At 44.7% G+C, this 72089-nt stretch overlaps 1 pseudogene; it reads left to right on the forward strand.

Annotated features, from left to right (window-relative positions):
- Nucleotides 1-3565: 3565 nt before the first annotated feature.
- On the forward strand, nucleotides 3566-59572 carry LOC147976139 (uncharacterized; annotated as a pseudogene).
- Nucleotides 59573-72089: the final 12517 nt, after the last annotated feature.

The raw sequence follows: 72089 nt of genomic DNA on the forward strand, positions 1-72089 counted from the left end.
TGCAGTAGAACCATGTTTGATTCCAGTCCTTGGGATGGTTTGGCAGAACTACTAGAGGGAAGATGGCATCTCGTCTGCGTTGAATTGAAATCCCGCCAAGTTCCAAACTGGGACCATTGGTGTACTCATTCTGGCGGTTCAAGTAGAAGTATTCCCTGAAGAGTTCAACAGTAGGTTCTTTTTGAAGGTAAACTTCGCAAAAAACTTGGAAGTTACAAATATTAGATACGGAATTGGGTCCAATATCTTGCGGATGGAGTTTGAAAAAGTGTAGAACATCCCTGAAGAATTTTGAGCCGGGCGGTGAGAAGCCCCGGGTCATATGGTCATTAAAAACAATGATTTCACCATCTTTTGGCTGAGGTTTCTCTTCAAGGTCAGGAACACGATAATGCATGACACTCTTCTCTGGTAAGAATCCCACAGTGACAAAATCCTTCAAAGTACTCTCGGTGACTATGGAAGGAACCCAGTTTCAAGTTGTCATCGTCTTCGACGGCATGGTGAAAGGATAGTCTAAAAAGAAAATAATTGGCCGGTTCAAATCAGTTGATGGGATTGCAAGTTAAACAATTACAGTGCATGTTTATGATGGCGGCTTAAGCAAGGGCTAATGATATATGAAGAAAGGATAAGCCGACAGTATAAGCCGCCATGACTAAGATGTTCAAAGAGTTGTCGGAAGCAACATTGGCTAAGTACTGAGACAAACAAGTTCCGCAGATGGAGGTTACAAATTTGGATCTACCGTTGTTTAGAAAAAAGGATAAATTCATCTACAAAAGGCGACAGTAGAAAAACACAAAAGCCCTAGAGGAGATCTGTCATGGTGGGGATGCGACCTAGTATTAAAACAAGTGCTAAAACTACGGCCACGCAAGATTCCCATATCTTTTGGATCTAATATGTGGATCTAAATAAAGGAAAAGAAGGACAATGATGAACGCAGATGAACACTGAAGAACACCGATGAAACCCTAATGGCAGAATGGTGACGAACAAAGGAAGACTTACTAGAGCTGTAAGAGCAGTGGAGTAGCGCCACAGTTCTCTGGTCTTCTCAGGGCGATGCGGCGGCCGGAGTCGAGGACAAGGACGGAGGTCGACGGCGGCATGGTTCATGCAGGGATGATGCGTTATGAGGAAGGAAGGAGAAGGAGAAGAATGGAAGATGGCTTTCAGGTCCTATTTATCAGGAGACAGGAAACAGGCAGGCGCGAAAGACGAGGAGGCCAAATGATGGTTATCCAGCTAATTGGACGCCTCGATTTCCGGGAAGACATTAAGATAAAGATTCGTTAAACATGATGTTGTGGCGGGTTTTCGAAATTCCTAGAGATGACTTCATGGAGGGTTACACATTTTTTTACAGCGGATATGGAAGGATTTTTCTAAGTCTTGAAGGTTGACATGAACAAGTCCAAATCAACCTGGGGCCTAATGTTGGGGATATAACTATTAGGTATGACCCGCCCAGGAGGGGCCGGGTCATCTCTATGAAGATCAACACAATGAGGCCCAAGGTCACATGGCGATTCATAGATAGGCTTAGTAGAGGGCCCAGACCCGAATGCGGCTTAAAGCCCATGAGTATAAACTGCCATGTAAGTAAACTTGTATTGTAAGGCATATGTGAAAGGTCACCGAGCCGGATACGTTGTATAAGCCGGTCGAGACTCTGAGGGCCGCAGGGCGTCAACCCATGTATATAAGGGGACGACCTAGCGGCGGCTTAGGACAAGAGACAAGAGATCGAGAGCCAGATCAAGTGTATTCGCTCCCTGCTCATCGAAACCTTAGCAATACCAACCTCAAACTGGATTAGGCTTTTACCTTCATCGTAAGGGGCCAAACTAGTATAAACTCCTCATGTACTTTGTCCTGATTAACCCCTTTAAGCTAACCTCAACGCGATGGCTCCACGACTAAGTCCTCACACTAGGACATCTATCGCGACAATTCCACGACAGACCCCAAAGTTTCCGTCGGATAAAAGATAATAAAAACGTGCATCAACCCCTATGCATAGATTACCCTAATATCACCGTGGCAATCCGCAAGTTTAGTGCCATAACATATAGCAAGTAAATCAATAAGATACCCTAATGTCACCTCAAGTATTCATACCTCAAGACATACATCATGTGATCTCAAACTTTTTCAACTTTCACGCAATACATGAGCGTGAGCCATGGACATAGCACTATAGGTGGAATAGAAGGTGGTTGTGGAGAAGACAAAAAGGAGATAGTCTCACATCAACTAGGCATATCAATGGGCTATGGAGATGCCCATCAATAGATATCAATGTGAGTGAGTTGGGATTGCCATGCAACGGATGCACTAGAGCTATAAGTTTATGAAAGCTCAAAAAGGAACTAAGTGGGTGTGCATCCAACTTGCTTGCTCATGAAGACCTAGGGCATTTTGAGGAAGCCCATTATTGGAATATACAAGCCAAGTTCTATAATGAAAAAATCTCACTAGTATATGAAAGTGACAATATATGAGACTCTCTATCATGAAGATCATGGTGCTACTTTGAAGCACAAGTGTGGCAAAAAGGATAGTAACAATGTCCCTTCTCTCTTTTCTCTCATTTTTTGGGCCTTCTCTTTTTTTATTTGGCCTTTCTCTTTTTTCCCTCACATGGGACAATGCTCTAATAATGAAGATCATCACACTTTTATTTACTTACAACTCAAAAATTACAACTCGATACTAGAACAAAATATGACTCTATATGAATGCCTCTGACAGTGTACCGGGATGTGCAATGAATCAAGAGCGACATGTATAAAAAATGATGAACGGTGGCTTTGCCACAAATACAATGTCAACTACATGATTACACATAGCAATATGAAAATTATGGAGCGTGTCATAATAAACGGAACGGTGGAAAGTTGCATGGCAATATATCTCGGAAAGGGCTATGGAAATGCCGTAATAGGTAGGAATGGTGGCTGTTTTGAGGAAGGCATATGGTGGGTTTATGGTACCGGCGAAAGTTGCACGACACTAGAGAGGCTAGCGATGGCGGAAAGGTGAGAGTGCGTATAATCCATGGACTCAACATTAGTCATACAAAACTCACATACTTATTGCAAAAATCTATTAGTCATCGAAACAAAGTACTATGTGCATGCTCCTAGGGGGGTAGATTGGTAGAAAAAGACCATCGCTCGTCCCCGGCCTCATCTCATAAGGGAAGACAATTAAAAAATATATCTCATACTCCAACTTCGTTACATAATGGTTCATCATATGTGCATGCTACGGGACTCACTCTAACGTCCCGGATGTAACATTCCATAATTGTAACTCCAACTCTTGCCATTTCCGACAATGTTATATGTTATATCCTCTGTGGTTGGGTTTTGTCCTCATCTTGCATTTTGTTCATGTCATGCATGTCCTCTCATGTTATCATGTGCATCTCATTTGCATTTGTGTTCGTCTCATGCATCCGGTCTTTTTGATCCATTTCGGGATCCGACACTCACACATGCACTCGTTGCACCTCTCAGATCTCGTTTCGTGAGCCAGAGAAAACATTCTCGGAATGGGTCGCCTGATCGCTCGCCTCCCGCGCTGCCGCCCGCTCGCCTCCCACACCGCCACATGCACTTTTTGCACCTCTTATATCTCATTTCGTGAGCCGGACATGTCCGCCGGCGCCGGAGGCGTCCAGCCGCCGCCCCGTACCAACCGCCCGCCACCACGTGTCCCACCTCGCCGCACCACCGCCGGCCCGCCAGCCCCGCATGGGGCCCTCCTGGCCTGCGTGCCCGAGCCGTTGCCCGCTCGCCTCCCACGCTGCCGCTGCCGCGCCTCGCCTGCCGCCGTCCTCCACGCCGCCGCCGAATGCGCCGGCCACTGCCTCCGCCTCGTCACGCGGCGCGCGCTGCCGCCTACTCACCGCACCTCCGGCCAGATCCGGGCCGGCGCCGCCCGGATCCGCGCCGCCCGACCTCCTCCCAGCGCTCGCCGCCCCTGGTCGCCGGAGAAGCCGCTGCCGCCGCCGTTGACCTCGGCTTTCGTGCCCGAACCCCAGATCTCGAGGTCTATTTTTCTTCCAAGTCCCTGAAATCCAATTCCACGTGTGCCCCTTCATCATGTCATAACTCTGTGGTCGTAGCTCCGTTTCGCGTGTGTGTTATGTCGAAATGTTCATGTCGTGATGCTCTCCATGGTGATATAATTTGGATGCATGTTACTGTCCATTTTGTTGCCCTAATCATCATTGCAAAAGTGCTATATGATGTGATCTGCTCGAAACTATCATAACTTGTTGTTTTGTCTTTTTCATAGCATTTTGTGTGTTTATCTTTTTAGCATCATGTCTACTTGTTTTAGGAGCATCTTCATGCCATCTTTACAGTGGTGCAATCCCTGTATTTTTATGTGCCCTGTGGTGACTAGCACAAGTAGGCCACTTGATGTTGCTGATTTTAGTGACTTAGTGTTTTCTGCTAAGTATTATCCTGCTACATTAGGTTGCCATGTTAACTCGTTGCTACTAGTGAATCCATGCATATTTTGATGAAGTTCAGTACGAATGTTTTGTAGATATTGCTATTCTCTATCAATCCATGCCTTTGTTTGTAATAATGGAGTACTGTAGCTTGTCATTACCATGCTCTCTTTTTGACAAATAATATTGTTGTCAGTCTGTTAACAGGAAGTTCATTTTTGCCATGTGTTTTGCTAGTGATCCATGCACCCTATGTCCATGCTATTGCCATGTTTAGCTTCATAAATGTGTCTTCTTATTGTTGGTTGCTTTGTTATTCCATGAAATGCTTTGTGGTGAGTTGCACAAGCTCGCAAACATGCCAACATGAATCTGCCTCTGCCATGCCATGTATTTCTACTAAGTCTGAATCTGTTCATATCACTTGCCATGTGCATTGATGCTACCATCTTTTCTGTGGATCTTTGGCTCAAGTTCAGTAAGGGAGTTTTGTTCATTGCCTTTAGTACTAGCATGCCATGCTCAAGTTCGCATGATATGTTCCTGTAGCATGTAGTTTACTAGCTCTAAACTTTGCTACCTGATTCTGTTTCTACCATGATCAGTGAATTTCTGCTAAGTCTGTTAAACTATTGTCATTTGCATTTTTGCCATGCTGTTTTAGACTTGTTTTAGTGAGTTCTAGTAGTAGCTTGGTATTCATGATTTGTAGAGCTTCACCCGTACTTCACTACCATGAGTTTTGTTTTTATGTTGGAATGTTGTAGCATATTTTCATGATGCATCTTAAGTGCTATGTTGCTGTTAAGCGCAGTTTTGCATTGTTCTTGTTTTGCTCGTCATTTTGCAAACCGTGCATCCGTTGCCAGTGATCTTCATATCGATTTCAACCGAAATCTCTCAATCTATCCAGTGGCATGCTTGGTTTGCCAAGTTGGTGCCACATTCATCTTTTCCCTTCCGGAGTACCCATATGCATTGCACATCATATATTGCATTCCATGCCACATCTTGCATCATGTTGCTTGTGCATTGCATCGTGATTGTTTGATGTTCCCTTGCTTGTGTTCTTGCTTTGGGTAGAGCCGGGAGACGAGTTTGTGAACGAGGATCCTATCGAGTATGTTTACGAGGAGCAAGCTTTCGACAACCCTGAGAACTTTGGAGGCAAGATGATCATTACCCCTGATATCACTTCTATGTTTCCTTGCAAGTTGTTCGCTCTATCGCTATGTCGCACTACCTACCACTTGTTTATCAAGCCTCCCATATTGCCATTACAAGCCTCTAACCCACCTTCCTAGCAAACTGTTGTTTGGCTATATTACCGCTTTTGCTCAGCCCCTCTTATAGCATTGCTAGTTGCAGGTGTAGTGAAGGTTGTTCCATGTTGGAACATGGATATGTTGGGATATCACAATATCTCTTATTTAATTAATGCATCTACATACTTGCCAAAGGGTGGAAGGCTTGGCCTTTTGCTTAGTGTTTTGTTCCACTCTTGCCGCCTTAGTTTCCGTCATACCGGTGTTATGTTCCTTGAATTTTGCGTCCCTAACACGGTGAGGGTTTATGGGCCCCTCTTGACAGTTCGCTTTGAATAAAACTCTTCCATCAAGGCCCAACATTGGTTTTACCATTTGCGTAATAACAACTAAAATATGCATAGGGAGTAATTAACTCGAGGATTCTTAATCGACAACCCGGGCCAGTGTTCCTCTGAGTGCTGGTCCAACCTGGGCGATGTCCTGTGCCCCCTGGGCAACTAGGGTCTCAGCCAACCCGATGTCTTGCGCATCGGTGTGTCCTGAGAATGAGATACGTGTGACTCCTATCAGGATTTGTCGGCACATTGGGCAGTCTTGCTGGTTTTGTTTTACCATTGTTGAAATGTCTTGTGCACCGGGATTCCGAGTCTGATCGGAGGGTCCCGCGATGGAGGATTGTCTCCGCGGATCGTGAGCTTGTCATGGGCTAAGTTGGGACACCCCTGCAGGTTATAAACTTTCGAGAGCCGTGCCCGCAGTTATGTGGTAGATGGGAATTTTTCAATATCCGGTTGTAGAGAACTTGACACTTGACTTAATTAAAATGCGCCAACCGCATGTGTAACCGTGATGGTCTCTTTTCGACAAGGTTTGAGAAGAGAACATGGTGGGGTTATGTTTGAATGGAAGTAGTTCAGGATCACTTCTTGATCAATTCTAGATCTGTGTCCGTTGTGTAGTTTCTCATCTTACTCTTATACTCGTATGTCAGCCATGATATTTGCTTAGTGCTTGCTGTAGCTCCACCGTATTACCACATCCTACCTTTAAGCTTAAATAGTCTTGATCTCGCGGGTTTTGAGATTGCTGAGTCCTCGTGACTCACAGACACTACAAACACAATTGCAGGTGCCGATGATACCGATGCAGGTGATGCCATTGAACTCAACTGGAAGTTCGACGAAGACATATGCCGTTACTATGTTTCCTTTCCGGATGATCAGTAGTGGTGCCCAGTAGGGACGATCGGGACTTAGCATGGGTGGTTGTCTTCTTTTCATTTGGATCCGTCCGTAGTCGAACCATGTGTGTACTCTGATTGATGTATGAATAATTTGATCATTGTGTGACGTGGTGATTGTAAGCTAACTATTTACTTTCTTGTTCATTTACATGGGAATGTGTGAAGATGACCCTTCTTGCGATCATACCAAAATGCGGTTATGCCTCTAAGTCGTGCCTCGACACGTAGGAGATATAGCCGCATCTTGGGTGTTACAAGTTAGTAATAAGAGCCATCCCGACTTAGGAGCCCCCTGCTTGATCGAACCGCTGATGTTGTTGAGTGTAGAACAAAAAAGTTGAGTCTTAGGATTATATATACCATTGAATAGGATTCTTTTTACTTGTCGGCCCCCTTCGTCGCACTGGCAAGGACTCCTGACGTAGATGTTTTGACTTTCCTCTCCTCATTTTCACTAAAAAAAATTAGGATTACATGGGTATCTTGGGATCGTTCCGATATTGTTGTGACGAGAACATTGTTCTTGGTGCCTCCTGACATTTAGGGGTTGTGGCAGTGTCCCGGGGAGTTGAGCTCCGAGGTGTTTTCATGACAATTTTATCGTTGCCGTTCCGGTATACCTTAGCTCGCCGACATCGAAAATCTCTTTTATGTAGCTAGTGGTGAGATAACCTCGACACCACCCAGTACTGGGGAGGGAGTTCGGGAGTATTGCCATAGCTAGTATAATGGATGCTTTTCGAAGGTCGAGGTACATGATTTCCAGAGTTTTCTTGGTTATGTGTTTACGGATGGATACAGTGGAGTAGAGGGCTTGTTAGTTGTGTGATATATATTGTGCCTCCCTGTATCCCCAACACCAGATTGCATAACCAGAAAGTTTCGGGAGTTAATACGTGGGAATTCAAGTAGCTTTTAGTTATTCTTCTGACAGATAATTGGTATGGGATTGGGTAATCCTTACCATTTATTTGTTCCAATCGTACCTTGTTGTTTCATTCATCAACATTTGTCTAAGTGGCTTCTCACCTTAATAGTCTTGTAATGCTAACTTTGGAATTCATTCGTTCAATCTATGTTCGAATGTTTATTGTGAAGACTTCTTTGCACATATATGTCCGTTGATTCACCTTGTCTATCATGGTTCTAACGGTTGTCACCTCTTTAGGGTGGCTCCCCCAACGTGTCTGAATCCGCAATGTACTGATGGAGAGCAGTTCAACCCTCCGCCACCTCCTCTGCCTCCGGAGGCATGGCAAGCTGTGACGGCGTCACCAACACCAATACCCAAATGCTTCTTTAGCTCTTGCAAGAGCGCAACCAAGGTCAAGGCAACCAAGGAAATCAAGGCCAAGGGCAATTCAACAATCAACCTCAGTTTGCTACCCTCAACCAGTTTCTTGCAAATCAGCCAAAGTCTTTCAACGCTTGTGCCCAGGCCATGGACGCTGATGATTGGCTCATCGACATCAACAAGCATTTTGAATGCAGCAATGTCAAGCCTGAGGACTACGTCAAGTTCGCTTCTTTTCAGCTCAAGGACCAAGTAGCAGATTGGTATCAGCAGTACAAAGATTCCAGAGGGGGCTGAGTGATTACCAGGACTGACTTCTGCCGGGACTTTCGAGCTCATCACATTCCAACAAGTGTTGTCGAGAGCAGGCATCAGGAATTCCGCAATCTCAAGCAAGGAAGCCTGTCCGTGCATCAATACAACATCCAGTTTCAGAAGCTTGCTCGCTTGGCAAGGCAGGACGTTCCTGATGAAAAGAGCATGGTCTATCACTTCAGGGGTGGCCTCAGAGAGGATCTGCAATTAGCTCTCGTTCTTGTTGAGCCTACTCTGTTTGATCAGTTCTACAACATGGCCCTGAGGCAAGAAGCTGCTCAGCTCAGGTGTGAGGCTTCAAAGAAGATAATCAGGGATGCAGTTCACTCGTCTTCTTCCTCTCAAGTGGCAGCTAAGCAACAAAAGTTCTGGCTTCCTCCACCTCCTCCGTTTCGTCAGCCCTACCAGCAGAGGAACTCAGGTGGTCGTGGATCTTCCCACCCACCCAACCCAGGCTATCGCAACAAGTCTCAGGCTCCAAGGACAGGTGGTCCTACTCCGCCACCTTTCCGTCCGCTTTTAGAGGTCACTTGTCACAAGTGTGTTATGAAGGGTCACTATTCCAATAAGTGCTTCAACCAAAGGCGCCTTCCGCCTCCTCCTCCTGTCCGGTCAGCAAGCAATGCAGTTGTCAAGTACAATCCCAAGGCGGCAAGGGTGAACATGATGAATTCAGCTCAAGCATAGGGTTCAGAAGTGATCATGGGTAATCTCCCAGTTAATGATATTCCTGCAAAAAAATTATTCGATAATGGTGCATCTATTTCATTCATATCAAGGCTTTTTGCAACCATGCACAATTTACATATTGTTGATCTACCTAGTCCGTTATCGGTTTCCTCTCCGGGTTTGTTCATGCATACCAAAATGATGGTTCCGAATGTTGGCATCAGAATGGGCAATTATAAATTTATGGCTTCTCCAATGGTTCTTGGCGACTCTGATATTGATCTCATTCTCGACATGGATTGGCTTTCTCAGCACAAGGCCTTTCTTGATTGCGCTTCTAGGGAGATTAAATTGACGCACCCTTCTGAGGATGTGATCATCTATGCTGCTCGTGATGAAACCGTTCGGTTGTTCTCTCTCAATGAGAAGGGAGAGTTAGACGCTATTTCTCAGATTCCAGTGGCTTGTGAGTATCAAGATGTCTTTCCAGAAGAGCTTCCAGGTATGCCTCCTCACCGACCAGTCGAGTTCGTTATTGATCTTGAGCCCGGCACAGAACCCGTTTTGCAAGCGCCCATACAATCTTGGGCCAAAAGAGATGAGAGAATTGAAGAAACAGCTTGGTGAACAAGAGCGTCTGGGTCTGACCAGACCAAGTTCATCTCTATGGGGTTGTGGTGTTCTTTTTGTCCAGAAGAAGGATGGCACGGACCGACTTTGCATCGATTACCGCCCATTGAACAAGAAGACAATCAAGAATAAATACCCACTTCCCAATATCAATGAGCTATTCGAACAACTCAAAGGTGCAAAGGTGTTTTCCAAGATTGACCTCCGTATGGGTTATCATCATATTCGCATTCGTGAAGAAGATATCCCAAAGACAGCATTCAGAACAAGCTTTGGTTCTTATGAATATACTGTCATGTCCTTCGGGCTTGTTAATGCCCCTCCAACTTTCTCTCGCATGATGAACTTCATCTTCAACCCCTACACCAATGAATTCGTCCTGGTATATCTTGACGATATCCTAGTTTTCTCCAAGAATAAGAAGGATCATGCCAAACATTTGCAATTGGTGCTCGACAAGCTCAGAGAGTATCAACTCTACGCAAAGTTCTCCAAATGTGAATTTTGGCTTGATAAAGTTCTTTACCTTGGCCACATCATCTCCACCAAGGGCATTTCTATTAATCCAGAGAAGGTTTCTACAATTGTGAACTGGGAGCCTCCTCAGAACGTCAAGCAGCTCCGCAATTTCCTTGGGCTTGCAAGCTATTGCTGGAGATTTTTTGAGAATTTCTCAAAGATTTCTAAGCCTCTTTCCAACCTCATCCAGAAGCACGTCAAGTATTCCTGGACTCCTGAGTGTGACGTTGCCTTCAACACTATCAAAGAGAAACTCATCTCGGCTCCTGTCCTAACTCCTCCTGATGGGTCCAAGCCATATGAAGTTTTCTGTGATGCCTCGTTGCAAGGTCTCAGTGTTGTGTTAATGGAAGAGAAGAAAGTTGTGGCCTATACTTCTCGTTATTTGAAGCCAAATGAAAGGAACTACCCCACTCACGATCTTGAGTTGTCGGTAGTTGTCCATGCATTAAGAACATGGAGACATCTCATGTTGGGAAGGCAAGTGGGCATTTTCACCGATCACAAGAGCCTCAAATATATCTTCACTCAACCCAACCTCAACCTCTAGCAAGCTCGTTGGGTCAAAATGATTCAAGAGTACAATCCAAGCATTGAGTACACTCCAGGCAAGGCTAATGTGATTGTAGATGCTTTGAGCAGAAAGGCTTATTGCAACAGCTTAATTCTCAAGCCATTCCAACCGGATCTTTGTGAAGCATTTCGAAAGCTCAACCTTCAAGTTGTTCCTCAAGGTTTTCTTGCCAACTTTCAAGTCACTCCACCTTTGGAAGATCAAATTCGTGAGGCACAACTCCTTGATACCATGGTGAAGAAGGTGAAACATGGTGTTGCCAAGGGCTTACCCAAATACAAGTGCTATCGCATAGATGACAAGGACATCTTATCCTTCGAGGACCGGATTGTGGTTCCTAAAGGTGATCTAAGGAAGGTCATAATGAACGAAGCGCACAATTCTCTTCTTTCCATCCATCCAGGCAGTTCGAAGATGTACTATGACCTCAAGCAGTCGTATTGGTGGACTCGAATGAAGCAAGAGGTTGCTCAATTCGTGAATGAATGTGATGTCTATCGAAGGGTGAAAGCAGAACATCAACGACCAGCTGGTCTCCTCCAACCTCTTGCTATTCCAGAATGGAAGTTTGATCATATCGAAATGGACTTTGTCACTGGCTTTCCAAAGTCCAAGCGAGGGAATGATGATATCTTCGTTGTCATTAACAAGCTTACAAAAGTGGCTCATTTACATGCAATCAAAGAATCTATCACGACAGCTCAGTTGGCAGAGCTATATACCTCCAGAATAGTCTCGTTGCACGGGATTCCACAATTGATCTCTTTAGACCGCGGAAGCATTTTCACTTCCAAGTTACGGGACTCCTTCCAAAAGGCCATGGGCACCAACATTCGCTTCAGCACGGCTTTTCATCCTCAAACAAGTGCCCAAGTTGAGAGAGTCAATCAAATCCTCGAGGGCATGCTCAGAGCTTGTGTCATCTCTTTCGGTATGAAGTGGGAAGACTGCCTCCCATATGTCGAGTTCTCCTACAACAATAGCTTCCAAGCAAGTTCGGGCTAGGCCCCATTCGAAATTCTTTATGGCAGAAAGTGTGGTACTCCTCTCAACCAGTCCGAGACTGGTGAACGCCAACTTCTTGGCAATGACTTGATCACAGAAGCTGAAGAAATGTATAAAGTCATCCGTGAAAATATCAAAGCCGTGCAATCGCGCCAGAAGAGTTACTATGATAGCAAGCACCATGACTTGGCTTTCGAGATCGGAGACCATGTCTATCTCCGTGTCTCTCCCATGAAAGGCACTCAACGCTTCGGTATCAAAGGGAAGCTTGCCTCTAGATATGTGGGTCCTTTCAAGATCATTGGCAAAAGAGGCGACCTTGCTTATCAGATTGAGCTCCCTTCTAACTTCTCAAATGTGCACGATGAGTTTCATGTGTCACAACTTTGCAAGTGCTTCGGGACACCCGAGCGCACTATCAACTTCGAAGAGATTGACCTCCAAGAAGACTTGTCTTATCATGAGCATCCCGTTGCCATTCTTGAAGAAATCGAGCGCAAAACTCGCAACAAGTCGATCAAATTCCTCAAAGTTAAGTGGTCTCACCATTCCGACCGAGAAGTTACATGGGAGCGCGAGGATCACCTCTGTTCCGAATATCCAGAATTCTGTCCTAGATCTCGGGTCAAGATCCTCTTGTAGTGGTGGAGAGTTGTAATGTCCCAGATGTAACATTCCATAATTGTAACTCAAACTCTTGCCATTTTCGGCAATTTTATATGATATATCCTGTGTGGTTGGGTTTTGTCATCGTCTTGCATTTTGTTCATGTCATCATGTGCATCTCATTTGCATTCGTGTTCGTCTCATGCATCCGGTCTTTTTCCCTGTTGTCCGTTTCGGGATCCGACACTCACACATGCACCCGTTGCACCTCTCAGATCTCGTTTTGTGAGCGGGATAAAAACGTTCTCGGAATGGACCGAGATTTGTCGAGTGGCCTTGGTACATCACCGGTAGGCCGCCTATCAAATTTCATTCCATTTGGAGGTCGTTTGATGCCCCAACGGTTAACCGTGTAACCGCCGAAAACCCCTCTCTTCGTGCAACCCAGCACCCCTCCATAACAGCCCACTAGCCCATCTAAATCTCCTCCATGCTCTCCGTCGTTGAATCATGATCATGTGGGCGAAAACCGTACCTCAATAGCCCTCTCCTAGCTCCCACAATTTATAAATAGGCCTCCCCTGTCCAAATCTCGGGCAAGAAAACCTAGCTCCACCTTCTCCCTCCACGCCGGACACGTCCGTCGGTGCTGGACGCGTCTAGCCGCCGCCCCAGACCAACCGCCTGCCGCTACGTGTCCCACCTCGCTGCACCACCGCCGGCCCACCAGGCCCGCGCACCCGAGCCGCCGCCCGCCGCCGCAGCGCCTCGCCCGCCGCCGTCCTCCACGCCACCGCCGAACGCTTCGGCCACCGCCTCCACCTCGTCGCGCGGGGTGCACCGCCGCCTCCTTGCCGCACCTCCGACCAGATCCGGGTCGGCGCCGCCCGGATCTGTGCCGCCCGGCCTCCTCCCGGCACTCGCCGCCCTGGTCTCCGGAGAAGCCGCTGCCGCCGCCGTTAACCTCGGCTTCCGTGCCCAAACCCTAGATCTCGAAGTCTATTTTTCTTCTAAGTCCCTGAAATCCAATTCCAATGGCGCCCCTTCATCATGTCATAGTTCCGTGCTTGTAGCTCCGTTTCACGTGTATGTTATGTCGAAATGTTCATCTCGTGATGCTATTCATGGTGGTATAATTTGCATGCATGTTACTGTCCATTTTGTTGCCCTAATCATCGTTGCAAAAGTTCTATATGATGTGATCTGCTGGAAACTATCATAACTTGTTATTTTGTCTTTTTCATAACATTTTGTGTGTTTATCTTTTTAGCATCATGTCTACATGTTGTACGGGCATCTTCATGCCATCTTTACAGTGGTGCAATCCTTGTATTTTTATGTGGCCTGTGGGGACTAGCACAAGTAGGCAACTTGATGTTGCTGATTTCAGTGGCTTAGTGTTTTCTGCTAAGTATTATCCTCCTACATTAGGTTGCCATGTTAACTCGTTGCTACTAGTGAATCCATGCATATTTTGATGAAGTTCAGTAAGAATGTTTTGTAGATATTGCTATGCTCTATCCATCCATGCCTTTGTTTGTAATAATGGGGTACTTTAGCTTGTCATTACCATGCTCTCTTTTTGCCAAATAATATTGTTGTCAGTCTGTTAACAGGAAGTTCATTTTTGCCATGTGTTTTGCTAGTGATCCATGCACCCTATGTCCATGTTATTGCCATGTTTAGCCATAAATGTGTCTTCTTACTGTTGGTTGCTTTCTTATGCCATGAAATGCTTTGTGGTGAGTTGCACAAGCTCGCAAACATGCCAACATGAATCTGTTTCTGCCATGCCATGTATTTCGACTAAGTCTGAATCTGTTCATATCACTTGCCATGTTTGCATTGATGCTACCATCTTTTCTGTGGATCTTTGGCTCAAGTTCAGTAAGGGAGTTTTGTTCATTGCCTTTAGTGCTAGCATGCCATGCTCAAGTTTGCCATGATATGTTCCTGTAGCATGTAGTTTACTAGCTCTAAACTTTGCTACCTGATTCTGTTTCTGCCATGATCAGTGAATTTCTGCTAAGTCTGTTAAACTGTTGTCATTTGCATTTTTTCCATGCTATTTTAGACTTGTTTTAGTGAGTTCTAGCAGTAGCTCAGTGTTCATGATATGTAGAGCTTCACCCGTACTTCACTGCCTTGAGTTTTCTTTTTATGTTAGAGTGATGTAGCATACTTTCATGATGCATCTTAAGTGCTATGTTGCTGTTAAGCGCAATTTTGCATTGTTCTTGTTTTGCTCATCATTTTGCAAATTGTGCATCCATTGCTAGTGATCTTCATATCGATTTCAACCGAAATATCCCAATCTATCTAGTGGCATGCTTGGTTTGCCAAGTTGGTGCCACATTCATCTTTTCCCTTCCGGAGTACCCATATGCGTTGCACATCATATATTTCATTCAATGACACGTCTTGCATCATGTTGCTTGTGCATTGCACCGTGATTGATTGTTGTTCCCTTGCTTGTGTTCTTGCTTTGGGTATAGCCGGGAGACGAGTTCATGAATGAGGATCCTGTCAAGTACGTTTACGAGGAGCAAGCTTTCGACAACCCTGAGAACTTTGCAGGCAAGATGGTCATTACCCCCGACATCCCTTCTATCTTTGCTTGCTAGTTGTTCGCTCTATCGCTATGTCACGCTACCTACCACTCGTTTATCAAGCCTCCCATATTGCCATGTCAAGCCTCTAACCCACCTTCCTAGCAAGCCGTTGTTTGGCTGTATTACCGCTTTTGCTCAGTCCCTCCTATAGCGTTGCTAGTTGCAGGTGCAGTGCAGGTTGTTCCATGTTGGAACATGGATATGTTGGGATATCACAATATCTCTTATTTAATTAATTCATCTATATACTTGCCAAAGGGTGAAAGGCTTGGCCTTTTGCTCGGTGTTTTGTTCCACTCGTGCCGCCTTAGTTTCCGTCATACCGGTGTTATGTTCCTTGAATTTTGCGTCCCTAACACGGTGAGGGTTTATGGGCCCTTCTTGACAGTTCGCTTTGAATGAAACTCTTCCATAAAGGCCCAACATTGGTTTTATCATTTGCCTAATAACAACTAAAATATGCATAGGGAGTAATTAACCCGAGGATTCTTAATCAATAAACCGGCCCAGTGTTCCTTTGAGTGCTGATCCAACCTGGCCAATGTCTGGCGCCCCCTGGACAACCAGGGTCTCAGCCAACCCGACGTCTTGCCCATCCGGTGTGCCCTGAGAACAAGATACGTGCGACTCCTATCGGGATTTGTCGACACATCGGGCAATCTTGCTGGTTTTGTTTTACCATTGTCGAAATGTCTTGTGCACTGGGATTCCCAGTCTGATCGGAGGGTCCCGTGATGGAGGATTGTCTCCACGGATCATGAGCTTGTCATGGGCTAAGTTGGGACACCCCTGCAGGGTTTAAACTTTCGAGAGCCGTGCCCGTGGTTATGTGGCAGATGGGAATTTGTTAATATCCGGTTGTAGAGAACTTGACACTTGACTTAATTAAAATGCGCCAACCGCGTGTGTAACCGTGATGGTCTCTTTTCGACGAGGTTCGGGAAGAGAACACGGTGGGGTTATGTTTGAATGTAAGTAGTTCAGGATCACTTCTTGATCACTTCTATCTCTGCGTGTGTTGCGTAGTTTCTCATCTTACTCTTGTACTCGTATGTGAGCCACCATATTTTCTTAGTGCTTGATGCAACTCCACCTTATTACCACATCCTACCTTTAAGCTTAAATAGTCTTGATCTCGTGGGTTTTGAGAATGTTGATTCCTCGTGACTCACGGACACTACAAACACAGTTGCAGGTGCCGATGTTACCGATGCAGGTGATGCCATTGAACTCAACTGGGAGTTCGACAAAGACCTATGCCGTTACTATGTTTCCTTTCTGGATGATTAGTATTGGTGCCAAGTAGGGACGATCGGGACTTAGCATGGGTGGTTGTCTTCTTTTCATTTGGATCCGTCTGTAGTTGGACCTTGTGTGTACTCTGATTGATGTATGAATAATTTGATCATTGTGTGACGTGGCGATTGTAAGCCAACTATTTACTTTATTATTCATTTACATGGGAATGTGTGAAGATGACCCTTCTTGCTATCATATCAAAATGCGGTTATGCCTCTAAGTCATGCCTCAACATGTAGGAGATATAGCCGCATCTTGGGCGTTACACTCACAAACCTTAACACAGGTATTTCTCAAATTCACAACTACTTACTAGCATGACTCTAATATCACCATCTTCATATCTTAAAACAATCATAAGGAATCAAACTTCTCATTGTATTCAATGCAATTTATATGAAAGTTTTTTATTATATCCCTCTTGGATGCCTATCATATTAGGATTAATTTTATAACCCCGGCAAATTCCATGCTGTTTTAAAGACTCTCAAAATAATATAAGTGAATAGCGAGAGTTCATCAATTTCTATAAAATAAAACCACCGCCGTGCTCTAAAAAGATAAAAGTGAAGCACATAGAGTATTCTAATAAATCACGATTCATACGTATCTCTCTCAAAAGGTGTGTACAGCAAAGATGATTGTGGCGAACTAAAAAGCAAAGACTCAATTCATACAAGACACACCAAGCAAAATACATATCATGTGGTGAATAAAAATATAGCCTCAAGTAAAGTTACTGATAGACGAAGACGAAAGAGGGGGTGCCTTCCGGGGCATCCCCAAGCTTAGGCTCTTGGTTGTCTTTGAATATTACCTTGGGGTGCCTTGGGCATCCCCAAGATTCCTTATTCCATAGTCCATCAAATCCTTACCCAAAACTTGAAAACTTCACAACACAAAACTAAATATAAAATCGCATAAGCTCTGTTAGTATAAGAAAATAAATCACCACTTTTGGTACTGTTGTGAACTCATTATTTATTTATATTGGTGTAATATCTACCATATTCCAACTTTTCCATGGTTCATACCCCCCAATACTAGCCATGATGCATCAAAATAAGCAAACAACACGCGAAAAACAGAATCTGTCAAAAACAGAATCTGTTAGAAACAGAACAATGTGTAGCAATCTGGAGATTTCGAATACTTAAGTAACTCCAAAAATCCTAAGAAATTAGGACGGCCTAAGCAATTTGTTTATTAGTCCTCTGCAGAATGGATGAGTATTTTATCGCGCTTCTGCTAAAAATGAAAACTAATCTCCTGAGCGCAAAAGTTTCTTTTTTTCAGTAAGATCGAATCAACCATTAGGTTGATCATGGTGGAAAATAACTTACACTACTAACATGCATATTTTTGTAATCTATATATGCTAATACCTCTATAATGGATATGTAGTAATTTATGTGTGATGTCATGCAATATTTTTTTATTAGGTTATAGACTCATCTTATTTTGGTATGTGTGATATTACGGTAACATATTATGTTATCATATTTTTTTTATATTAATTAGTTGCCACATCACCTATTTTGCCTATTTATATACCGTAAGCTATCCCAAAGGTCTTACTTGGTACAAACACTAATTAAAACATAAAACCACATCTAACCATAGGCTAGATTAATTACTAAATGCAAAACAGAACCTAAAAAGCAAACACAAAAATAAAATTGGGTTGCCCCCAGCAAGCGCTATTGTTTAACGCCCGTAGCTAGGCATAAAACACGAATAGATCTAAGTGTTATCATCTTTGGCATGCCGTCCATAAGTGGTTCTCATAATAGATTCATACGGCAACTTAATTTTTTTTCTTGGAAAGTGTTCCGTGTCTTCCTTAACAGAAATTGAAATCTAATGTTTCCTTCTTTCATATCAATAATTGCACCAATCGTTCTAAGGAAAGGTCTACCAAGAATAATAGGACATGTAGGATTGCAATCTATATCAAGAACAATGAAATATACGGGAACATAATTCCTATTTGAATAATAAGAACATCATTAATCCTTCCCATAGGTTTCTTAATAGTGGAATCCGCAAGATGCAAATTTAAGGAACAATCATCAAATTCACGGAAACCTAACACATCACATAAAGTTTTTGGAATCGTGGAAACACTAGCACCCAAATCACACAAAGCATGGCATTCATAATCTTTAATCTTAATAGTAGGTTCCCACTCATCATAAAGTTTTCTAGGATAGAAACTTCCAATTCAAGCTTTTCTTCAAAAGATTTCATCATAGCATCAATGATATGTTTAGTAAAAGCTTTGTTTTGATTATAAGCATGAGGATAATTCAACATGGAATGCAATAAGGAAATAGAATCTATTAAAGAACAATTATCATAATTAAATTCCTTGAAATACAAAAGAGTGGGTTCATTGCTATCTAAAGTTTTGACCTCTCCAATCCCACTTTTATCATTTTTTGCATCAAGATCTAAAAACTCTGAATCATTGGGGCGCCTTCTAACTAAAGTTGACTCATGTCCAGTCCATCTTTATCAAAATTTACACTGGAAAACAAAGATTCAATAGGGGTCACATCAATCACTTGAAGATCTTCATCATTATTCAAAACCTCTGGTTTGGCGGCCATTTTGTTTAGTAAAGTAGCTTGTTTATCAGAAATTTGACCTACTAAATTTTCAAGATGCGCAAACTGAGATCTCAAACCATAAAATTCCTTAGACATATCATCAAGCTCTTTATTCATGTGTTCCATAAAACTTTTATGCTCCTTGAGCTCATTTCTAAAGAAGTTGTTATGCTCAAATTGTAAAGACATGAAGCTTGTAACATTATTTTCAATTTGGTCTAACCTCCTAAGGTGAGGGTCAACGTTTTTGGGAGGAGTCATGGTGACAAGGCAATCAATCCAACATACGAGCACACAAAAAGCAACCGGAGAAGACAGACGGAAGAGGGGCAAAGAAAAGGCAATTTTTTTAAATCGTTTCAGAAGTGAGGGAAAGGAAAACGAGAGGCGAATGGCAAATAATGTAATGCGAGGGATGAGAGTTTGTGATGGGTACTTGGTATGTCTCGGGTTGGCGTAGATCTCCCCGGTGACGGCGCCAGAAATTCTTCCTGCTACCTCTTGAGCTTGCGTTGGTTTTTCCTTGAAGAGGAAAGGGTAATGCAGCAAAGTAGAGTAAGTATTCCCCTCAGCTTTTGAGAACCAAGGTATCAATCCAGTAGGAGAGAACGGACATGCCACCGAATACCTGCACAAACAAACACCAACTTACACCCAACGCAACAAAGGGGTTGTCAATCCCTTCATGATTATTTGCAAAGTGAGATCGGATATAGATGGATAAACGGTAAAGTAATATTTTTGGTTTATAGATCGAAAAGTAAATGATTGCAAAGAAAGTAAATCGGAAACTAAAATTGTAGATCGGAAACTTATATGATGGAAAATAGACCCGGGGCCCTTAGTTTTCCCTAGAGGCTTCTCGCAAGATAGAAAATATTATGGTGGGTGTACAAATTATTGCTGAGCAATTGATAGAAAAGCGCGAAGTTATGACGATATCTAAGGCAATGATCATGAATATAGGCATCACGTTCGTATCAAGTAGACCGACTCTTGCCTGCATCTACTACTATTACTCCACACATCGACCGACTCCTGCCTGCATCTAGAGTATTAAGTTCAAATAACGAGTAACGCATTAAGTAAGATGACATGATGTAGCGGGATAAACTCAAGCAATATGATGAAAATCCCATCTTGTTATCCTCGATGGCAATAATACAATACGTGTCGGTTCCCCTTCTGTCACTAGGATCGAGCACCGCAAGATTGAACCCAAATCTAAGCACTTCGCCCATTGCAAGAAAAACCAATCTAGTTGGCCAAACCAAATCGATAGTTCGAAGAGACTTGCAAAGATATCAAATCATGCATATAAGAATTTAGAGGAGATTCAAATAATATTCATAGATAAGCTGATCATACATCCACAATTCATCGGATCTCGGCAAACACACCGCAAAAAAGTATTACATTGAATAGATCTCCAAGAACATCGAGGAGAACATGGTATTGAGAATCAAATAGAGAGAAGCATCCATCTAGCTACTAGATATGGACCCGTAGGTCTGAGGTAAACTACTCATGCTTCATCGGAGAGGCAATGGTGTTGATGTAGAAGCCCTCCATGATCGAATCCCCCTCCGGCAGGACTCCGTAAAAGGCCCCTAGATGGGATCTCGCGGGTATAAAAGGTTGCGGCAGTGGAAAAGTCGTTTGGTGGCTCCCCTGGAAGGTTTTGGGGTATTTGAGAATATATAGACGGAAGAAATAGGTCGGTGGAGTCACGAGGGGCCCACAAGGGTGGGGGCACACCCTACCCCCTGGGCGCGCCTCCCCACCTTGTGGCTGCCTCGTGGCTTTCCCGACGTGCACTCTAAGCCCTCTGGATGTCTTCTGGTCCAAGAGAAATCATCGCGGAAGTTTCATTCCGTTTGGACTCTAAAACAAGGAAAAAACAGGAACTGGCACTGGGCTCTAGGTTAATAGGTTAGTCCCAAAAATAATGTAAAATAGCATACTAGTGCATATAAAACATAAAAAACAGATAATATAATAGCATGGAACAATCAAAATTTATAGGTACGTTGGAGACGTATCACCCGCGCGTGGTAAGGGGGTTATTTGTAAAAAAGTATGGACCGTTCGCATTCGCCTGGCGTGTGGAAATCGAGGCGACAACAGGAAGGAATCATAAAGAAGGAACATGGAGGTCAAAGCCGGACTGTCATCAATCCGGAGTATGGTGAAGAACCCGCCTTGCAAAGCCGAAGACATAAGCTGGATACAACATCGTCATTGAAGGCAAGTTCGGGGGCTACCGAGGGAGTCCTGGATTTGCGAGTCCTCGGGTGTCCGGCCTATTCGATATGGGTCGGACTGATGGGCCATGTCGATAAAGCAGAAGACTATCCCCCGTGTCCGGGTAGGACTCCTGTATGCATGGACAACAAGTTTGGTGTCCGAATGTACTATTTCCTTCTTCTGCGAACCGACTCTGTACAAACCCTAGGCACCTTCGGTGTGTATATAAACTGGAGGGTTTAATCGATAGAGGTAATCAGAATAATTATAGGCTAGACAACTAGGGTTTAGTCATTACGAAATCGAGGTAGATCAACTCTTGTAACCCCTATACTCATCGAATACAATCAAGCAGGACGTAGGATTTTACCTCCATAAAGAGGGCCCGAACCTGGGTAAACATCGTGTTCCCACTGTCCCTTGTTACCATTGATCCTTAGACTCACAGCTTGGGCCGCCCTACCTAAGATTTGCCGGTTTTGACACCAACACTGCCCACAACTCTTCGTGTTCTACTTGTGCATATCATCTACGCATAGACCTGGCTCGTGATGCCACTGTTGGGAAACGTTGCATCGAAAACAAAAAAATTCTACGCACACGCAATGATCTATCCACGGAGATGCATAGCAACGAGCGGGAGAGTGCGTCTACGTACCCTCGCAGACCATAAGCGGAAGCATTTCTCAACGCAGTTGATGTAGACGAACTTCTTCTTCTTGGGGAACGTAGCATGCAACTTCAAAAAAATTCCTATGATCACGCATGATCTATCTAGGAGATGCATAGCAATGAGAGGGGGAGAGTATGTCCACGTACCCTCATAGACCGAAAGCGGAAGCGTTAGTTTAACATGGTTGATGTAGTCGAACGTCTTCTCCATTCAACCGATCAAGTACCGAACGTACGTCACCTCCAAGTTCAGCACACGTTCAGCTCGATGACGTCCCTCGAATTCTTGATCCCGCAAAGTGTCGAGTGAGAGTTTCGTCAGCACGATGGCGTGGTGACGGTGATGGTGAAGTGATCCGCGTAGGGCTTCGCCTAAGCACTACGACAATATGACTGGAGGAGTAAACGATGGAGGGGGCACCGCACACGGCTAAGAACAATTGATGTGCCTTAGAGGTGCCCCCCTACCCCCGTCTATACAGGAGGGAGATGGGAGGAGGCCGGCCTAGGGGGTGCGCCAAGTGGGGGGAATCCCACTTGGACTACTAGTCCTATTCGCCCCCCCTCCTTCTGTCGGAGGGGGAAAGGGGGAAGGAGAGGGAGAAGGAGAAGGAAAGGGGGGCCGCGCCCCCTACCCTAGTCCAATTCGGACTCCCCAGGGGGTTGCGCCACCCCCTTGTGGGCTGCCTTGCCTCCCTCCTATGGCCCATGTGGACCATTACTTCCCCCGGGGGGTTCCGGTAAGCCCCCGGTACTCTGATAAATACCCGAAACACTCCAGAACCATTCCAGTGTCTGAATACTATCATCTAATATATCAATCTTTACCTCTCGACCATTTCGAGACTCCTCGTCATGTCTGTGATCTCATCCGGGACTCCGAACAATCTTTGGTCACCAAAACACATAAGTCATAATACAAATCATTATCGAACGTTAAGCGTGCAGACCCTACGGGTTTGAGAACTATGTAGACATGATCGAGACACATCTCCGATCAATAACCAACAGCGGAACCTGGATTTTCATATTGGTTCCTACATATTCTACGAAGATCTTTATCAGTCAAACCGCAATAACAACATAAGTTATTCCCTTTGTCATCGGTATGTTACTTGCCCGAGATTTGATCGTCGGTATCTTCATACCTAGTTCAATCTCGTTACCAGCAAGTCTCTTTACTTGTTCTGTAATGCATTATCCTGTAACTAACTCATTCGTCACATTGCTTGGAAGGCTTATCATGATGTGCATTACCGAGAGGGCCTAGAGACACCTCTCCGATACTCGGAGTGACCAATCCTAAACTCGATCTATGCCAACCCAACAAACACCTTCGGAGATACCTGTAGAGCATTTCTACAATCACCCAGTTATGTTGTGACGTTTGATAGCACACAAGGTCTTCCTCCGGTATTTGGGAGTTACATAATCTCATATCAAAGGAATATGTATAAGTCATGAAGAAAGCAATAGCAATAAAACTTAACAATCATTATGCTAAGCTAACGGATGGGTCTTTTTCCATCACATCATTCTCCTAATGATGTGATCCCGTTCATCAAATTACAACACATGTCTATGGTCAAGAAACTTAACTATCTTTGATCAACAAGCTAGTCAAGTAGAGGCATACTAGGGACACTTTGTTTTGTCTATGTATTCACACATGCATCAAGTTTCCGGTTAATACAATTCTAGCATGAATAGTAAACATTTATCATGATATAAGGAAATATAAATAACAACTTTATTATTGCCTCTAGGGCATATTTCCTTCACTTCATGCTTCAACCAATCAAGTACCAAACGCACGGCACCTCCAAGTTCTGCACACGTTCAGCTCGGTGACGTCCTTCGCCTTCTTGATCCAGCAAGTTGTCGAGATAGTAGATGAGTTCCGTCAGCACGACGACATGGTGACAGTGATGGTGAAGTGATCCTCGCAGGTCTTCGCCTAAGCACTACGACTATATGACTGTGGGAGTAAACGGTGGAGGGGGGGGGTCGCACACGGCTAACAATTGTCTGGTGTTTGCGAGGGGGCACCCACACACACACACACACACACACATATATACGTGGTAGGGAGAGGTGATACACCAGGAGGCGCCCCAAGTAGGACCGAATCCTACATGGGTTCCTCCTAGGTCGGTGCCCCCTTTTCTTATTTACCGGAGGGGGAAGTAAAAAGGAGGGAGGAGGGAAGGAAGGGGGAGGCCGAATCCCACCCTTTCCTTCTCCCTTCCCCTCTTTCCTTCTCCTCTGGTTCGGCCCATATGGGGGGTGCACCAGTCCCTGGTGACTGGTGTGTTTCCCCTCTTGGCCCATTAGGCCCATATCTTTTGCCGGGGGTGCCCGGAACCCCTCCCGGTAACCCGATATGTACCCGGTACCCTCCAGAACACTTCTGGTGTCCGAATACTATCGTCCTTTATATCAATCTTTACCTCCCGACCATTTCGAGATTCCTCGTGATGTCCGTAATCTCATCCGGGGCTCCGAACAACATTCAGTCACCAAATCATATAACTCATATAATACAATATCGTCATCGAACATTAAGCATGCGGACCCTACGGGTTCGAGAACTATGTAGACATGACCGAGACACCTCTCCGGTCAATAACCAATAGCGGAAACTGGATGCCCACATTGGCTCCTACATATTCTACGAAGATCTTTATCGGTCGAACCGTTATCACAAGATACGTTATTCCCTTTGTCTGTGGGTATGTTACTTGCCCGAGATTTGATTGTTGGTATCTTCATACCTAGTTCAATCTCGTTACGGGCAAGTATCTTTACTCATTCTGTAATACATCACCTCGTGACTAACTCCTTAGTCATTTTCTTGCAAGCTTATGATGTGTATTACCGAGGGCCCAAAGATACCTCTCCGATACTCAGAGTGACAAATCCTAATCTCGATCTATGCCAACTCAACAAACACCTTCAGAGATGCCTGTAGAGCATCTTTATAATCACCCAGTTACGTTCTGACATTTGATAGCACACAAGGCATTCCTCCGGTATCCGGGAGTTTCATAATCTCATAGTCGAAGGAATATGTATTTGACATGAAGAAAGCAATAGCAATAAAACTGAATGGTCATTATGCTAAGCTAACAGATGGGTCTTGTCCATCACATCATTCTCTTAATGATGTGATCCCGTTATCAAATGACAACTCGTGTCCATGGTCAGGAAACCTTAACCAATTTTGATCAATGAGCTAGTCAAGTAGAGGCTCACTAGGGACACGGTGTTTGTCTATGTATTCACACATGTATTTAGGTTTCCGGTCAATACAATTCTAGAATGAATAGCAGACTAAGGCATAGCCTAGTGGTGGGAAGGGGTTGATGCCTTCCCACCCACCCAGGTTCAAGGCTTGGTACTTGCAATTTGGGTTTGTTGCACCAATTATACTGTAGGGGGTTCCCTTACAGTCTTTCTATCAAAAAATTCTAGAATGAATAATAAACATTTATCATGAATAAGGAAATATAAAATAACAACTTTATTATTGCCTCTAGGGCATATTTCCTTCACCAAGACTAAACCCTAACAAGATGGACGGAGATTAGAGTACATGTATATGTACGTGTATATAGGGTGCTCAACACCCCACGACAGTTGATGCGTCCGCATTGAGGCACAAAATGGACCGAAAGTCCTCGAAAAACGACGTCGGCAACCCCTTCGTTATGATATCCGCAAACTATTGATAGGTAGGCACGTGAAGAACTCGAACGTGACCAAGAGCCACCTCCTCACGAACAAAGTGGATATCCACCTCAATATGTTTGGTGCGGCGGCGATGAACGGGGTTGGCAGAGAGGTAGACGGCGGTGATGACCCACAAGTATAGGGGATCAATTGTAGCTCTTTTCGATAAGTAAGAGTGTCGAACCCAACGAGGAGCAGAAGGAAATGACAAGTAGTTTCCGGTAAGGTATTGTCTGCAAGTGCTGAAATTGTAAGTAGCGGAGTAGTTTGATAGCAAGATAGTTTGTAACGAGCAAGTAACGATAATAGTAATAAAAGTGCATCAAGGTATCGCAATACTTTTGAGGCAAAGGACAGGCCAAAATGGTCTCTTATGATAAGCAAAGCGTTCTTGAGGGTACACGGGAATTTCATCTAGTCACTTTCATCATGTTAGTTTGATTTGTGTTCGCTACTTTCATAATTTGATATGTGGGTGGACCAGTGCTTAGGTGTTGTTCTTACTTGAACAAACCTCCTACTTATGATTAACCCTATCACAAGCATCTGCGACTACGAGAAAAGTATTAAGAATAAATTCTAACCATAGCATTAAACTTTTGGATCCGATCGGTCCCTTAAGAAATAGCGCATAAACTGGGGTTTAAGGTTCTGTCACTCTCGCAACCCACCATATAATTGCTACTCCACAATGCATTCCCTGAGGCCCAAATATGGTGAAGTGTCATGTAGTCGATGTTCACATGACACCACTAAGGGAAAAACAACATACATACTATCAAAATATCAAATACATATCAAGTTCACATGATTACTTGCAACATGATTTCTCCCGTGACCTCAAGAACAAAAGTAACTACTCACAAATGATAAACATGTTCATCATCAGAGGAGTATTAAATAACATAATGGATATGAACATATAATCTTCCACCAAATAAACCATGTAGTAATCAACTACAAGTTGTAATCAACACTACTAGTCACCCACAAGTACCAATCTGTAGTTTTGGTAACAAGATTGAACACAAGAGATGAACTAGGGTTTGAGAGGAGATGGTGCTGTTGAAGATGTTGATGGAGATTGCCCTCCCCAAGATGGGAGAGTTATTGGTGATGATGATGACGATGATTTCCCCCTCCGGGAGGGAAGTTCCCTCGACGGAATCGCTCCGTCGGAGGGCAAAAGTGCTCCTGCCCAAGTTCCGCCTCGAGGGGGCGGCACTTCGTCCCGAAAGTCCTCCTCTTATTTTTTTTTCTAGGTCAAAATGACTTATATACCAGAAGATGGGCACCGAAGGTGGGCCAAGGAGGCCACAACCCACCAGAGCACACCTGGGGGGCCTGGCGTGCCCAGGTAGGTTGTGCCCACCTGGTGGCCCCCCTCTGGTGTTTATTGGCTCCAGTATTTCTCAAATAATCCATAAAAAATCTCCGTAAAGTTTAGCTCATTTGGAGTTGTGCAGAATAGGTGGCCTGACGTAGCTTTTCCAGGTCCAGATTTCCAGCTGCCGGAATTCTCACTCTTGGTGTGTTCCTTGCAAATTATGAGAGAAAAGGCATTAGAATTACTCCAAAAAGCATTATTATGGATAAAAACATTATAAATAACATAAGAAAACATGATGCAAAATGGATGTATCAACTCCCCCAAGCTTAGACCTCGCTTGTCCTCAAGCAAAAACCGAAATCGAAAAACATGTCCACATGCTTTGAGAGAGAGGTGTCGATAAAAACAAAATACGGACATAGAAGCATCATGTTGATTATTATAACAGCAACAAAATTAAACATAGGAATTTTATCATAGAACTTTTATCATATACTTCTCATGAATAAGTAATAGTTCATCAGACAATCGAAGTATAAAGCAAAAACTCTATTAGAAACCAACAAACTATGTTCTTAGTCAACTTTGCAACTACAATTCATCATCTTTTCAGGAAGGCTCACATGTTGGAGCCTTTAGGAAAGTCCACATACTCAACCATCACATAGTCTTTTATGATTGCTAACACTCACCTCGTACCCATGAACAAAACGTTTCAACTGGACACATAGAAAGATACGGGCTTATAGTTTTGCCTCCCAACATACTCACCTCAAGGGTGATGTCAACAATAATAACTCATGCTATCTATATTCAACTGGACATGTGTGCCTAGATCTTTCCTCACTGCATGATGCTTGCCAAATGAGAAAAATAAAATGAATAGAGAGAGAAACTTTGACTCTTTGCATAAAAGTAAAAGATAGGCCCTTCGCAGAGAGAAGCAGAAGTTGTCATGCCCTTATTTGTTTGTATGCTCAATCCTTTAGTGCAAGAGAACTTCACGTTGTATTGCCCCTTAAGATGACAACCTTTATTATGCAGTCTGTCACTTTTATTCTTTGTCATCCAAGTTCGTACAACACTCAATTTTCTCTTACACTAAATGAACTCACACTTTTAGAAGCAATTTTTATTGCCTTTTTGCACCGATGACAACTTACTTGAGGGATCTTGCTCAATCCCTGGGTAGGTATGGTGGACACTTTAAAAAGGATTTTGGTTTAAGGGTTTTTGGACGCACAAGTAGTATCTCTACTTAGTACAGAATTTTTAGCTAGCAAAGATAGGGGGCAAGCATCACATGTTAAAGTATCTATGACAATATGACTTCTATGTGAATATAAACAAACATAAACCATTAAGTTGTCTTCCCTGTCCAGCGTCAATAATTTTGGCATATAATATTTTGATGAGGGCTCACAATCACAAAAGATTTCTAGGATAGTATATCTATATGTGAATCTTCCCTTCCCTTATTAATTCTTTCATGAGTTGCATAACTGACTAATGCTATGTTTGTCAATCTTCTAATAAAATTTTCTACTTATACTTTTCCTTATTGGTTCCATCACCTACCATAGGATTAGTATATAAGCTTATTGATTCATTTTCTTTCTTCATTCATTTCCTTTCTCTTTTTCTTTCTTTATTTCTTTTCTTTATTTGCAACATGAAAGTAAAGAAAGTAAAAACTCAAACTAACTTTATTATATAACTTGCACACGATTACAAGGATAGATCACTAAGCAAACTCTCAACGAATAAAGGATCGAACTAAACTTTATTTCATCTAAAAGCAAATGATCGAACTAAAATAAGTAAAAGCAAAAAGATAGTGGGATGATACGATACCGGGGCACCTCCCCCAAGCTTGGCGGAAGACAAGGGGAGTGCCCATACCCGATACTCAATTCTCTTTTGGTGGTGAAGAAGATGATGGTGGTGATGAAGGGATCCTATCCTTCGGAATCAAGAGGTTCTCCAGCCATCGGATGACGCTCCGGAGATGGTTGATATGCTCTTGATGCAGAATATTTTCGCGAGTAAGATGTTTATTCCGTATGCAAACTATTTCAATGACGCGAAAAGCCTCAATCTCAGCGGGAGTAAGATGCGGAAGGTAGGGTTTAAGGATATCCTCTTTCTCCTCGGCCAGCAACTCTCGTGCTGCCATCGGGAGCGGATCCAAGGTAGCTTTCTTGCCCTTATCTCCCTTGAGGGCATCCATAGGCTCCTCCTGCCTCGTCTCGATCTTCATCAGCCAAGCATCTTCTTACATGTTGTTGGAGGAGCAAGAAAACATGATGCCTGGCTTGATAAATCTAACCAGAAACAGCAAGGAAAGAGAACATAGGATTTCTTCATGATGTGGTGATCAACAGTTTCGGGAAGTATATATAGATTCTTTTTATCTTGGAGGACAAGCATATGGTAGAAAAACGGAGTACGGAAGGTGTCCCAGGTGGGCACAACCCACCTGGGCGTGCCAGGCGCGCCCTGGTGTGTTGTGCCCACCAGGGGACGCTTCCTAGAAGTTTCTTTATTTCCAAATTTTTAAAATATTCCAAAACTGATAAAAAATATTTTTGCAGATTTTTCGGAGTCCGTTTACTTATCATATCACGTACCTCTTTATTTTCACGATTCTAGAGTGTTCCAGAAGGACTCTTTTATGTGTTCTTTTGGTGTCATGGTTTGGATAATATTACTTTCAACATTGATAGGCGTACCTGAGATATAATTCTTTATTTGTTGCCCATTGACAACATTCGGGTTAGTACCTTCGGAGTTATTCATTTTGATGGCTCCAGACCAGTAAACCTCCTCGATGACATATGGGCCTTCCCATTTCGAGAGGAGCTTTCCTGCAAAAAATCTAAAACGAGAGTTGTACAAAAGAACTTTAAAATCACGCTTTTCAATTCTTTTGTCATGCCATCTTTTAACTTTTTATTTGAATAACTTTGCATTTTCATAAGCTTGGGTTCTCCATTCATCTAAGGAGCTTATATCAAATAACCTCTTTTCACCAGCAAGTTTGAAATCATAGTTGAGTTCTTTAACTGCCCATAGGATTTATGCTCTAACTCAAGAGGCAAATGACAAGCTTTTCCATAAACCATTTTATAAATAGACATACCCATAGGATTTTTATATGTTGTTCTATAAGCCCAAAGTGCATCATCTAATTTCTTAGACCAATTCTTTCGGGACCCATTAACAGTCTTTTGCAAAATTAATTTTATTTGTCTATTGCTAAGTTCAACTTGACCACTAGACTGAGGATGATAGGTGATGTAATTCTATGGTTAACATCATACTTAGCAAGCATTTTACGGAAAGCACCATGAATAAAGTCTGAACCACCATCATTCATTAAATATCTAGGGACTCCAAACCTTGGGATAATAACTCCCTTGAGCATTTTAATAGAGGTGTTGTGATCATCACTACTGGTTGGTATGGCTTCTACCCATTTAGTAACATAATCAACAACAACCAAAATATGTGTATACCCATTAGAGGAAGGAAAAGGTCCCATGTAATCAAATCCCCAAACATCAAATGGTTCAACAACAAGTGAATAATTCATAGGCATTTCTTGACGCTTACCGGTATTACCTATTCTTTGACATTCATCACAAGAAGAGACAAACTTATGAGCATCCTTGAAGAGAGTAGGCCAATAAAATCCAGATTGCAATACCTTCTGAGCAGTTCTATCTCCGGCATGATGCCCTCCGTAAGCCTCGGAGTGACATTTCCGTAGGATTTGTCCATGTTCATGCTCAGGTACATGATAACCCACAAGTATAGGGGATCGCAACAGTTTTCGATAAGTAAGAGTGTCGAACCCAACGAGGAGCTAAAGGTAGAACAAATATTCCCTCAAGTTCTATCGACCACCGATACAACTCTACGCACGCTTGACGTTCTCTTTACCTAGAACAAGTATGAAACTAGAAGTACTTTGTAGATGTTTTCGAAAAGGCTTGCAAGAAAGTAAAGAGAACAAAAATAAAACTAGGGGCTGTTAAGGTAAAGAAACAATAAAGTAAATATAGCGAGTGTGGAAAAGTGGTGGTAGGAGTTGCGAAATTGTCCCTTAAGCAATTGACTACTTTACTAGACCGATAGCAAGTATTATGTGGGAGAGGCCACTGCTAGCATGTCATCCCCGACTTGGAATTCTATGCACTTATGATTGGAACTATTAGCAAGCATCCGCAACTACTAATGTTCATTAAGGTAAAACCCAACCATAGCATTAAGATATATTGGTCCCCCTTCAATCCCGTATGCATCAATTTCTATGCTAGGTTGAAGCTTCTGTCACTCTCGCCCTCCAATACATAGTCCTATCAACATGCAACTAACCCTATGGTGTGATCCACGCGCGCGCTCATATGATGGGCACCAAAGGACAGCAACATAACCACAAGCAAATTAAATAAATCATAGCAATTCATCAACCACCGATAGGACAACGAAAATCTACTCAAACATCATAGGATGGCAACACATCATTGGATAATAATATGAAGCATAAAGCACCATGTTCAAGTAGAGGGTACAGCGGGTTGCGGGAGAGTGGATCGCTGTAAATAGAGGGGCGAAGGTGATGGAGATGTTGGTGAAGATGACGGAGGTGTTGGTGAAGATCGCGGTGATGATGATGATGGCCACGGCGGTGTTCCGGCGCCGCTGGAGGAGATGGGTGTCGGATTCCGGGTTCTGGCAGACCCTTGAGGTTCGAACACTGGGGTGCGCGCGGAGATTTCGCCTCCTACCTTCCTGCACCCCTCCGCCTTGCTAGGATCTGAACTATGGAAAGAACAACACAAGAGACGCAGGGTTTATACTGGTTCGGGCCACCGTTGTGGTGTAATACCCTACTCCAGTGTGTGGTGTGGTGGATTGCCTCTTGGGCTGATGATGATGCACAATACAAGGAAGAACAGCCTCGCGAGGGTCTGTTCTTAGCTGGGGCGATGAACTGCTGGGAGGAGCTCAGTCACCTTTCTCTCTCTCTCTCTCTCTCTCTCTCTCTCTCTCTTTCTGATCTTCTCTATCCTTCCAACCCTCTGGCTCGGCTCTCTTCTCCGCCCCCTTGGCTCTGTGGGTGGCTGGTCCTATTTATAGAGGCCCTGGTCCTCTTCCCAAATATCAAGCGGGAAGGGAGCCAACAATGGCGGGCTAATTTGAAGGGGGATAGCTAGTATCAACTATCCTGACAAAAGTAGTCTTTGCCTGCGCAAAGCTCTGGTGATGACGCCGTCTTGGGCTCCACGGTGACCTCCTTCTCATAGTCCTCCTGGTCTTGGTCTCGTTGCACCGAAACGGCAACCTTTGCCTGACGCCTCGGTACTCCGCGGCTGCGCTTGCCCCCTTTGCACCAAAGAGGAAGGGAGGACACTGCGCGGGCTGGCACCCGCCTGGCGCCCCCGGTCGTCATGGCTTGTGTCACGGGCACCTCGTGAGGTACCCCGCCTTGATATCTCCGCCTCCTCGTGAGCCAGCCCGACGAGGCCGCGCTTGAGGAAGCTCCGCGTCATCCGCCCCGCGAGGCTTGGCCCCCTCGCGAGGGTCTTGGGTTTGTGTTGGTGAAGATGGGCCGCGCTGGGCCCCCCTTTGAGCCACGCCGCAGGCCGCAGGCAGGCAAGTCTGGGGACCCCCGTTCCCAGAACACCGACAGTAGCCTCCAGGCCCAAGGCGTGCCCAGACTTGGCCGTGCAGGGAGGCGGAAGGGCAAGAGCGTAGCGCCGCGGGCCCTAACAGCCTGCGGCCTTGGGCGCCGCGTGGCAGTTGGTTGGATGTGGGCGCCCTAGCAACCGCGCGAGTTGATAAAGGGGCGGCATCCATCTAGGCTTTGCTTCTTGCTTTCCCCGGTTGCTGCTCAGATCCCCTTTCCTGGTTCACGCTCTTGAAGATGTCACCCTTGGCCTTGGCCCCGCGGCCGAGGCCGAGGCGCGTGTCCTGTCTTCTACAGCAATGACACGGGTCCTCACCCACATCTACCTTCGCGATCCCGGTGTCGACCTCGACAGCCTGCTGGAGCCAGTGAGCGACGAGCGTGCCGCTGCCGCTGCCGAGGCCGTGAAGGGTCACGCAGAGGCCATGTTGGGGAAGTTCCGGGCCTTCAGCACCAAGCCGAAGCAAGGCACTGCCGACCCCACCGCTCCGTGAGGCGTTCCCAATCCGCGTTGCTCCATCGCCGACAAGTGACTTCGTCGCGGCTCCTGTCCTGCCTTTAATTCCGGCACATGTATCATGCCTCGGGGAGGCGTTTAAACTTGCATTTGGCGTTGAGATAACAGTGTGGACTGTAATATTTGCTTTTGAATTCCTTGAAATTTGTGCTTTTCCTTCCTACTTGCTTATGTTCTATGCCGGCATAGCCCGGCCCCGCACATGCCTCACCCAGCGTTGGTCCTGACCGGAAACCAGGACGGGGCCAAGGAGTGAGGGGCCACGTGACAAGTTAGGCTCCTGAGTCGCGATGCTCAGGAGTCCCCCTTGGCGCACGAACAACAAGTAGGGAGGTGTGATGCGGGTGGATCTACCGTTCTACGTCTGCAAAGCCCGGCCGCGCGCGTGCCTCACCCAGCGTTGGTCCCGACCAGAAACCAGGACGGGGCCACGGAGTGAGGGGCTACGCGACAAGTTAGGCTCCTGAGTCGCGATGCTCAGGAGTCCCCCTTGACGCTCAAACGGCCTTCGTACCTTGGCTCCGCTCGGGGAGAGACGCGCGACGAACCAGGCCCGGGGGGACCTGGCTGGGCGGCGTGCGTCTGGGTGTGACCTAGGCGCAGCCCCCGTGCCCAGCCCCCTCGCGCGGCACTCCCGAGGGGAGGCGTTACGATGAGTCTAGACACTGAGCTCTGGGCTCCCTGAGGTTGGTGCGGCCCGGGGGGCACCCTCAGTTGTTTATCACCAGCGTGGAGCATAGCGCTACCGTATGTGTACGGGCATAGCCGCTCCTCGGCAGTGTCGTCAGCCAGCGCGGAGCATGGTGCTTCCACTGGTACATGGGAGGGGGCCCCACTCCGGGAGGAGCCCCGGGGGCGTGTACAGCCCCGCCCTGACATGTGGCTGGCACGGTAGGGCCTGGCGAGGTGTATCTGGGCACCCGTGAGCCAGCACGGGACTCACGGGGCCCTACCTCTAGGCGGGTTGCGCCTGGCACTGGGCCTTATCTTGTGATGTGTCCCTGCAAATTTGGTAAGATGTCGGCACTCTACGTCCTCGGGTCCCGGCCCTCGAGCTAGTCTCAGCCGTCGCTAGTATGCCAGGTCGCGATGCCATGGACAAGGCCAGAGGGTGAGGGCTGGAGAGCCAGTAAGAGCCCTGAGTCGCGATGCTCAGGTACCCCCCCTTTAACGTGCAAGTGGTCGGCATGGAGAAGAAGAGGTGCCGTGGACCGGCATCAAATAATCAAGCATGGTGGGTCTAACGCATAATCGGAAATAAACGCAAACGGGATACATGCCGCTGGGCCTGGCCCGAGCGGCTTGGGGATCATGCGGCCCGAGGGGCGCCCCCAACAAGGTAAGCTAACAACATGGAATAAAAAAGGGATACACGCCGCAGGGACGGACCCACGCGACCTGGGAATAATGCAGCCCTGGGGGGCGCTCCCAGCTGGAAATAAAACTCGAAAGATGTCACCTGATGATGTTGAGGACGAAGGAGCATTGGTGTAGCAGACTCGCCGGGCTGCGGAAGCCGATCCTCACGAGCCCCCAGGCCCAGGGGCCTCGGGAGGCTCCGGATGCGCTGGCGGCTCCTCACGGGCCATCTCCATCCCTGCCAGGGCTGCGGAACGCCCTGCCTCTCGTGCCTCCGTGATGCCCCTCATGAGGCGCCGGTACGTGTCAGCCGCGTTCGGCAAGCCATAAGGCATGCGAACGTAGCTGTGGGGTGGGCCTCCACAGCGCCCCACTCGCGAGGGCCAGAGGCGCTCTAGAGAGGCGACTCGGTTGAGCCCTGGTATGTCGACGCAGACGCGCAGCCCACCATCCTCGCCTGGATGGGGAGCCACTGCTGGTAGGCGGCGGCCGCCTTTCATGACTCTTGACTCCTGTAGCTCCTGAATGGCCTTGCTGACGAACTCCTGAGGGTCTGGGTCTCCTTGCCTTGCTCCTTCTTGAGGGAAACGTGCTTTGAAACACGCCTCCATGTGGTGCCCAAGCGCCTCCCTCGTGACCCTAGCTAGGTCGGTGGCCCTCCAGGGGAGAGCCCCCGAGCCCTGCCTGAGGAGGGCACTGGGCGCACTTTCCTATGCGATGGAAGGAGGTTCCCCTGGGCAGGCGCGGGCCCAGAGGGGCCTGCCTCCTGAGTGGTCAGGCCGGACGATTTCTTCTTCTTCTTAGGGGCGGTCTCGGGAGGCCTCCTGCTTCCACGATCCGGGTCTTCCAGTGACGCGGCTTGAAAGGCTCGTTCCAGGGAACACACCATGTCCTTCTCTTCACATGGCACCGTGATGACTCCGCCGCTTCCTGGCATCTTGAGGACGTTGTAGCCATGGTGAGTTACGGCCATGAACTTGGCTAGCACTGGGTACCCAAGGATGGCGTTGTATGGCAGGCGAATGTGAGTGACGTCGAAGTCGATGAGCTCGGTGCGGTAGTTGTCGCGTGCCCTGAAGGTGACAGGGAGGCGGACCTGCCCAATCGGGACCGTGGAGCCGTCGGTGATACCGGAGAAAGGCTTGGTTGGCTGAAGCTGGCTGTAGGGCACTTGGAGGTTGTTGAATGTTTCCACGGACAGGACGTTGAGCCCTGCACCACCATCGATGAGGGTCTTGGTGACCACCACGTTGCTGATGATTGGAGAACAAAGCATCGGGAGAACTCCGGCTGTAGCCGCACACTTGAGCTGATCTGCTGAGCTAAACGTGATGGCGCACGCCGACCACCTGAGAGGGCGCGTGGCTTCGAGCCTGGGAAGGACTGCGTTCACTTCGTGGGCGAACTGCTTGAAGATGCGCTGAGAGGCTGGGGCTTGTGCCCCGCCCAGGATGCAGGCGATCGCGCGCGGCTCCTGGAAGCCCCCAGCCCCTCGTCCTGGTGGTGGTCCTCGTTTCTCCTTGGCTGCGGCGGCAGCAGTGGGAGGCCTGCGTTTCCTTGCAGGCGATCCTCGCGAAGCTGATCCCTCCAGCCTCCCTCGCGAGGCGGGTCTTGCCAGCGATCCTCATGAGGTTGATCGCGCCACCCTTGGCGCGGGCCACGGTCTTCCCAGCGTCCTGTGTTCCTTCCTCCTCCCCGGCCGTAGCCCCGGTCACTGCGGTCAGGGCGACGGCCGATCCTTCCTTCTCGCACGGCTCGGAGCTCTTGACATTCGTTGGTGTTGTGGGTGTGGAGGTCGTGGTACACACAGTACCGGCTGCCCTTGGAAGGTTCGGGCTGATCTCTGCCCCGCTTGGTGTCTGGTTCTGTCGCGAGCATGGCAGCCCCCTTGCGCTTCACATCCTTGGCCTTGGGTTTCTTCTCTTCTGGGTCTGCGGCAGGCAACTCGAGGAGGGAGAGACGCCCTTTCCTCGGCCCTGGCGCACTTGGTTGCCAGGTTGAACAGTTCCAAGGAAGTGCACAGGTCTTCATGCATCGCCAGCTCCTCCTTCATCTTGACGTCACACACGCCGTCAGAGAAGGCCGAGATGATGGCCTCCTCAGTCACCTTGGGAATCTTGAGGCGCGCATTGTTGAAGCGCTGGATGTACTTCTGCAGGGTCTCCCCGGGCTGTTGCTTGATGCGGCGCATGTCGCTCATGGCGGGCGGCCGGTCGCGAGTGCCTTGGAAGTTGGCGATGAAGCGGGTGCGCATCTCGTCCCAGGAGGAGATTGTGCCTGGAGCCAGGTTCAGGAGCCAGGTGCGGGCCCCGTCCTTGAGTGCCATGGGGAACCAGTTCGCCATGACCTTCTCATCTCCGTTGGCAGCTTCGATGCCCAGCTCGTAGAGCTGGAGGAACTCCGCAGGGTCAGCCGTGCCGTCGTAGCGAGGAGGCAAGTCTGGCTTGAACTTGCCGGGCCACACGACGTTGCGTAGCTCGGCGGTGAAGGCGCGGCAGCCTGCTGTGGCCACAGGAGGCCTTGGATGACGGGGAACTTGGTCTTGCATGTCCCCACGCGCTGCAGCTGGGAGCAGCGCGGGGTCTTGACGCGCGGGAGCAGGAGCATGGTCGCGACGTGCTGGAGCAGGGAGCGCCCGGGCAGCTTCCTGCGAGCGAGGGACTTCTTGACAGCTCTGCTCTTGCTGCGCTCGCGCCTGACGGAGCGGGTTCCGCCCAGGGGCCACGCGCCTTGGAGCCATGGCGCCTTCCTGAGGAGGAGGCGGCCGGGGCGCCGCCAGAGCTTCACTGCCCACGCGGGGCGGGGTGCGGTGCAGCGGAACGGACGGCGCAGGAGACCCCCCTGCGGCGCAGACGAGCTCGGCGACGCGGTCGAGCCATTCTTCGTAGACGTCGACGACGGGACGGTAGCGCAGAAGCTCGTTCGCTGCGATGAGTGCAGCCCGAGCCTCCATGGGCGCGCGAAGCGCACGGGACGAAGAACCAGCTGGGGTGAGCGAGGGAGTTGCGGTGCGGCCGTCTTGCCGCACGGACAGATGCTGGGACGATGCTTGCTGCTCATCCCCCGCCGGGCCGGTGGCGGCGTTGACGGCAGGTGACGGGGAACGGCGAGGACGCCGCCGACAGGGGCCGTCTGGGCGACACGGGAAGCGAGCGCGGCCCGGCGCTCGGCGTGGGCTCGACGAGCGTCAGACATGGGCGTGATGGTCGGAGGAGAACGGGGTGGTGGAAGACGAATCTCGGCGCACCCCTACCTGGCGCGCCAAATGTCGGATTCCAAGTTACGGCAGACCCTTGAGGTTCGAACACTAGGGTGCGTGCGGAGATTTTGCCTCCTACCTTCCTGCACCCCTCTGCCTTGCTAGGATCTGAACTATGGAAAGAACAACACAAGAGACGCAGGGTTTATACTGGTTCAGGCCACCGTTGTGGTGTAATACCCTACTCCAGTGTGTGGTGTGGTGGATTGCCTTTTGGGCTGATGATGATGAACAATACAAGGAAGAACAACCTCGCGAGGGTCTGTTCTTAGCTGGGGTGATGAACTGCTGGGAGGAGCTCAGTCACCTTTCTCTCTCTCTCTTTCTGATCTTCTCTATCCTTCCACCCCTCTGGCTCGGCTCTCTTCTCCGCCCCCTTGGCTCTGTGGGTGGCTGGTCCTATTCATAGAGGCCCTGGTCCTCTTCCCAAATATCAAGCGGGAAGGGAGCCAACAATGGCGGGCTAATTTGAAGGGGGGCAGCTAGTATCAACTATCTTGACAAAAGTAGTCTTCGCCTACGCAAAGCTCTGGTGATGACGCCGTCTTGGGCTCCACGGTGACCTCCGTCTCGTAGTCCTCCTGGTCATGGTCTCGTTGCACCGAAACTGCAACCTTTGCCTGATGCCTCAGTACTCCGCGGCTGCGCTTGCCCCCTTTGCACCAAAGAGGAAGGGAGGACACTGCGCGGGCTGGCACCCGCCTGGCGCCCCCGGTCGTCATGGCTTGCGTCACGGGCACCTCATGAGGTACCCCGCCTTGATCTCTCTGCCTCCTCGTGAGCCAGCCCGACGAGGCCGCGCCTGAGGAAGCTCCGCGTTGTCCGCCCCGCGAGGCTTGGCCCCCTCGCGAGGGTCTTGGGTTTGTGTTGGTGAAGATGGGCCGCGCTGGGCCCCCCTTTGAGCCACGCCGCAGGCCGCAGGCAGGCAAGTCTGGGGACCCTCGTTCCTAGAACGCCGACAAGGAGGAGAGGGGCCCCCTTCTTCCTCTTCTTCCTGGACCTCCTCCCTAGATGGGAGAAGTGTTTCCCCTCTGGTCCTTGGCCTCCATGGTATGGGAGGGGCGAGAGCCCCTCCGAGATTGGATCTGTCTCTCTGTCTCTCTCTGTTTCTGCGTTCTGTCCTGGCTCTGTTTCACCGTTTCGTATATATATGGAGATCCGTAACTCCGATTGGCCTGAAACCTTCGCCGTGATTTTTTTCCAAATATTAGCTTTCTTGCGGCAAAAGAAGAGCGTCAACCGCCTTACGGTGGGCTCACGAGGGTAGGGGCGCGCCCCCTGCCTCATGACCACCTCGGGCACTGGTTCGTGTTGATTTTCCTTCCGAATTTTCCATATTTTCCAAAAATAAGCTCCGTCCATTTTTATCCCGTTTGGACTTCGTTTGATATGGATATTCTGCGAAACCAAAAACATGCAACAGACAGGAACTGGCACTGGGCACTGGATCAATATGTTAGTCCCAAAAATAATATAAAAAGTTGCCAAAAAGTATATGAAAGTTGAATAATATTGGCATGGAACAATCAAAAATTATAGATACGATGGAGACGTATCAATACACAACGTCTAATAATACCATCTACTCCTTCTTTATAAAGATGTGGGTCTGTTGGGTTCTACGGTAGGGTGCGTCGGCTGCAAATTAAAATTTCCTACGCGATCGACCGTGTCATATGCTAGTCTAGTTGGCTGCGCATCCACACAACCCTTTCGACTAGGGACCTTTTAGGACGTTCATCCTACAATGCATAGTCCCACAAACAAGTCACGTACTTGCTGATACACATCATTGATAATGTCCAAGGACTATCTTTATTCATAAACACATAGGAAATATCATCATACATGATTGCCTCTAGGGCATATCTCCAACAGGGTCACCCCAAAAGTAATGTCTTAAACCATAGAAGATTTTTTTCTTTTGCTGGTATGTAAAGGTAGGTGGTAAATATTTAGCAACAATGTAATTAGCATAGTCAGCATACCAAGGAGTACTATTAGCAACATTTACTGTAGCTAACTGCTCATTAGGAAAACTATCATCAATAGGTAGTGGGTCATCAAGCACATTTTCAAGCCTAGACAAATTATCAGCTACGGGGTTCTCAGCTCCTTTTCTATCAATGATATGTAAATCAAATTCTTGTAACAAGAGAACCCAACGAATAAGTCTAGGTTTAGCATCTTTCTTTTCCATAAGATATTTAATAGCAGCATGGTCTGTGTGAACAGTTACTTTGGAATCAACAATATAAGGTCTAAATTTATCACAAGCAAACAGTACTGCTAAGAATTCTTTTTCAGTAGTAGCATAATTCGTTTGAGCATTGTCTAGAGTTTTACTAGCATAATGAATAACATTTAGTTTCTTATGAACTCTTTGTCCTAGAACAACACCAACAGCATAAGCACTAGCATCACACATAATTTCAGAAGGCAAGTTCCAATCAGGTGGTTGAACAATAGGTGCGGATATTAAGGCTTTCTTGAGTGTTTCAAAGGCTTCTAAACAATCATCATTAAAAACAAAAGGAATATCCTTTTGCAAAAGATTAGTAAGAGGCCTAGAAATTTTAGAAAAGTCTTTGATAAATCTCCTATAGAAACCAGCATGACCTAGGAAACTACGAATACCTTTGATGTCCTTAGGACATGGCATTTTCTCAATTGCATCAACCTTAGCTTGGTCCACTTCAATACCTCTTTCTGAAATTTTATGACCCAAGACAATGCCTTCATTAACCATAAAGTGGCACTTCTCCCAATTCAAGACAAGATTTGTTTGTTCACATCTCTGCAAAACTTGCTCAAGATTGCTTAAACAGTCATCAAAAGACTTTCCATAAACAGAAAAGTCATCCATGAAAACCTCATCAATCTTTTCACAAAAGTCAGAGAATATAGCAGTCATACATCTTTGGAAGGTAGCAGGTGCATTACATAAACCAAGAGGCATACGTCTATAAGCATAAGTTCCAAAGGGACAAGTAAAAGTAGTCTTTTCTTGATCAGGTTGAGAAACAGGTATTTGTGAAAAGCCAGAGTATCCATCTAGGAAGCAAAAGTGTGAGTGCTTAGATAATCTTTCAAGCATTTGATCAATAAAAGGCAAGGGGTAATGATCTTTTCTAGTTGCTTTGTTTAATTTTCTATAATCAATTACCATTCTATAGCATGTAACAATTCTTTGTGGAATAAGTTCATTCTTATCATTAGCAACAACAGTAATACATCCTTTCTTAGGGACACAATGAACAGGACTTACCCATCTACTATCAAATATAGGATAGATTATACCTGCTTCCAGAAGTTTTAAGATTTCCGTTCTTGCCACTTCCTTCATATTTGGATTCAACCGACGTTGGTGATCAACAACAGGTTCAGCATCAGGTTCCATATTAATTTTGTGCTGACATAGAGTGGGACTAATGCCCTTTAAATCATCAAGAGTATATCCAATAGCAGCTCGGTGCTTCCTTGGAACTTTCAATAATATTTTTTCTTCATGTTCTGAAAGGTTAGCACTAATAATAACAGGATATATCTTCTTTTCATCAAGATAAGCCTATTTCAAAGTGTCTGGCAATTGTTTTAATTCAAACATAGGATCACCTTTAGGTGGAGGAGGACCTCAAAGAGTTTCAATAGGAAAATTGTGTTTAAGCATAGGACGTTGTTCAAAGAAAACCTTATCTATTTCATTTCTTTCATGCATATGTAAATCATTTTCATGGCCTGGCAAATATTGTTCTAAAGGATCAGTAGGTGGAACAGCAATAGAAGCAAGACCAATTAATTCATCCTTACTAGACAATTCTTTTTCATGATGATTTCTACTAAACTTGGAAAAATTAAACTCATGAGACTCATCACCAAAGCTAACACCAAAATTTGTTTCACTACAAAAAAAGACACATCCGTGACATTTTGGGCCGAACGGAAAAAAAATCTGTCATACTTATGGCACTTCTATGACAATAATTGTGACAAAACCCGGTATCATCATAGATGTGGTGGGGTCCTACTTCTATGACAAAAAATGGGCATTTCGTCCTGGCAGGCCGGAGATGTAGCTGCATGACATTCTTTGGGCCGTCCATGATGGAAAAAACCGTGGTAGAAGCGAGGGCGAGGAAAATATCGGGGAGTTCCCAGTTACGGTGGGTGGTCGGGGTCGAGCGATGTGCGTTTCTCTCGTACGTACGCACGTGTGTGCGAGGCGTTGCGCTCTAACTGAACCCGAGTGAGGCATTGGGCTCTAACTAAACCCGAGCGATTGCACTGCAGGCTACGCGTTACTGAACCCGAGCGATCGATCGATGGCTGTTAGCTGAACCCGATCGAGTGATTCCTTCGCTACTGCTGCTAACTGAAGCCGATCGATGCTGCCTCTGGATGAACAGTGAGCGTTGTTGGGAGGTTTGGATGAACAGTTCCCGGTGGGGGTTGGATGAACAGGAACCCATGGTAGTAGAGGCCGTTGCCGCTGGATGAACAGTACCCCGATTGATCAAGCCGGTGGATGAACGAGACCCCGTGGAGGGCTGGATGAACAGGACCCCGTGCAGGGCTGGTTGAATAGTAGTCGGTGGAGGGATGGTTGAACAGTAGCCGGTGGAGGGCTAGATAAATAGTAGCCTATGGAGGGGTGGTTGAACAGGACCCCGTGGAGAGGGCTGGTTGAACAGTGCCGGTGGAGGCTGGATGAACAGGGGCCCATGGATGAACAGTCGCAGGTGGAGGCTGAGGAGGTCGACGGTGGATGAACAGTACCCCGTGGAGGCTGGGGGAGGTCCACGGTGGAGATGAACAATATCCCGTGGAGTCCCGTTTTGTGGTACGCCACACCCCTCCCGATGAACAGGACCCCCGTTTCAACCGTAGCGCTCCAACACAAGTCCGTTTCCTCCGTTTTGCGGTACGCCACACCCCTCCCGGTCAACAGGACCCTGTTTTGACTGTAGGAGGTCCAACATAAGTCTGTTTCCTCCGTTTTGCGGTACGCCAGACCCTCCCGATGAACAGGATCCCGTTTTGACCGTGGCCGGTCAAACACAAGGTCGTTTCCTCTGTTTTGTGGTACGCCAAGCCGGTTGGCTCCCGATGAACACGTCAACGCATTCCATTCCGACCCAGCTGGTTGGCTCCCCATGAACATGACGACGACGCAGTTTCTCCGTTCTGACCCGGCCATGTACACGAGCCCTGGCCGTTGCTACCTCTTGAGCACTGCGTTGGTTTTCCCCAAAGAGGAAGGGATGATGCAGCAAATTAGCGTAAGTATTTCCCTCAGTTTTTGAGAACCAAGGTATCAATCCAGTAGGAGGCTATGCGCGAGTCCCTATTACCTGCACAAAACAAATAAATCCTCGCAACCAACGCAAATAGGGGTTGTCAATCCCTATAAGGCCACTTACGAGAGTGAGATCTGATAGATATGATAAGATAATATTTTTGGTATTTTTATGATAAAGATGCAAAGTAAAATAAAGGCAAAGTAAATAGCAAAGGAAATAACTAAGTAGTAGGAGATCAATATGATAAAGATAGACCCGGGGGCCATAGGTTTCACTAGTGGCTTCTCTCAAGAGCATAAGTATTCTACGGTGGGTGAACAAATTACTATTGAGCAATTGACAGAATTGAGCATAGTTATGAGAATATCTAGGTATGATCATGTATATAGGCATCACGTCCGAGACAAGTAGACCGACTCCTGCCTGCATCTACTACGATTACTCCACTCATCGACCGCTATCCAGCATGCATCTAGAGTATTAAGTTAAAAATAGAGTAACGCCTTAAGCAAGATGACATGAAGTAGAGGGATAGACTCATGCAATATGAAGAAAACCCCATCTTGTTATCCTCGATGGCAATAATACAATACGTGCCTTGCTACCCCTACTGTCACTGGGAAAGGACACCGCAAGATTGAACCCAAAGCTAAGCACTTCTCCCATTGCAAGAAAGATCAATCTAGTAGGCCAAACCAAACTGATAATTCGAAGAGACTTGCAAAGATAACCAATCATACATAAAAGAATTCAGAGAAGATTCAAATATTATTCATAGATAGACTTGATCATAAACCCACAATTCATCGGTCTCAACAAACACACCGCAAAAATAAGATTACATCGAATAGTTCTCCACAAGAGAGGGGGAGAACATTGTATTGAGATCCAAAAAGAGAGAAGAAGCCATATAGATACTAACTATGGACCCGTAGGTCTGAGATAAAATACTCACACTTCATCGAAGGGGCTATGGTGTTGATGTAGAAGCCCTCCGTGATCGATGCCCCCTCCGGCGGAGCTCCGGAACAGGCCCCAAGATGGGATCTCGTGGATACAGAAAGTTGCGGCGGTGGAATTAGGTTTTTGGCTCCGTATCTGATCATTTGGGGTATGTGGATATATATAGGAGGAAGGAGTACGTCGGTGGAGCAACAGGGGGCCCACGAGGGTGGAGGGCGCGCCTGGGGTAGGCAAGCGCGCCCCTACCTCGTGGCCTCCTCTTTTCTTTCCTGACGTAGGGTCCAAGTCTCTTGGGTCTTGTTCGTTGAGAAAATCACGTTCCCGAAGGTTTCATTCCATTTGGACTCCGTTTGATATTCCTTTTCTTCGAAACCCTAAAACAGGCAAAAAACAGCAATTCTGGGCTGGGCCTCCGGTTAATAGGTTAGTCCCAAAAATAATATAAAAGTGGATAATAAAGCCCAATAATGTCCAAAACAGTAGATAATATAGCATGGAGCAATCAAAAATTATAGATACGTTGGAGACGTATCAAGCATCCCCAAGCTTAATTCCTGGTCGTCCTCGAGTAGGTAAATGACAAAAACAGAATTTTTGATGCGGAATGCTACTTGGAATAATTTAATGTAATTCTTCTTAATTGTGGTATGAATATTCCGATACGAAAGATTCAAGACAAAAGTTCATATTGACATAAAAATAATAATACTTCAAGCATATTAACTAAGCAATTATGTCTTCTCAAAATAACATGGCCAAAGAAAGTTCATCCCTACAAAATCATATAGTTTAGTCATGTTTCATTTTCGTCACACAAGAATGCTCTCATCATGCACAACCCCGATGACAAGCTAAGCAATTGTTTCATACTTTAGTAATCTCAAACCTATAAACTTTCACGCAATATATGAGCGCGAGCCATGGACATAGCACTATAGGTGGAATAGAATATAATGAGGGGGGTTATGTGGAGAAGACAAAAAGGAGAAAGTCTCACATCAACGAGGCTAATCAATGGGCTATGGATATGCCCACCGATTGATGTTAATGCAAGGAGTAGGGATTGCCATGCAACGGATAAACTAGAGCTATAAATGTATGAAAGCTCAACAAAAGAAACTAGTGGGTGTGCATCCAACTTGCTTGCTCATGAAGACCTAGGGCATTTGAGGAGGCCCATTGTTGGAATATACAAGCCAAGTTCTATAATGCAAAATTCCCACTAGTATATGAAAGTGATAACATGAGAGACTCTCTACTATGAAGATCATGGCGCTACTTTGAAGCACAAGTGTGGTAAAAGATAGTAACATTGTCCCTTCTCTCTCATCATTTTTTGGGCCTTCTCTTTTTTTATGGCCTTTCTCTTCTTTTTTGGGCCTTCTCTTTTTTATGGCCTTTCTCTTTATATATATATATTTATTCCTCACTTGGGACAATGCTCTAGAAAATGATGATCATCACACTTCTATTTATTTACAACTCAATGATTACAACTTGATACTAGAACAAAAGATTACTCTATATGAATGCCTCCGGCGGTGTACCGGGATATGCAATGGACCAAGAGTGACATGTATGAAAGAATTATGAACGGTGGCTTTGCCACAAATACTATGTCAACTACATGATCATGCTAAGCAATATGACAATGATGAATGTGTCATGATGAATGGAATGATGGAAAGTTGCATGGCAATATATCTCGGAATGGCTATGGAAATGCCATAATAGGTAGGTATGGTGGTTGTTTTGAGGAAGATATAAGGAGGTTTATGTGTGAAAGAGTGTATCATATCACGGGGTTTGGATGCATCGGCGAAGTTTGCGCCAACTCTCAATGTGAGAAAGGGCAATGCATGGTACCGAAGAGGCTAGCAAGGATGGAAGGGTGAGAGTGCGTATAATCCATGGACTCAACATTAGTCATAAAGAACTCACATACTTATTGCAAAAATCTACAAGTCATCAAAAACCTCGGTACTACGCGCATGCTCCTAGGGGGATAGATTGGTAGGAAAAGACCATCGGTCGTCCCCGACCGCCACTCATAAGGAAGACAATCAAATAACACCTCATGTTTCAAATTTGTTGCATAACGTTTACCATACGTGCATGCTATGGGACTTGCAAATTTCAACACAAGTATTTGTCAATTTCACAACTACTCAACTAGCACGACTTTGATATTATTACCTCCATATCTCAAAACAATAATCAAGCATCAAACTTCTCTTAGTATTCAAAACACTCTTAAGAAAATTTTACTAACTTTGAATTCCTAGCATATTAGGATTTTAAGCAAATTACCATGCTATTAAGACTCTCAAAATAATCTAAGTGAAGCATGAGAGATCAATAGTTTCTATAAAACAAATCCACCACCGTTCTCTAAAAGATATAAGTGAAGTACTAGAGCAAAACTATATAACTCAAAAGATATAAGCGAAGCACATAGAGTATTCTAACAAATTCCAAATCATGTATGGCTCTCTCAAAAGGTGTGTACAGGAAGGATGATTGTGGTAAACTAAAAAGCAAATACTCAAATAATACAAGACGCTCAAAGCAAAACACATATCATGTGGCGAATAAAGATATAGCTCCAAGTAAAGTTACCGATAGAAGTAGACGAAAGAGGGGATGCCTTCCGAGGCATCCCCAAGCTTTGGCTTTTAGGTGTCCTTAGATTATCTTGGGGGTGCCATGGGAATCCCCAAGCTTAGGCTCTTGCCACTCCTTGTTCCATAATCCATCAAATCTTTGCCCAAAACTTGAAAACTTCACAACACAAAACTTAAAGTAGAAAATCTCGTGAGCTCCGTTAGCGAAAGAAAATAAAAGACCACTTCAAGGTACTGTAATGAAATCATTATTTATTTATATTGGTGTTATACCTACTGTATTCCAACTTATCTATGGTTTATAAACTATTTTACTAGCCATAGATTCATCAAAATAAGCAAACAACACACGAAAAACAGAATCTGTCAAAAACAGAACAGTCTGTAGTAATCTGTAGCTAGCGCAAGATATGGAAACCCAAAATTCTAAAATAAATTTCTGGACGTGAGGAATTTATCTATTAATTATCTTCAAAAATAATTAACTAAATATCACTCTCCAAATAAAAATTACAGCAGTTCTCGTGAGCGCTAAAGTTTCTGTTTTTTACAGCAAGTTCAACAAGACTTTCCCCAAGTCTTCCCAACGGTTCTACTTGGCACAAACACTAATTAAACACAAAAAACACAACCAAAACAGAGGCTAGAAAAATTATTTATTACTAAACAGGAGCAAAAATCAAAGAATAAAAATAAAATTGGGTTGCCTCCCAACAAGCGCTATCGTTTAACGCCCCTAGCTAGGCATAACAAGCAAGGATAGATCTAGGTATTGCCATCTTTGGGAGGCAATCCATAAGTGGCTCTCATAATAGATTCATAAGGTAATTTAATTTTCATTCTAGGAAAGTGTTCCATGTCTTTCCTTAATGGAAATTGGAATCTAATATTTCCTTCCTTCATATCAATAATTGCATCAATCGTTCTAAGGAAAGGTATACCAAGAATAATAGGACATGAAGGATTGCAATCTATGTCAAGAACAATAAAATCTATGGGCACATCATTCCTATTTGCAACAATAAGAACATCATTAATTCTTCCCATAGGTTTCTTAATAGTGGAATCCGCAAGGTGCAAGTTTAGAGAGCAATCATCAAAATCATGGAAACCTAACAAATCACACAAAGTCTTTGGAATCGTGGAAACACTAGCACCCAAATCACATAAAGCATAACTTTCATGATCTTTAATTTTAATTTTAATAGTTGATTCCTACTCATCATAAAGTTTTCTAGGGATAGAAACTTCCAATTCGAGTTTTTCTTCGTAAGATTGCATCAAGGCATCAACGATATGTTTAGTAAACGCTTTATTTTGACTATAAGCGTGAGGAGAATTTAGCACGGATTGCAACAAGGAAATACAATCAATCAAAGAGAAATTTTCATAGTTAAATTCCTTGAAATCCATCATAGTGGGTTTAGCAACATCTAGGGTTTTAATTTCTTCAATCCCACTTTTATCAAATTTAGCATCAAGATCAACAAATTCCGAATTCTTGGAGCGCCTTCTAGGTAAAGGTGGATCGTATTCAGTCCCATCATTATCAAGATTCATATTGCAAAACAAAGATTTAATAGGGTACACATCAATAACTTTTAGATCTTCATATTTATTTTCATAGGTACTAGAAGAACACGCTCTTATAAAGGCATCTTTGTTATCACGCATCCTAGCGGTTCTTTCTTTGCACTCATCAATGGAAATTCTCATGTCTTTGAGAGACTCATTGATATAATGCTTAGGTGGAATAGATCTAAGTTTCAAAGAATCAACATCAAGAGCAATTCTATCAACGTTCCTAGCCAAATCATCAATCTTAAGCATTTTTTCTTCAATCATAGCATTAAAATTATTTTGTGAAGTAATGAATTATTTAATATTAGATTCAAAATCAGAGGGCATCTTATTATAATTTCAATAAGAATTGTTGTAGGAATTACCATAATTATTAGAGGGATTACTAGGATAAGGCCTAGGTTGAAATTTCCTCTATAAGCGTTGTTACCAAAATTGTTCCTACCAACAAAATTCACATCCATAGATTCATTATTATTCTCAATCAAAGTAGACAAGGGCATATCATTAGGATCAGAAGAAACACTCATATTAGCAAATAATTTCATAAGTTCATCCATCTCTCCACTCAAAACATTAATTTCTTCTATCGCATGCACCTTTTTATTAGTAGATCTTTCAGTATGCCATTGAGAATAATTAACCATAATATTATCTAGGAGTTTAGTAGCTTATCCTAAAGTGATTTCCATAAAAGTGCCTCCCGCGGCCGAATCTAAAAGATTTCTAGAAGCAAAATTCAATCCGGCATAAAAATTCTGAACAATCATCCACAAATTTAAACCATGAGTAGGGCAATTACGTATCATTAATTTCATTCTCTCCCAAGCTTTTGCAACATGTTCATGATCAAGTTGCTTAAAATTCATAATATCGTTTCTAAGAGAGATGATCTTAGCGGGAGGAAAATACTTAGAGATAAAAGCATCTTTGCACTTGTTCCATGAATCAATACTATTTTTAGGCAAAGACAAAAACCAAGCTTTAGTACGATCTCTAAGCGAAAAAGGAAATAGCTTCAATTTAACAATATCATTATACACATCTTTCTCCTTTTGCATGTCACACAAATCAATGAAGCTATTTAGATGGGTAGCGGCATCTTCACTAGGAAGGCCGGAAAACGGATCTTTCATGACAAGATTCAGCAAAGCAGTATTAATTTCATGAGATTCAGCATCGGTAAGAGGAGCAATCGGAGTGCCAATAAAATCATTGTTGTTGGTATTGGTGAAGTCACACAATTTAGTATTATCTTGAGTCATCGTGACAAGTAAGCAAACTAACACACAAGCAAACAAAAAGCAAGCGGGCAAAAAGAGGCAAATAGGGAAAGAGAGGGAGGATAGAGAGAGAGGGCGAATAAAATGGCAAGGGTGAAGTGGGGGAGAGGAAAACGAGAGGCAAATGGCAAATAATGTAATGCGGGAGATAAGGGTATGTGGTGGGTACTTGGTATGTTGACTTTTGCATAGACCTCCCTGGCAACGGTGCAAAAAATCCTTCTTGCTACCTCTTGAGCACTGCGTTGGTTTTCCCCGAAGAGGAAGGGATGATGCAGCAAAGTAGCGTAAGTATTTCCCTCAGTTTTTGAGAACCAAGGTATCAATCCAATAGGAGGCTACGCGCGAGTCCCTCGTACCTGCACAAAACAAATAAATCCTCGCAACCAACGCAAATAGGGGTTGTCAATCCCTATAAGTCCACTTACGAGAGTGAGATCTGATAGATATGATAAGATAATATTTTTGGTATTTTTATGATAAAGATGCAAAGTAAAATAAAGGCAAAGTAAATAGCAAAGGAAATAACTAAGTAGTAGGAGATCAATATGATAAAGATAGACCCAGGGGCCATAGGTTTCACTAGTGGCTTCTCTCAAGAGCATAAGTATTCTACGGTGGGTGAACAAATTACTGTTGAGCAATTGACAGAATTGAGCATAGTTATGAGAATATCTAGGTATGATCATGTATATAGGCATCACGTCCGAGACAAGTAGACCGATTCCTGCCTGCATCTACTACGATTACTCCACTCATCGACCGCTATCCAGCATGCATCTAGAGTATTAAGTTAAAAACAGAGTAACGCCTTAAGCAAGATGACATGATGTAGAGGGATAGACTCATGCAATATGAAGAAAACCCCATCTTGTTATCCTCGATGGCAACAATACAATACGTGCCTTGCTGCCCCTACTGTCACTGGGAAAGGACACCGTAAGATTGAACCCAAAGCTAAGCACTTCTCCCATTGCAAGAAAGATCAATCTAGTAGGCCAAACCAAACTGATAATTCGAAGAGACTTGCAAAGATAACCAATCATACATAAAAGAATTCAGAGAAGATTCAAATATTATTCATAGATAGACTTGATCATAAACCCACAATTCATCGGTCTCAACAAACACACCACAAAAAGAAGATTACATCGAATAGTTCTCCACAAGAAAGGGGGAGAACATTGTATTGCGATCCAAAAAGAGAGAAGAAGCCATCTAGCTACTAACTATGGACCCGTAGGTCTGAGGTAAACTACTCACACTTCATCGGAGGGGCTATGGTGTTGATGTAGAAGCCCCCCGTGATTGATGCCCCCTCCGACGGAGCTCCGGAACAACCCCCAAGATGGGATCTCGTGGATATAGAAAGTTGCAACGGTGGAATTAGGTTTTTGGCTCCGTATCTGATTGTTTGGGGGTACGTGGATATATATAGGAGGAAGGAGTACGTCGGTGGAGCAACAGGGGGCACGGGGGTGGAGGGCGCGCCTGGGGTAGGCAGGCGCACCCCTACCTTGTGGCCTCCTCTTTTCTTTTTGACGTAGGGTCCAAGTCTCCCGGGTCCTGTTCGTTGAGAAAATCACGTTCCCGAAGGTTTCATTCTGTTTGGACTCCGTTTGATATTCCTTTTCTTCGAAGCCCTAAAACAGGCAGAAAAACATCAATTCTGGGCTAGGCCTCTGGTTAATAGGTTAGTCCCAAAAATAATATAAAAGTGGATAATAAAGCCCAATAATGTCCAAAACAGTAGATAATATAGCATGGAGCAATCAAAAATTATAGATACGTTGGAGACGTATCAACCGTACGTATGCGTGAGTAGGCGTTCGAGACCCCGCCGGTATGTACGTACGTGGCCGTATTTACTTTCTTGCACCCTGGCCGCTGTACGTACGTGTACATGCTACGTGTGCGCCTCTACTACGACACATGCACGCCTCTACATCGACCAGTATGTACGTACACATTCGTGACCAGAATGACAATGCTACGTACGCTTCAACCAGGTAGGTCCCGACTGTGAGGCACTTCCTTGCGTGCGAAGATGTAGCTGGTGGGTCCCAGCAGTCAGGGGGAAACGTTTTTTCATGAAATACGGTAGCCCATCCGGTGAGTCCCTACTGTCAGGTAGAGGAATAATTATTTTGCGCGTAATAAGGAGGCACTTCCTTGCTGTGGCCGTGGACCCAGCTGTCAACCTCTCCACGTATAGTACTCTTCCGATGGGAGTCGTTCCTTGACCACGTTGACCACGCCGCGCCGAGAGCACCACGGCGGTGCACGACAGCGAGGCCTAGGAAGAGGACGACGCGGAGCCGGGGAAGACGCGGCAGTGGAAGCCCACGCGGAGAGGATTATGAGGGTTCACTGGTTCGGCTGCGGTGTGAGGCTTCCATCGCTGTAGAATAACAGGGGGTGTGGGTGAGTAGAGGCGGATGGCCTGGCCAGCGGTGGGAGTAGTAGGGGCAGTGAGGCCTCCGCGGCATCACAGCCAGCCACGGGAGGCAGGAGCACGCGGCACGATCGGCGCTGGTTTGGGCGGCTGGAGCAAAAAGACTAGAGGTTGAAGAAGCACTACGGCCGTTGGATGGACATCGTACGGTCACTGGAGCTAGAATCGTTCATATTGACTAAGTTGACAAAGCCCTCTGTCCCCTTCAACTTAGTAGGCCCACAAGTCAGCCTCCCATGCAGGGGGTATTCATTTTTTGTGCGTAATAAGGAGGCACTTCCTTGCGTGCGAAGATATAGCTGGTGGGTCCGAGCTGTCAGCGGGGGGAACGTTTTTTTGCGAAATACAGAGGCCCTTCCGGTGGGTCCCAGATGTCAGGTGGAGGAATCATTATTTTGTGCGTAATAAGGAGGCATTTCCTTGTGTGCAGCCATGGACCCAGCTGTCAGCCTCTCCACGTACAGTCCACTTCTGATGGATGTCGTTCGTTGACCATGTTGACCACGCCGCGCCGAGAGCACCAGGCCGGTGGACGACGACGAGACCTATGAAGGGAACGACACGGAGCCGGGGAAGACATGGCAGTGGCTGCCCACGCAGTGGGGAGTACGAAGGTTGACTGGTTCGGCTGTCGTCACCGGAAAATAACAGGAGGTGTGGGTGAGTAGAGGGATAGACAGGCCAGGGATGCGAGTATGGTGGGGCCGTGAGGCCTGCCCGGCAGCACATCTGACCACGGGAGGCGGGAGCGGGCGGTTCCGCCGGCGCTAGTTTGGACGGCTGGAGAAGGGAGATCAGAGACTGAAGAAGCATGATTGCCGTTAGATTGATATCTAACGGTCTGACGCTGGTAGAGTCGATTGTTGACTAAGTTTGTTTTTTGAGAAACCTTGTGTACGCATGAACTTAGTAGGCCCACAAGTCAGCCTCCAAATCTGTGGCAGACAACATAGAGCCCATTTGCTAAAAAAATATAATTTGCAGCCCATTTGCTAATTCTTAAGTAATTTATTACGGCCCATTTTTTGCCCAGGACCACGGTCAAAAAGTTCAACCTTATTTTGCATATTTCGGTGGAGTCCCAACTGTTGTAATCCTGAAATGATAAACATTTTTTTAAGAACTTACCGATTTGCCAAAAAATTCGTTTTGTTTTTCTAAGCAAATAAGACGTGGGACAATTGAGTTGGTTTAAGGGAAAACCAGTGGTAAAAAAATCAGCGTTGGGAGGGAAAACAACAACAAAAATAAGGATGTAAATATGAGAAGGGAACTTTATGTATTTTCAATATAATTATACGTGTATATGAACTAGTAAAACTATAGGTAGAGATTAGAAAACGGATGTAGGACATGGCATTTCGAGAGGAAAATAGAATTGGGCTATGTGTTTGATTCAGTAAAAAAAACTGCCTGCGGATGTTGTAAGACAAAATATAACTAACACTTGCGGGCTAGAGGCCAGTAGATACCTACTGGATCTTTGTGCCCCGTTGTCGTTGTGGGTTGGGCCTGTTAACAACAAATCCAAGCCTGGGCAATCTACAGCCCAGTTGAAACTTGCTCGACCTGAAAAACAATATACCTGCTCAACAAACAAGAGAATTCTGCAAGTACAGACTGATAACTGGGATGTAGCAGGTATATTGTTTTTTCATCGTGATAATAAGTGCATGCACTTGTTTTAAAAAAATTGGAGAACTAGGAATTCAACTGGCAGGTGCTTATGCTACCCATCAAATAAAAATCAGGTACCTGAAAATTCATTTCGAAACAAATGATTCAGCTTTATATCCACATCGACCCTTGGCATGATGGTTGGAAGCAAATGCCAAGTTCATACCGAAAGATCGTTAACAACAATACCAACTTGCGGACGACAAGGTAGTACAAGTACCAATACCAAACTAACATATAATCTTTTTACTCCCGGCCCTAGTGTTCGTCTAGTAGAAAATCTTGCAGAGGACCAGCTCCCGCTCCTTCTCTTTCTCCAGGTCCCCGAGGTGGTACTAGTGCATCACCCAGTTGGTCCTCTGCTGGTCGAAGTTCTTGTTGGTGTGCAGCACCAGAACCTTTTTGTTGCCCGTCTGCCGGTCGTTGACCACCACCGGCAAGGTATTGCCGGTCTTGTGCCACATCGCGTGCATGCCGCACTCTGCCAATATCTTGCGACGCGTCCACATGCCCCTTTTGAACGCCCTGGAATTGCGCTGGAAGAAATGCATGCTTAGGCCACTCAGTGTGATACCTGCAGTATTGTCGAATACAGGTTTTAGTGTACGTGGTTGGCATTTTCATAACATCTTTGGAATGTTGCAGTCACTTGTTTCACTTTTTATTAACTGTCAAATTGTAATTGCTTCACTAGGTCTGCATCTAAGAAGAAAAATAGAGCTATAAACAAAGGAATATGTTTGTGCAAGTAGACGGCCGATGGTGTCTTACCTGGAAGTTTCTCAGGATGGGTGTAGCATATGCTGTGCTCGTTGTCGATGGTTGGTATGAACAAATCGATGAGAGGGTGAGATCTCACACTGTCAGCAGTCACTTTGGCCTCAAGGTGCTCGACCAGCTCCTGGTCCATGGGATCAAACTTGACGCCAGCCGGCAGGACCGGCCAATCCTTCTTGGACTTGCATCATTTAATTCCAGTTATATGGTACTCAATGTATGATCAATCGACTGTTTTAAGTGAATGATGAAAGATTTCGACAAATAAGTGGTACTCCAAATCTGAAGTCCACAATACCCGAAGACGCCGCCGGGATTCTTGTGTCACCTCACGCACAGCGTGTTGTCACGTCAATTCAATGTGTGGACATGATGAATAATTTGACCGACGTATACTAGTACTGCTACTATACTACTTACTAGTCATATTTAGTGTCACGTTTTAACCATAGGTTTAACCAACAAAATGTCAATGCATGTCACGGAAAATTATTCCATTGGAAACTATGTTCAAATATGAATAAAATGATATAATTTTTTGTGACATGCATTAACATTTAGTTAGTGAAATTTATGGTCAAAATTTGACACAAATTACGAAGGGGACCAGTAAACCAGGAGGGAGGTAGTAGTACGAGTAGCGCAATATGCGGTATAGAGGACTAGTACAAATTTAGAAATGGGGTAAGAAGTTACAAGGCTGTGCGACAGACTTGTAGTCTACATGAGTAATACAAAATATAATTCCCATTGGACAACATTTCACCAATAAGTACACACTTGAAGCCTAATTGATATATATATAATATAGACCTGCTAAACTAAGCCTACGCGCATTATATCTTAACCTACGCTCCGGCCACCGATTAACCCAACCGGCCGTACGCGCTAATTAGACGAACCGCGCACTTGCTAGTGATCTATCGTAACCGCTTACGACCAGACTCAACGTGCTTTGCCTGGCATGGATTCCTTCGTAAAATATCAAACAGTAATGAGTTACGAGCACCAACCGCTAATTAAACTGGTTCTGCATGAAGTAGTATTGATGTGGCCGTCACTGTCATATATGGCTTCTGCACAGCATCTCCATCATCATTATCAGTACATCCTACGCAGGTGAGTTAGGATGCACTTGATCCCATAAAGATATCTATCCTTCTAACCAGAGGAGTGCTTCAAACTAACAACAGTACATAATATCGAACAAAAGAGGGTCATGCTACAGCAGCAGGACACATGGCTCAGTCTAGATATCAGTACGAATCAAGTTGTGCATATTTGTTGTTGGCATGAACCACATCGCCGCATGTCGGGTTTGCAAAAGCCATCCATCGCATGGAAGCTTGATACCTTTCACACACTAAAGATTATCTGGCAACAAGCTGTGTCGAGAATCTCTGGATATGGTGATTCATGAAACCCATGGTATGATGTGTAAACACAGTTCCCCCTGGCGAATGGAAGTTTCATAGCATGGTAATCATCGCCGGTGATATGATCGATGATTGGTTGGATGATCAGATAATTGAGCCTAAGGAACATGGAGTTGTTGTCGAGGCTGTAAACCCGCCTCCAGTTGAATACGCTTGGCCCAACGGAGTTGGGATCTTTCTCGAACACAAAGCATCCATAGCCATCAATGTCACGAACGCCCCAGGCATTGTACTGCATGTGGTTTGATGAAATGGTTTGGTCAATTTGGTTCGTGCAAATGAGCATCGAATGACCGCCGCCAGCTGAACGAGCGATAAACCACCACCCATCGGCTGGTATGATTCCAGGTCCTGGAATCATGAAGACCAGCGCATTTGCGTCTGCTGCAACAATTCAAATTGGAGACCAAAAGGACAAAAATAAACAATCATGTTGAGAGTATGTGTGGAATTAAGATTATTATAACAGTGACACATATCATAGACAGAGAATTGCAATGCCGTGGTCATAATCATACCCCAAGTTAAAAAAATAAGCCAATGGCTTTCATATTCTAGCAATATATCATGGTTCAAACATCATGTAACAATGAGAGGAAAACAGATATGACAGGGCCTACTCATATTCTACCATAGCACTTACTACAGTTATCATATCAAATCTAAGCAATAACATGCGTTGTTATAAAAATCCTGGAAATGATAGTAACATATAGCAATCATGAGGTTATACTCATAATATCTATTCTAACAAGTTTTAGATGCCAATTGTTCTCATATTAACTCTAACAATAACATGTGTGGTCATAAAAATCTAGGAAATGAGAGGAACATATAGCAATTATGTGGTTATAGACATACTATATATTCTAAATTTGTAACAATGAACAGGTAGTCGTATTCTTAAGGTAAAGATGAGATGAGATAGAACAATTACACGATGATAGTTTCCACCAGTATAGGCAGCCAATCTGTGCGTCGACCGCATAAATGATGCCATCATGCACTATAGCATCAGACAAAAATGTTGGGTGAAGAGGATCGACGATGAGCCATGACCATGTATGGTGACCGGATTCCAGATAGACAAATCCCATGTTGAACATGGAAATGAGCTTGCAATCCATGTAGTCTTGTGATGGTGTGGGCACTTCGCAGATTACAACCTTCAGCAGACAGAGGTCGAGCCAAAAGCTCGACGCCTCTCGTGCGTAGTAGGCAGGAGTGTCCGGCGGGCCGCGAGGCTCGATGGCGGCGGTATCCAATGATGGAAGGATGATCTCTCGCTGGGTGTAGATATCCAAGAGACGCCACGGACTACCGGATTGGTGGATGAGGACGATCTGGTTGGCCTTCATGCCCGCCCAATAGTGGTCGCGCATGAAGGACAGGTGGACGGGTAGTGGTAGCATGTCGAGGGGCACCACGGCAACCACCGTAGGATCGTCAAGTCGGTGTCTGGGCCACTTGCGAGGATCGGGCATCAGCAAGCAGGGTGTCTTGAAAAGAATTGGTCGGCTGCAGACGATACAAAGACACCGAGCATGTGGCCAGACGGACGGTGTTGAGCATGTCTATACGATTAAAGATCTGCTCCAAGAGAACATCGGGGAGGGAATTCCTATCGCGGCTCTGTGTGTCAGTAGGTTCTGCCATAGGGTTTCTTAGGGCGCTAAGTGACTGGGGTTTTTGGTGCCTGCGAGCCAACGGGGAAGTGGATTCGGGCTGGCGAGTGAAGAAGATGGCATGTGTGGCCGAGCAGTGAGCGGGGGGATATGGTACACGCGAGCTACCAAGGAAGATGGCCCGGGCGGGCGAGCAGTGAGCGGGGGGGATGGTGTGCGGCCGACGATGGGGAAGAGAGGAAGAGGAAGAAGAGAGGAGGAAGAAGAGTGAAACACAAGGAAGAAAGTGTATTAAATCTCAATTCTACTAGTACTACAACCAGGATATACCGTCCTTCGGAGTGTAAATAGTTACACCGATGACTTGTGGGTCTACCTCAAGAGGGCCCATATGTCAGTTAATGGAGGAGAGAGGTGTGTAGTCGTATTTGCAGAAGCGTGCTCCACTGGCAAACATGATGGCAGTACTGGGTAAGGCTGATTTAGTAACACCAACACACTGGTTCAGCTTTTTAATCAAGTGTCCCATCTGCTGGAGCGTGTATTGTCACTTCACTGTGAAGATTAGTTGAACAGTTCTCTCTGAATTTCAACTTGTAGCATTACCACAATTGTTTCTCTATCTAATGGCCTATTTTCTATCACTCACTCTGCCAGTGAAGAGGTTAATCAAGGAGTTCCAGTGCCACCAATTGGTCAAGGCCTTCTCAACATTGCCTTGGCCTATAATGCTGTGGGGGAAGAGGAGAATCTTCAGGTGCCACAAAACACTGTGGATAATCTACAACTACGAAATATGGCCATAGAGCCTGAAATGGTAATTCAGAATGTTGACTCACAGCTCCAACAAAATTTACAATCAGCCTCCACAATAGATATGCACAAGGAAGGAAGAGACAATGATGCTCCTGACACTACTCCTCCTAACATGGACATGGACAAACAAAATGAGGCTGAGAAAGACCTTCCAAATGCTGGAACTAGTTTTGCACCATTGGCTGCTTCTGTCAGTATTGTTGCTGGAGCAACTGTCACTGCAACTCAGGCTCTGCTCCCAGATGTCAAGGGCAAGGAAGATGTCCCAATCCCTCATGAGGCACCTCATCAGACTTGAACAATAAAGGTAATTTTGGATCATTTTCCTTGCCAGGTTCTCCTACTATGTTTGATTTACATTCCCTGGCTGAAAATCATGCTATGGAAATTATTGAATACTCACATTTAATTTCTGAAGAAGGATTAGATCTTTGGATTCTGTATTTTGCTCCAGCAACTCAGGGATCTGCAACCACTTTCAAAATTGAAATTCCAGTAAGTTGGTTTAACTTCATAATCCATTTGCTGTTGACACCTGATAAGTTTGGTTGGACAATGCATTTACTCAAATCTGATACATGGAAACTATTGACTGCTAATTGTGAACAAGAAGACACTCTGCTTTTTCATATACCTGATAGATGTGCTACTTCCCAGGCACCCACCTGTAAAGATTTCATACAAGGACTGGGCAAGGAAAATGAAGGAGTGAGCCCTGCAGCTCATTCCTCCAGTGGGGCAGGCAGTCCTATTTAGCAAGTCTCTCCAAATAAAGTCCTCCCACTTGGGGAAGCTATTTCAAGGAAAAGGAGGGAGAAAGAACCCCTGGTTGAATCTGAGGTAAGAAGGAGTGACAGGATTAAGAAAGATAATAAGGGTTATAGAAGAAAATCATGTGATGCTAAATCTTTCTTGCCATGTAATGCTATCCCTCTAGTTATTCAGAATTCAGTGGTTAAAAACCTGACTAAATCTTTCTGCAATGTTGCTCAGGATGAGCTTCAAGAAAAATTGTCCAAGAAACCTAAAACTAAGGGGCAGGAGGAGGTGGCCAAGGTGTCCAAGGCCACAAGAGAAGCATCCAAGTCAAAGATTGTGTGATGATGAGTCTACACCAATAACTTGGTTTAAACAGCAGAGTGTCCTGCTGTTCTCTTTTGGAAAATAATTCCCATATGTATGCAGTGAACTTTATTTCAAGCACTTGTTTCACAGTGGATGATTGCCCTGGGAGGCACCTTTTGCTTGTTGGTTGTATTCTGTTGAAGTGTAAACTATGGTATCTTATTGTGGGAGTGACTTATGTTCTGGCTGATGCTCTGGAAGTTCTTTTCCCTCATTTCTGGTTGTTTTGGTTTTGGTTGTCACCTGTTTCAGTGCAGTGCTTGAATGAAGTTCATTGTTGCATAGCTCTGTTATCTATTTGGATCACAATTTCATTGAACTTTGGGATAGCCACCAGGGGATGGACCTTGGTGTTCAAAGGCACATAAGTTTGGTTTTATATGAATAACAATAGAACCTGGAATATTCTAAACTGGAATGTGAGAGGTATAAATTCTCCAGAAAAATGGTTGGCTATCAGGAAAAAAGTGGAGGAAAGTGCTGCTGGGATTGTGTGTTTACAGGAAACTAAGAGAGAGAACTTTGATTTAACATATATACATAAAGTTTGTCCACAGAGATTTAATAAATTTGAATACTTACCTTCCATTGGGGCATCTGGTGGTATCCTCACTGCTTGGGATGGAGCATTATTCACTGGAGAGTTGATGTTTCAAAACAAATTTTCTTTATCCATTCAGTTCACATGCAACACTTCATCCAAGTCTTGGATTCTCACAAACATCTATGGTCCTTACAATCATGAGCATAATATTGAATTCATTGAATTGTTTGGTAATATTCAAATGCCTAATGATGTGTATTGGATAATCATGGGGGACTTTAACTTCATTGGAACACCTGAGGACAGGAATAAACCTGGAGGAGATGTTAATGAGATGCTTATGTTTAATGAGGCTATTAGTGAACTTGGTTTGATTGAACTTCCTCTAAAAGGCAGATAGTTTAGTTGGAGTAACATGCAGGACAACCCATCCTGGAGAAGTTAGACTAGTTTTTCACTTCTGCTGCTTGGATGACTAGCTACCCAGATACCATTGCCCTTCCCATGGCTAAACCAATTTCTGATAATCTTCCTTGCATGATTAAAATTGGCACAAATATTCCAAAATCTAAAGTGTTCAGATTTGAAAATTATTGGCTGAATCACAGCTCCTTTAAACAAGTGGTTCAGGATGCATGGAACATTTCAGTGGGACATACTGATTGTGCAAAGAAGATCAATGCAAAGTTCAAAAATGTCAGAAGAGCACTTAAGCTATGGGCAAAAAACTTAGCTTGTCATAAGAAACAGATTGCAGAACTGAATGATTGTATCTTTCTATGGGACTTGTTTGAGGAATACAGGGATCTATCCGTGTTTGAGAATAATTGCAGGAACATGCTAAAGGATTTTTTTGCTAACTATGCTCAATAATCAAAAGATCTATTGGAAACAGAGAGGTAAAATTAAAGGAGTGAAGTTTGGAGATGAGAACACAAAATTCTTCCATACAAAAGCTTCTATTAATCACAGGCACAATAAAATTGCTATGTTGTTAAACAAGGACCAAGTTGAAGTAACAGATCATGAAGGAAAGGTTACAATCTTATGGGAGGCTTTTAAAATAGACTGGGAAAATCCAATGGGCACTCCATGCACTTTGATCTAAATGATCTGTATGAAAACATAGTGGGCCCACAAATATTCATTGATCTGGAAAAACCTTTTTCTCAAGAAGAAATAGAAGATGTGGTAAAAAAACATGCCAACAGATAAATCCCCAGGCCCAGATGAATTTAATAATGAGTTTATCAAAAGTTGTTGGGATATTATCAAGACTGATGTTAGTGAGCTTATTATGGCCTTTCATGCTGGAAATGTAAATCTTGAGAGCATCAACACATCTTTCATAACTCTAATACCCAAAAAGGAAGTGCCACTCTCCCCAAATGACTTTAGGCCAATTTCTTTGCTCAATGGAGTGCTAAAGATCATTACAAGATTGCTAGCCAATAGATTGCAAAGATTTATTCTGCAAATGGTGCATATTAATCAATATGGCTTCCTTAAAGACAGAGTGATTCAGGATTGCCTAGGATGGGCATATGAGTATATTCACCAATGCCATAAGACTAGGGAGGAAATCTTAGTAATTAAACAGGATTTTGAAAAGGCATTTGATACAATTGAACATGCAGCAATCGTAGATATTTTTAGAGCAAAAGGCTTTGGAGAGAAATGCATATCATGGATGAAAGCTTTATTCACAACTGCATCTTCATCTGTATTGCTAAATGGAGTACCTGGGAAAATAATTTACATCAGAAGGGGAGTGAGATGGGGGGACCCCTACTCTCCTTTAATATTTGTGCTTGCTGCTGATCTGTTGCAATCTATTCTTAACAAAGCCATGAGGTTAAACCTAATCACTGCACCACTTCAAGTCAACTATTGCCCCCACTTCCCAATTGTCCAATATGCAGATGACACTCTGGTGGTTATGCAAGCAGATTCTAGACAGTTGGCCTGTCTGAAGGCCTTACTCAATACTTTTGCTTCAGCAACAGGGCTCAAAGTGAATTATGCGAAGTCAATCATGGTTCCATTAAACATTGCTGAGGACAGAGTACAACTATTTACAAACACACTTCAGTGTGCCAGAGGGCAATTTCCTTTTACTTACCTTGGCATTCCATTGGGAATATATAAACCAACTGTAGAACAATGTCTCCCTCTTGTTAACAGGATTGCAAAGAGATTGGCAGGTATCTCTATTTTCATGACTCAAGCTGGAAAATTGCTCCTGGTCAAATCAATGCTTACATCATTATCAGTTTTCTTCATGTGTTGTCTAGACATCCCTATTACCATAAATAAACAGATAATAAAATACTTGAGGCACTGTCTATGGAGAAGCTCTGACATGGAAGACCGCAGAACTGCATTGGTGGCCTGGCACACTATGTGTAGACCCAAAGAACAGGGAGGCTTAGGAGTTTTGGATATATATACACATAACAAAACCCTACTCATGAAGAATCTTCAAAAATTCTTCAACAGACATGACATTCCTTGGGTTAACCTGGTCTAGGAAACTTACTATAATGATGGGAAATTACTAGGAGATAGCATGGTAGGATCATTCTGGTGGAAATCCAATTTAGCTTTCATTGATCACTATAAAGCTATTGCTAGATGTAATGTGGGAGATGGTGTCAGTGCATTTTTTGGGATGATTTATGGCATCAGGCAGTGCTCAAACACAAATTCCACCACTTATACTCCTTTGTTAGAAATCCACAACTAAATATTCAACAAGTACTGCAGACTGAATATTTACAGGATCTTTCTATATCCCATTGACATCAGAAGCATATGAGGAATTTTTACAAATGGAGGATATCTGCATCTCTCTGAGGCAATCTGAATACTTGGACTCATTGGACACATGGAGCTACATTTGGGGGAATGAATTCTATTCATCCATCAAAGCATATAAAATTTTAATTGGGCACAAGCAGACTCCCCCACACTTCAACTGAATTTGGTAGAGTGCATGCCAGCCAAAACACAAAGTATTCTTCTGGCAACTACTTTATGATAGAGTCAACACAAGAAATCTGCTTAGAAGAAAGAGTTTTGTGTTGGAGGCATATAACTGTGCAGTAAGAGGGTGTCAATAGGAAGAAACACTACATCATCTTTTCTGGGGTTGTCCCTTTGTTCAACAATGCTGGGACTTTATATGTCCAACAAGAACACCAAATTTGTCTGTGTTAGAAGCATTTCAAGATCTTAAGGACAAACTAAATTACCCATTTTACATGGAGCTCATCATTCTTGGAGCATGGGCCATTTGGATAACCAAAAATAGTAAGATTTTCGAAAACATTGCACCATCTTTCCAAGGATGGAAGTTCATTTTCATGGAGGAACTCAAGCTTTTAAAATTCAGGATGAAGAAAAAGCATGAGAGGCAATTCTCTGTTTGGCTAGAAGCCCTGTTGTAATTTTTCTTCTTTTGTAGGCTAGTTTTTTCTTTCCTCTCTTCCTTTTTTCCTTTCTTTTCTTCTCTTTCTTTCTCTTGTTCTCTTTTCTTTTTTCGGTTCCTTCTTTTTCTAAAGGCTTATCTCAAGCCTTTTAGACTGCTTGTAATTTGCTCTATTAATTTATAAAAATTGCAGTGGGGTTTTACCCTACTGTTTATAGTCAAAAAAATAGTTCTCTCTGACCATGATGGGGAATAATGGATCACGAAGACTTCCTATCTACAGTATCCCTATGCCTGTATGCTCGGGCCCCTCCCAATGCTCTGCCTTGTATAGGTGCTAAGGCTTCCATGTAGGCAAAAAGTCTGATGTGGCAAGGTAATTAAGTGGAGAGATAAGTGTGGTGACCCCAGTACTAAGTGTGAGAACCTGGACAAAAGACTTAAATGGAATAATCCCACCAATGCATGAAGAACTTTAGTTACAAAATCATTAAATAAAGGATGCTTAGCACCAACAAGTTAAGCACCTGTACATGTAAGCATTGGGAGCTTTAGTTGCTGAAGTTTTTAATGTGCTTAGCACCCCATGTAAGCATCGATGCATCCTGTCCAACAAGATGAAACATTGGCCAAGGCACCCGGCACCAATAATGTAGGAGTTCTAGTACTACCTCCTTTCCGGTTTATAGGGCTCAATTCAAAAATCTCATCAACCAAGGTAGATGATGAGTGGTGGAATAATTTTTGTAGTTTGCAAAAAACACTCAATTAATGCACTCGTTTTCCTCAAAAAATTATGTTTACCAATGCATTAATTTTGTGTCAAACTTTGACCATCTACTCCCTCCATCCAGGTGAGTCATCTTTGGTTGTGCACCGTGACCAAGGAAGGAAAAACAAGAGAACTTAATGTTTATTTGCTACTCCCTCTGTTCCTAAATATTGTCTTTTTAGACATTCAAATGGAATACAACATACAGATGTATGTAGACATATTTTAGAGTGTAGATTCACTCATTTTTCTCCGTACGTAGTCACTTGTTGAAATCTCTAGAGAGACAAATACTCCGTGGGAACAGAGGGAGGCTTTTACTCCGTATTTGGGAACAGAGGGAGTATCACAATATGGAGGGAACAGAGGAAGCTTGAAATATGAGCATGTCAATGGGAGGGAGTAAAAGCTTCATGCATGCATGCATGCAACATGAAACACTCACACGTACACATGGACGCACCCAACACTCACACACCCATGCCGCACAGAGCACGTGACACAACACACACGCTCACGCTCAAGTGCTCAACCTACTCCCTATGTCCGTGAAAGACTGTACATTTAGAGATTTACACATTGACCAGGACATAATTAATGCCCAAAAGTAGCAGATTTATGTGTGCATGTGACCATTGAGAGAAGAAGATTAGATGAAGGTTGTTGCATGCTGTAATTAAGGATAGACATGTAGCCTATAGCTAGAGCACAAGTTGGTGCATTACTCAATCAATATCGATTTTAGATTAAAGGCTAAATGCATTGGAAGTGTAGATTTACACTCTTCGTTTTTTAGCTGATGTACACTATTTGTTGGAAGACTGAGGGAGTACACGTGCATGCACTCACATACACAGCCAGGGTGGTTCGCGTGCAACGGTTGGACTCCCGTCGCGCCTGCGTAAAGTTTTGTTCACCTGATTTCTTTGCTCTGCCAACTGACAGGTGGGACCCAGAAACCAGGTGACAATTTAACCAGTCAATAAAGTGCCACGTCAACTATGTGGCCGGTCAGTAGGGTGCAATACGGTACTCTACGATGAGCTAGTGATCGTATAATCACCGCAAAACTATATATAGTGACCGTAAAGAGCATATTGTTACATACGTTGACCGCTAGTGTATTTTTATCGTTTCAAATTAAGCCATATTTAACCAGAAAGGACTAGTACTTGTACTGTTTTGATGTGTCCCGTCAACTCACCGAACGAGGAGAAGCATGCTTACTACGCATCTCCCTTGCCCACGCGCGCAGTGGCTCGCAGGACGAGGAAAGGGTTTTGACTACAGCACCCTCTCCCTCTCGCTCGTGCTCGCCCTCGCGGTAGACATGCAACAGTTCAATCTGTGTCGGATTGCCCGAACCATATTGTACTATAGTATCATCAATGTTGGACCTTCCGAAAAGGCGAAGAGCCAAGTGCAAGGTTCACAAGAGTATGAACTGTTGAACCTCCCGAAGAGGCAAAGAGCCAAGCGCAAGGTTTTATAGGAGTTGTTGTCCTAGTAGGAGTATTACAGCTATAGCGAACGATGCTACTGTATGATGCCGCCACGTCACCTATATCCAAAGTTGTGCCACTTTTTTTCTCAATGAGCGTGTTGGATCCCGTGCAACAACCACACAAGTTGCACGTGTTGGAAATATGCCCTAGAGGCAATAATAAATTAGTTATTATTATATTTCCTTGTTCATGATAATTGTCTTTATTCATGCTATAACTGTGTTATCCGGAAATCGTAATACACGTGTGAATACATAGACCATAATATGTCCCTAGTAAGCCTCTAGTTGACTAGCTTGTTGATCAATAGATGGTTACGGTTTCCTAACCATGGACATTGGATGTCATTGATAACGGGATCACCTCATTAGGAGAATGATGTGATGGACAAGACCTAATCCTAAGCCTAGCACAAAGATCGTATAGTTCGTATGCTAAAGCTTTTCTAATGTCAAGTATCATTTCCTTAGACCATGAGATTGTGCAACTCCCGGATACCGTAGGAGTGCTTTGGGTGTATCAAACGTCACAACGTAACTGGGTGACTATAAAGGTGCATTACAGGTATCTCCGAAAGTGTCTGTTGGGTTGGCACGAATCGAGACTGGGATTTGTCACTCCGTGTAAGTGGAGAGGTATCTCTGGGCCCACTCGGTAGGACATCATCATATGCGCAATGTGACCAAAGAGTTGATCACGGGATGATGTGTTACGGAACGAGTAAAGAGACTTGCCGGTAACGAGATTGAACAAGGTATTGGATACCGACGATCGAATCTCGGGCAAGTAACATACCGATAGACAAAGGGAATTGAATACGGGATTGATTAAGTCCTTGACATCGTGGTTCATCCGATGAGATCATCGTGGAACATGTGGGAGCCATCATGGGTATCCAGATCCCGTTGTTGGTTATTGACCAGAGAACGTCTCGGTCATGTCTGCATGTCTCCCGAACCCGTAGGGTCTACACACTTAAGGTTCGGTGACGCTAGGGTTATGAAGATATGTGTATGCAGTAACCCGAATGTTGTTCGGAGTCCCGGATGAGATCCCGGACGTCACGAGGAGTTCCGGAATGGTCCGGAGGTAAAGAATTATATATAGGAAGTGCTGTTTCGGCCATCGGGACAAGTTTCGGGGTTATCGGTATTGTACCGGGACCACCGGAGGGGTCCCGGGGGCCCACCGGGTGGGGCCACCTGTCCCGGGGGGGCCACATGGGCTGTAGGGGGTGCGCCTTGGCCTACATGGGCCAAGGGCACCAGCCCTACTAGGCCCATGCGCCTAGGGTTTCCATGGGGAGGAGTCCCACTAGTGGAAGGCACCCCTAGGTGCCTTGGGGGGAAGGGAAACCTCCCTTGGGCAGCCGCACCTAGGAGATTGGATCTCCTAGGCTGGCGCACCACCCCCCTTGGCCCTCCTATATATAGTGGGGGAGAGGAGGAACTTAACACACCAGCCCCTGGAGCCTCCCTCTCTCCCCGTTACGTCTCTCTCTCTCGTAGTATAGGCGAAGCCCTGCTACTGTGACGCCCTGCATCCACCACCACGCCGTCGTGTTGCTGGATCTTCATCAACCTCTCCCTCTCCCCTTGCTGGATCAAGGCATGGGAGACGTCTCCGGGCTGTACGTGTGTTGAACGCGGAGGTGCCGTGCGTTCGGCACTTGATCATCGGTGATTTGAATCACGACGAGTACGACTCCATCAACCCCGTTCTCTTGAACGCTTCCGCTTAGCGATCTACAAAGGTATGTAGATGCACTATCCTTCCCCTCGTTGCTAGTCTCTTCATAGATAGATCTTGGTGACACGTAGGAAAATTTTGAATTTCTGCTACGTTCCCCAACAGTGGCATCATGAGCTAGGTCTATTGCGTAGATTCTATGCACGAGTAGAACACAAAGTAGTTGTGGGCGTTGATTTTGTTCAATATGCTTGCCGTTACTAGTCTTATCTTGATTCGGCGGCATCGTGGGATGAAGCTGCCCGGACCGACCTTACACGTACTCTTACGTGAGACAGGTTCCACCGACTGACATGCACTAGTTGCATAAGGTGGCTAGCGGGTGTCTGTCTCTCCTACTTTAGTCGGATCGGATTCGATGAAAAGGGTCCTTATGAAGGGTAAATAGCAATTGGCATATCACGTTGTGGTTTTGCGTAGGTAAGAAACGTTCTTGCTAGAAACCCATAGCAGCCACGTAAAACATGCAAACAACAATTAGAGGACGTCTAACTTGTTTTTGCAGGGTATGCTATGTGATGTGATATGGCCAAAAGGATGTGATGAATGATATATGTGATGTATGAGATTGATCATGTTCTTGTAATAGATGATCATGGAGCCCCAAGATGGAGATCAAAGGAGCTACATGATATTGGCCATATCATGTCACTATTTGATTGCATATGATGTTTATCATGTTATGCATCTTGTTTACTTAGTACGACGGTAGTAAATAAGATGATCCCTCATTAAAATTTCAAGAAGTGTTCTCCCCTAACTGTGCACCGTTGCTACAGTTCGTCGCTTCGAAGCATCACGTGTTAATCGGGTGTGATAGATCCTTTCGTTCACATACAACGGGTGTAAGCAAGATTTACACATGCAAAAACACTTAGGGTTAACTTGACGAGCCTAGCATGTGAAGACATGGCCTCGGAACACAGAGACCGAAAAGTCAAACACGAGTCGTATAGAAGATACGATCAACATGAAGATGTTCACCGACGTTGACTAGTCCGTCTCACGTGTTAATCGGACATGGGCTAGTCGACTCGGATCGTGTAATACTTAGATGACTAGAGGGATGTCTAATCTAAGTGGGAGTTCATAAGATGAACTTAATTATCCTGAACATAGTCAAAAGGATTTTGCAAATTATGTCATATCTCACGCTTTAGTTCTACTGTTTAGATATGTCCCTAGAGAAAAATTAGTTGAAAGTTGATAGTAGCAATTATGCGGACTAGGTCCGTAAACTGAGGATTGTCCTCATTGCTTCATAGAAGGCTGATGTCCTTAATGCACCGCTCAGTGTGCTGAACCTCGAACGTTGTCTGTGGATGTTGCGAGCATCTGACATACACGTTTTGATAACTATGTGATAGTTCAATTAAACGGTTTAGAGTTGAGGCACCAAAGACAGTTTTTTGAAACGTCACGAAACATATGAGATGTTTTGAGGGCTGAAATTGGAATTTCAGGCTCGTGCCCACGTCAAGAGGTATAAGACCTCCGACGATTTTCTTAGCCTGCAAACTAAGGGAGAAAAGCTCAATTGTTGAGCTTGTGCTCAGATTGTCTGAGTACAACAATCACTTGAATCAAGTGGGAGTTAATCTTCCAGATAAGATAGTGATGTTTCTCCGAAGTCATTACCATCAAGCTGCTAGAGCTTCGTGATGAACTATAATATATCAGGGACATATATGATGATCTTTGAGATATTCGCGATGTTTGACACCACGAAAGTAGAAATCAAGAAGGAGCATCAATTGTTGATGGTTGGTGAAACCACTAGTTTCAAGAAGGGCAAGGGCAAGAAGGGATACTTCATGAAACGGCAATTCAGCTGCTGCTCTAGTGAAGAAACCCAAGGTTGAACCCAAACCCGAGACTAAGTGCTTCTGTAATAAGGGGAACAACCACTGGAGCAGAATTACCCTAGATACTTGGTAGATTAGAAGGCTGGCGAGGTCGATAGAAGTATATTGGATATACATTGTGTTGATGTGTACTTTACTAGTACTCCTAGTAGCACCAGGGTATTAGATACCGGTTCGGTTGCTAAGTGTTAGTAACTCGAAATAAAAGCTACGGAATAAACGGAGACTAGCTAAAGGTGAGCTGACGATATGTGTTGGAAGTGTTCTCAATGTTGATATGATCAAATATCGTACGCTCCCTCTACCATCGAGATTGGTGTTTGCGTTGAGCATAGACATGATTGGATTATGTCTATCGCAATACGGTTATTCATTTAAGGAGAATAATGGTTACTCTGTTTATTTGAATAATACCTTCAATGGTCTTGCACCTAAAATGAATGGTTTATTGAATCTCGATCGTAGTGATACACATGTTCATGCCAAAAGATAGTAATGATAGTACCACCTACTTGTGGCACTGCCACGTAAGTCATATCGGTATAAAACGCATGAAGAAGCTCCATGTTGATGGATCTTTGGGCTCGCTCGTTTTTGAAAAGTTTGAGGCATGCGAACCATGTCTATTGGTGTATATGCATGAAGAAACTCCATGCAAATGGACCGTTTTGTACTCACTTGATTTTGAATCACTTGAGACATGCAAATCATACCACATGGGCAAGATGACTGAAAGCCTCGATTTCAGTAAAATGGAACTAGAAAGCAACTTGTTGGAAGTAATACATTTTGATGTGTGCAGTCCAATGAGTGCTGAGGCATGTAGTGGATATCGTTATATTCTTACTTCACAGATGATTTGAGTAGATGTTGAGTATATTTACTTGATGAATCACGAGTCTGAATTATTGAAAGGTTCAAGTAAGTTCAGGGTGAAGTTGAAATATCGTCGTGACAAGAGGATAAAATATCTATGATATGATCATAGAGATGAATATCTGAATTACGAGTTTGGCACAGAATTAAGACATTGTGGAAATCGTTTCACAGCTAATACAGCCTGGAACACCATAGTGTGATGGTGTGTCCGAACATCATAACTGCACCCTATGGGATATGATGCATACCATGATGTCTCTTATCAAATTACCACGATAGTTTATGGGTTAGGCATTAGAGACAATCACATTCACTTTAAATAGGGCACCACGTAATTCCGATGAGATGACACCGTATGAACTATGGTTTAGAGAAACCTAAGCTGTCATTTCTTAAAAGTTTGGGGCTACGACGCTTATGTGAAAAAGTTTCAGGCTGATAAGCTCGAACCCAAAGCGGATAAATGCATCTTCATAGGACAACCCAAAAACAGTTGGGTATACCTCCTGTCTCAGATCCTAAAGCAATAAGGGATTGTTTCTAGAATTAGGTCCTTTCACGAGGAAAAGTTTCTCTCGAAAGAATTGAGTGGGAGGATGGTGGAGACTTGATGAGGTTATTGAACCGTTACTTCAACTAGTGTATAGCAGGGCACAAAGAGTTGTTCCTGCGGCACCTACACCAATTGAAGTGGAAGCTTATGATAGTGATCATGAAACTTCAGATCAAGTCACTACCAAACCTCGTAGGATGACAAGGGTGCGTACTACTTCAGAGTGGTACGTAATCCTGTCATGGAAGTCATGTTGCTAGACAACAATGAACCTACGAGCTATGGAGAAGCGATGGTGGGCCTGGATTCCGATAAATGGCTCGAGGCCATATAATCCGAGAGAGGATCCATATATGAAAACAAAGTGTAGACTTTGGAAGAACTACTTGATGGTCGTAAGGCTGTTGAGTACAGATGGATTTTAAAAGGAAGACGGACAATGATGGTAAATGTCACCATTAAGAAAGCTCGACTTGTCGTTAAGATGTTTTCTGACAAGTTCAAGAAGTTGACTACGGTGAGATTTTCTCACTCGTAGCGATGCTAAGAGTCTGTTAGAATTATGTTAGCGATCACTGCATTATTTATGAAATCTTGCAGATAGGATGTCAAAACATTGTTTCCTCGACGATTTTTTTGAGGAAAGGTTGTATGTGATACAACCGGAAGGTTTTGTCAATCCTGAAAGATGCTAATAAGTGTGCAAAGCTCCAGCAATCCTTCTAAGGACTGGAGTAAGCATCTCGGAGTTGGAATGTACACTTTGATGAGATGATCAAAGATTTTGGGTTTATACAAAGTTTATGAGAAACTTGTATTTCCAAAGAAGTGAGTGGGAGCACTATAGAATTTCTGATGAGTATATGTTTTTACATATTGTTGATCAGAAATGACGTAGAATTTCTGGAAAGCACATAGGGTTATTTGGAAAGTGTTTTCAATGGAAAACCTGGATTAAGCCACTTGAGCATTGAGCATCAAGATCTATAAGGATAGATCAAAATGCTTAATAGTACTTTCAAATGAGCACATGCCTTGACGTGATCTTGAAGGTGTTCAAGATGGATCAGTCAAAGAAGGAGTTCTTGCCTGAGTTGTAAGGTATGAAGTTAAGACTTAAAGCTCGACCACGGCAGAATAGAGAGAAAGGACGAAGGTCGTCCCCTATGCTTAAGACATAGGCTCTACAGTATGCT

The sequence above is a fragment of the Triticum urartu genome, chromosome 4A, assembly GCF_056163025.1.
Source record: "Triticum urartu cultivar PI428250 chromosome 4A, HENAU_Tu73, whole genome shotgun sequence".
Taxonomy (NCBI): Eukaryota; Viridiplantae; Streptophyta; class Magnoliopsida; order Poales; family Poaceae; genus Triticum; species Triticum urartu.